The 51,489-nt window shown below is 38.6% G+C and overlaps 1 protein-coding gene and 1 pseudogene across 1 annotated transcript; both read left to right on the top strand.

The window, feature by feature from the left end:
- The first annotated feature begins 348 nt into the window (after positions 1-348).
- LOC123829143 lies at positions 349-1,696 on the top strand (annotated as a pseudogene).
- Positions 1,697-8,413: 6,717 nt separating this feature from the next.
- LOC123829140 (cytochrome P450 2C21-like) lies at positions 8,414-33,928 on the top strand. The gene is given in 10 exon segments (XM_045854695.1): positions 8,414-8,616; positions 11,873-12,035; positions 13,811-13,960; positions 20,893-21,053; positions 22,401-22,421; positions 22,423-22,578; positions 24,381-24,522; positions 27,031-27,218; positions 28,052-28,193; positions 32,030-33,928. Coding segments are annotated over 10 exon segments (1,488 nt in total). The 5' UTR covers positions 8,414-8,433; the 3' UTR covers positions 32,212-33,928.
- The last annotated feature ends 17,561 nt before the right edge of the window (positions 33,929-51,489 follow it).

Genomic DNA, 51,489 nt, shown 5'->3' with positions numbered 1-51,489 from the left:
AGAAGTCATGCAAGGTCAGGAAACACAGGAAGTCCTAATCAAGATGAATCCAAAGAGGCCCACACCAAGACACATGACAATTAAAATGGCAAAGTTTAAAAAACAAAGAGAGAAACTTAAAGACAGAAAGAGAGAAACAATTAGTTACTTACAAGGGTGCTTTGATAAGGCTGTCAGCTGATTTTTCAACAGAAACAATACATGCCAGAAGGGATTGACATGAAATCTTTCAGTAATGAAAAGCAAGGTCCAGAAGCCAAGATTTCTCTACCCAGCAAGCATCTCATTTAAAATGGAAGGTGACCCCCACCCTGCCATGGGGGTACCTGGGAGGAGGCAGAGAAAAATATGGTGGATGGCGAGGAGCCAATAGCTGTTGATGGTGGGTGTGGGGACACTGGAGACTGGGAAGTTCGCTGGAACCATGTAAAGAAGTTCCTCAGGTGATCTGGATCCTTCACGCACCCTGATTTCTAAATGAGCAAAGAATCTCTCCAGTTTTTGTTAGATACCTGTAAAGTTCTAGTCATTGAGCAGGGTAGTTAGGATGTGAGCTCCTGAAAAATCTGGCATTGTCTGGTTTTAGACAAATTCATGTTATAGACATGGACACTATAGATGCTTCCAATCTAAATAGGCAGTTTTTATTTAGGCCTAAAAATGTTGGAAGAGCCAAAGCTGAAGTTGCTGCAGAATTTCTAAATGACAGAGTTCCTAATTGCAATGTAGTCCCACATTCCAACAAGATCCAGGCTTTTAATGACACTTTCTATCAACAATTTCACATAATTGTATTTGGACTAGACTCTATCATAGCCAGAAGATAGATAAATGGCTTGCTGATATCTCTCCTAAATTATGAAGATGGTGCATTAAATCCAAGCTCCATTGTCCCTTTGATAGATGGAGGAACAGAAGGCTTTAAAGAGAATACCTGGGTGATTCTGCCTGGAATGATTGCTTGTATTGAATGCACACTGGAACTTTATCCACCACAGGTCAATTTTACCATGTGCACCATTGCATCTATTCCCAGGCTACCAGAACACTGTATTGAGAATGGAAGGATATTGCAGTGGCCTAAGGAGCAACCTTTTGGAGAAGGGGTTCCACTAGGTGGAGATGATTCTGATCATGTTCAATGAATTCTCCAAAAACCCCTTGACAGGGCATCACAATGTAGTATTAGGGGTGTTACATATAGACTCACTCAAGGGGTAGTGAAACGAATCATTCCTGCAGTAGCTTCCACCAATGAAGTCACTGAAGCTGTGTCTACCACTGAGGTTTTTAAAATAGCCACAAGTGCATACATTCCACTTAATAATGACATGGTATTCAATGATGTAGATGGACTGTACACATACACATCTGAAGCACAGAGAAAGGAAAACTGCCCAGCTTGTAGCCAGCTTCCACAAAATATTTGGTTTTCTCCATCAGCTAAACTACAGGAAGTTTTGGATTATCTAACCAATAGTGCTTCTCTGCGATGAAATCTCCAGCTATCACAGTCACATTAGAGGGAGGAAATAGAACACTTTACTTACAGTCAGTAACTTCTACTGAAGAACGAACAAGACCAAATCTCTCCAAGACATTGAAAGAATTGGGACTTGTTGATGGGCAAGAACTGGCAGTTGTTGATATCACCACACCACAGACTGTACTATTCAAACTTCATTTTGCTTCTTAAGGAAAATAAATCTGCACATAATAGAAAACTGATGGAAATGTTACACTTTATGAATGCTAAAAAAATTAATTGATTCATTGTTAACATTAGTGTTGCTGGAATTTTACTTTTTTGTTTGAATATAATGAACCAGTCTTTTTGAAGACAGAATTTGGAGTTGGTGTTTGGAAGCATTTTCACTAGTATGGGAAATGATCCCTGGAGGAAGAGATTATGAGCAATTTCATTCCTTCTTTTACAGGAGACAAACACACTCTTGTGTATGAATTTTGTTCTTATGGTCAAGGAATGCATTCCTCAGTTTTCATTTGAGCACCCACATATACAAAAGATGTTCCTTTAAAGAAAATTAAGTTTTAAATAACATTAAAGGTTATAACTTGACATCTGGAGCATATTCAACATAGACTACATCTTGCTTGTTTAATATTCATTTAATGGTGGCTGTCCAATTGAATATTAATTTTTACAAAGGTTACCTTGTCCATAATAATTTGTAAATAGTGTTAGAACTGAATACTTATTCAGGGAAATGGGAAACATTTCTGTGTGTTTACTTGCAGTGCTATAGAGGCCAATATGCACAACATTAAAGCCAAGACATGGATGTTTAAAGGAATTTAATGTTTATACAGTTATCACTGATGCTTTTGCACTATTTATTAATAAAATTATATATTGTCTACTTTTGTCACTGAAACTTAAAAAAATATATTAAGGGTAGTAAGTCATTCTGTAGTATTGTAGGAATAATTTTAAATGTGTAGCAAAATTACAAATACAAAAGTTTTATGGCCCCTGAATTAATCCTTTTGCCACAGTAAATATCTATTGTTTTAATTTAATTTGCTCAAACATAGGTGGGAAACGCATAATAAAAATGGAATAACTATATTTTTATATTAACATCTCTTAAAAAAGGCCTCCTCCCAAACCCTGCAAAAAAATAACACTAAGTCTTAAAAGAAAATCAAGCATAAATATTGAGAAATGAATTTAAGTATCTCAGGGTGGGAACACATAGTATATGTCTTCACTGTTTGAATTAGATGGAAATTTTCTTTTCAATCTTTGTAATTACATATCACTGGGTTAAATTGTCATTAATTCCTTCTAGTTCCAGGTTGACAAATAACTTGCTTCATTATAAAATCATGTGATGAATTTGTCTAAGTAAAAAATAAAGAAAGAAAGGAAAGGAAAATGGAAGACAAAATAGAGAGCTTCCAAGACAAAACCAAAAATGGCTGAAGTCCATTTCCACCAAACCAGCATTTCAAGGAATGCTAAAGAAACTCCTTTAAGAAGTGAAATTGGCCAGGCAGTGAAGGACAAATACCATATGATCTCACCTTTAACTGGAAGATACTCAATAAAAGAAAAAAGCAAGAAAAATATAAGCAGAGACACTGAAAGCAAGAATAATCTGACAGTAATCAGAGAGGAGGTGAGAGGAGATAATGGGGGAAAGGGTTTTCATGAACTCCTATAGAGGACACATGGAGAAAACCAAGGGGGAAGGTGGAAGCAAGAGAGGGAAGGGGTTTTGGTGGTGGTGAGGGGTGCAGTAGGGGGGAAATGCAGATAACTGTAATTGAACAACAATAAAATAATTTAAAAAAAACTCCTTTAAGAAGAAGAAAATATGGAGACAAAGAGGAACACAGGTACAAAGGGAAAAATGGCAGTGAATAAGTACTTATCAATAATAACCTTACATGTAAATGGATTAAATGATCCAATCAAAAGACATAGGGTAGCTGAACAGAAAACAGGACCTGCATAGATACTGTCTGCACAAGGACCACCTCGGAACAAAAAATTTACACTGACTGAAAGTGAACAGATGGAAAAAATATTCCATGCAAATGAAGATGAAAAGAATGCTTGGGTAGCAATACTTCTATATGAACAAATAGACTACAAACAAAGTCCATAATAAAAGACAAAGGGGGACACTACATAATACTTAAGGGTTAAGTCCAACAAAAGGATATAACACTTCTAAACATATACAAACCCAATATAGAACCACCTAAATATATAAAGAAGGTCTTGCAGAACTTTAAGAAAGAGAATAATAGCCATGCAGTCATAATCAGGGATTTTAACAGCCCACTGCCAACAAGGGCAGACCTTCCAGACAAAAAAAAAAAAATCAATAAGGATATAGCAGCATTAAATGACAAACTAGAGCAAGTAGATTTAACTGATATCAACAGAATATTTCACCCCAAAGAAGCAAAATATACATTCTTCTCAAATGCACATGGATCATTCTCAAAGACAGACCACATGGTAGAACACAAATAAGCCTCACCAAATTCAAGGAAATTGAAATCAAGAATTTTCTTGGATCACAATGCCCTGAAAGTAGAAATCAACATAAAAGAAAACCATTCAAATACATGGAGGATCAATAAAATGGTTTTAAACAAAGAATGGGTTAACAATGAGATCAAGAAAGAAATAAAAAAGTACCAGGAAACAAATGAAAATAAACACACAACAACACAAAAGCTACAGGACACAGTGAATGCAGCAATGAGAGGGAAATTCATAGCTATACAGGCCTACTTAAAAAGAAAGACAAATCTCAAATAAACAACTTAAACATACATCTAAGAGGACTAGAAAAGAACAAAGTTCTGAGTGAGTAGAAGGAAGGAAATGATCAAGATCAGAGCAGAAATAAATGACATAGACAATAAAAAAATATTCAAAAGAGTGATGAATCCAGAAGCTGGTATATTGAAACAAATGAACAAACCTTTAACCTGACTTATGAAGAAAAAAAAAAAAGAAAGAACCCACATGAGTAAAATCAGAAATGACAGGTTAGAAGTAACTGATACCCAAGAACACAAAGGATTGTAAGAAATTACTATGAACAACTATATGCCAACAAATTGGATGACCTGGGAAAAATGGACAAGTTTCTAGAAACATACAGTCTTCCAAAACTGAATCAGGAAGACACAGAAAACCTGAGTAGACCAATAACAACTAGAGAAATTGAAGTAGTAACCAGAGAGGAGTGGGGAGAGGAGTGAGGAAGGGCCATTACAGAACATGTATAAAGGACACCTGGACAAAGACAAAGGGAGAAGGTCAAGAGTGGGAGACAGGGATGGGTGGGATGGGGGGCAGGATGGGGGGCTGGATGGGGTGTAAATGGAGACATCTGTACTTGAACAATAATTAAAAATAATAACTTCTAATAATTTGAAAAAATATGAAGAGGTATTGCCTATTTTTTAAAAAATTCCCAGCACATAAAAGCCCCAGAGAGATGACTTCACAGACAAATCATACCAATCATTCAAAGAAGAGCTAACAGCTATCCTTCTCAAAGTATTCCCAAAAATTCAAAAACCGGGAAGTCTTCTAATTCCAAACTCTTTTTACAAGGCCAGTATTATCCTAATTCCAAACCAGGTAAAGACATAACAAAAAAAGAAAATTTCAGGCCAATATCTCTGATGAACTTAGATGGTAAAATCCTCAACAAAATATTAGCAAACCAGATCCAACAATACACCAAAAAATCATATACCCTGATCAAGTGGGTTTTGTCCAGGGATGAAAGGATGGTACAATATCCATAAATCAACACATGTGATACATAACATAAACAAAGTGGAGGACAAAAATTACATGATTACATCAACAGATATGGAAAAAGCATTTGATAAAATTCAGCACACATTTACGATAAAAACACTCAGCAAAATGGGAATACAGGGAGCGTACCTCAACGTAATAATGGCCATATATGAAAAACACACTGCCAACGTCAGACTCAGTGAGCAAAAACAAGAAGCATTTCCCTTAAGGTCAGGAAAAAGACAGGGGTGTCTGCAATCACTACTTGCATTCAACATAGTACTGGAAGTCCTAGCCACAGTGATCAGACAAGAAATAAAGGGCATCCCAACTGAATATTTTTTAAAAAATTAAGTAACAGCTGATATGAAAAAGAAGTGACATCTAAATTGAAAAAGAAGTAAGCTATCATTATTCACAGTCAACATGATATTATATATAGAAACTCTGTAGTTCCCCCCACCACCAAAATCTACTCATCCTAATAAATGCATTTGGCAAAGTAACAGGTTCCAAAGTCAATATTTAGAAATCGATGCCATTCTTATACACCAATAATGAACTATGAGAAAGACATATTATTACAACAATTCCATTTATTATTGCAAAAATAATAATAATAAAGTACCGAGGGATAAATTTACCAAGGAGGTAAAAGACCTATACTCACAAAACTATAGGATACTGAAGAAAGAAACTAAGGAGGCCACAAAAAAGTGGGGAAAAATACCTTATCATGGACTGGAAAAATTAATATCATTAATATGTCCACAGTGCCCAAGCAATCTATAAATTCAATGCAATTCCTATTAAGATACCAAGGGCACATTGCACAGATCTGGAACAAATATTCCAAAAATTTATATGGACCCAAAATGAACCCCAAAAGCCTCAGCAATCTTGAGACAAAGGAAACAAGTTGGAGGGATAACAATTCCTGATATCAAACAATACTACAAGGCCAAGGCCACTGTAATCAAAGCAGTCTTGTACTGGCATGAGAACAGACACATAGATCAATGGAACAGAATGGAGAGCCCAGAAATTAACCCAAGTTTTTATGGTCAATTAATATTTGATAAAAGAGGCAAGAGCATTCAATGAAATAAACAAAGTCTCTTCAATGAATGGTGTTGGAAGAACTGGACTGGTACATGCAAAACAAATGAATCTAGATCACCTTCTTACACAATGCACCAGAAAAAAACTCAAGATGGATAAAAGACTTAAATATAAGTAGTGATACCACAAAAACTGTAGAGGAAAGCACAAGCAGTAAAATTTTCAATATCTCACATAGTGATGTTTTTTACAATATAACTCCTAGGGCAAGGGAAATAAAAGAAAAATAACCACTTGGAACTACATTAAATGAAAAATCTTTGGCACAGTTAAACCATCCTAAAAAAGAAAAGGGGATCAGCTGCATGGGAGAATGCATTTGCCAAAGATACAGTCAAAAATGGTTTAACCTCCAAAATACATAAAGAGCTTTTATGACTCAACACCAGGAAGACACAAAAAGCAACCAAAACAAGGGAGGAGACAAAGGAACTGCATAAAGATTTCTCCAAGGAGGACATACAGAGGGCGCATAGACACATAAAAAAATGCTCAACATCACTAGCCATCAGAGAGACGCAAATTAAAACCATAATGAGTTATCACCTCACACCCATCACAATGGCTATCATCAATAAATCAACAAACAAGTGCTGGTGAGCATGAGGAGAAAAGGTCGAACCCTAGTGCACTATAGGAGCGCTTTCTGACTGGTGCGGCCATTGTGGAAAAGAGTATAGAAGTTCCTCAAAAACTGAAAATGGAACTTCCTTTTGACCCAGCATTTTTGCTCCTGAGATTATACCCTAAGAGTCCCAAACCACCAATTCCAAAGAATTTATGCACCCCCATTTGTATAGCAGTCCTATTTACAATAGCCAAGATTTGGAAACAGCCTAAGTGCCCATTAGTAATTGAGTGGATTAAAAACTGTGGTACATCTCCACAGTGAAATACTAGGCAACAGAAAAAAAGGAATTCTGACCTTTTGCAACAGCATGGAAGGAACTGGAGAGTATTATGCTAAGTTAAATAAGCCAGTCAGTGAAAGACAAATACTGTATGATTTCATTTATAAGAGGAATCTATGGACAAAATAAGCTTATGAGCAAAATAGAACCAGAGACATGGAATCATAGAACAGACTGACAGCTGTAAGAGGGGAGGGGAGAGGCAGGGACTGATTGAAAGAAGGTTAAGAGATGAGTAAATGAACATTGGTGAAGGACCCATGGACACGGACTATGGGTGTGGAGATTGTCTAGGGAAGTGTGGTATGTGCTGGGCAAAGGGTGGCAAAAGGCCAACTGTAATAGCATAAACAATAGAAGAGTAAAAATGTAATATCTTCAGCAGATTCAGAGAAACAAATGATAGCAAACAGATTAAATGCTGTAAGAGAAATTAACTTAAGCTATTACATAAATCAATTATATTAACATGTGTTTTACATTTTAATTTTATATAAATTTAGTGCTAAAAAGCAGGTTTTTTAAAAAATATGTTGACTTTAGAGAGAAAGGGATGGAGAAAGAGAGAAAACATCGATTTGTTCTTTCACTTATTTATGCACTCATTGATTGATTCTTGTATGTACCCTGACCTGAGATCAACTCACAACCTGGGTGTGTAGGGACAATGCTGTAACCAACTGAGTTACTTGGCCAGGGCAACATGACAGTTTTAAAAATTAACTTTATTAGGGTAACATTGGTTAATGACCTATATCAATTTCAGATGTACAAGTTTAAAATAATACAACATCTTTATATTCTATTGTGAATTCACCACCCAAAGTCTGGTCTCCTTCTGTCAGCATATATTTCACACCCTTTACCTTCCTTGTCCTACCCCCTACTGGTCTTCCCTCTGCTAACTACAATTCTGTTGTCTGCATCCATGAATTTGTACTTTTTTTTGTTGTTTTTCTTCTACTCTCTACCAGCAGGCCAAAGAACACTGAAGATGAAACAATATTTAACCAAAAGATCACAGAGAGTGCTTGTTGGGAAATCAGTTTGCATTTAGTATTTAAAAATTTTTGAGGTTACAAACTTTCAATTGCACTTATGCAAAACACATCAATGGATCTCTTCATAGTCCTGGCAATTTGTCTTTCTTGTTTGATTCTCCTTTTCCTATGGAACCGAAGCTATGCCCAAGGGAAGCTGCCACCTGGCCCTACTCCTCTCCCAATTGTTGGAAACGTTCTACAGATAAATATTAAGAACATCAAGGAATCCATAAGCAAGGTTAAGTATGATTAATTTTCTTCCAATCATTTGCAATGAGTAAACAAGACAGTGCTATATCTAAGTAAAATATGGACCTAGACACCATGCGTTAAAGAAGTCATTTGAAAGGAAAATGTTCATTGGACACGCAGATACAATTCCATTTTTTTTAATTTAATGAAATATTCTGGGGTAACATTGATTAATAACATTTTACACATCTCAGGTGTACAAATCCATAATATATCACCTGTATATTGCATTGTGGCCTCACCACACAAAGTCTAATGTCCTTCTGTGACCGTGTATCTCACCCTCTTTATCCTCTTTCTCCTCCACTCAACCCTCCCACCCTTTTGGCAACCACCATACTGTTTGTGTCTAAGAGTTTGTTTTTTTGTTCATTTGCTGCTTTCTGCTTTATATCCCACATATGAGTGAAATTTTATGGTTCTTGTCCTTTCCTACATGACATGATTTTAAGCATCTCACAGCTAGAGGTGTCCAGAAGGGAATGAGAACAATCAGGTGATTGTTAAAATTGCCAAAAGGAGGAATTCCCTGTCAATATTGTGAGCTAGGTCTTCTTTCTAGTAATTAATCTTTGGTGAACTCTAATAACAATGAAACTACTTTCAGCTTTTGAAAAAAAATGTACTGATTTATAGCTTCACAACTCTAAATTTTCCTAAAAGCACACTGATGTGGAGTTATGGAAATAACTAAAGGTTCGGGAACTTTCACACTTTCTATTAGATTTATATTTGCTCAATATGTAAATGAATAACTGCTCTGCTCTTTGCTATTTACACAGCAATAGTGCTCTAAATATTGAGGGGCTTTTCTGAGATCTCTCTTCCCAGACACAGCCGGTTACCAGAGCTGTGCCCCTGGAAACTCCTTCCTGTGTTTCAGACTCTGGATTCAAAGGGATGTATCAGAATCCCTTGTTGACTTTAGCCTTAGGCAACTTTTTAAAATCTCTCTGAGCTTCAATTTCCATTTCTTTTTTTTTTTCAAGAAAGTAGTTCATCTTTGTTTTTTAATATTTTATTTATTTATTTTTAGAGAGGGAAGTGAGAGAGAAAGAAAGAGAGAGAGAAACATCAATGTGCGGTTGCTGGGGGTTATGGCCTGCAACCCAGGCATGCACCCCAGCTGGGAATCGAACCTGTGACACTTTGGTTCGCAGCCCATGCTCAATCCACTGAGCTACGCCAGCCAGGGCTCAATTTCCATTTCTTTAGAAATGACTGATAATTATTTTGCACAAATTATTAGCTTTCATATATTCAACAAGTTATCAAATGCCTACTTTGTGTTAGACAGCATGTTAAGCACTTGGAATTTTTTTTCAATACTATTTTTATTGGTTTCAGGGGTACAGCACAGTAGTTTGACAATTACATACTTTACAAAGTGTTCACTCTAACATTTCAGTTAACAATCTGGCACACTACATAGTTATTACAATATTATTGACTGTATTCTCTATGCAGTACTTTACTTGCAGTGACTATTTTGTAACTACTGATTTCTACTTCTTAACCCCTTCACCTCTTTCATCTGTTCCCCTAAACCCCTATTTCCTCTGGCAATTACCTGTCCTGCCTCAGTGTCTATGAGTCTGTTTTAATTTTGTTTGTTTTTTTGTTCTTCAGATTTCACATATAAGTGAAATCATATAATATTTGTCTTCCTCTGACTGACTGATTTCACATACCATAATAACCTTTCGATCCATCATGCTATTGCAAATGGCAGGATTTTAGTCTTCTTTGGTGCACTAGGAATTTCCAATGGTGAATGGGGAAAAAAAGTCCCGAGAATTATAGAATTTACAATCTTGAGGGTAGGCATGAATTTATGATATAATATGGAAACAACTGTATGATGATAAACGAAGTGACAGGGATCCAATGGACGCCAGCCATGGAGTTTGGCAGGCTAGGGGAAGGAGGACCAGTCAGCAAAGTGTTCTCTGAGGAATTGAATTTGAAGCTGAAATCTACAGAATGATTAGGCATTAACTAGACAAAAATCAGATAAAAAATTTGTCCCAGGATTTTCCAACGTGGAGAAGAATGACTTATTAGAGTCCTGGAAAAGGGAACAATTTGATTATAGCCCAGAAAGTATTGTAAAAATATGCCATGAGTTGAGATTGAAGAGTTCAACTGAGACTAGAGCATGCTGGATTTACAAGGATTTTAAGAATTGTGGTCTTCAGCATAAGAGCAATGTGATGACTTTAACATGCTTAAAGGACTGTTGTGTTAACATTTGCCTTGTGGAAAGACCACTCTGGATAATGAATTGGAAAATGAATTGTAGTTGCAGAATGAATTTTAAGGTAGCAAAAGGACTCAAACATTGGATACCTGGAAAGAATTCAAGTCCTACATCATTGACTATGCTGAATTAGCTGCCATAAGAGAAAGACTCCCATAATGCAATGGCTTAAAAAAGTCAAGAGTTTATTTCTATCTCCATTACATATAAAAGTGATTGCTGGTGGGCTGCCTTTCCTCTATGAGGCCACTCAGAGAACCAGTTTTTTCTCAATCTTGTGGTTTACCTTCCTTTGCCCCTAGGATCTTGTTTTCATTTTCATGGTCAGAGTGGACCATCTGCATGCTGGTTACCTCAACCCTGAGTAGTGGGAGAAGCAGAGAGCATGTTGTGACCATTTATGCCACAGTGTAGGATTTTCCCACATGATCACTTCTGCTGACATCAGCTGATGGAAGCTTAGCCACATGACCACACAGGGAAGCTGGGAAAGGTGTGTAACAAGGCTCCATGTGCTTATGTAGTAATAGAACATAGAGGTCTCTGGTGCTAATGAGAAGATGTAGAGAATAGGTAATGAGGGATGATTATTTGCCTGCACCTGGGACAAGATGGGAAAACTTCACCTAAACAGGAGATACGTATCACTCATCGTAATGCAAGTATAGGAAGGAAGGAAATTTGGAGCAATTAAAGTTTGGCAGAAAGAAATTAATAAAATAACATGAATAAAATTTATGACAGAGTCATATAAGATAACTACTAAAGGTGATAATAATAATAGCAATATTACCAGTAGCATGATAATAATTACCATTTAATTGGTTTCTATTAAATTACTGGATCTAGAAGATGAAATCTGGTATAATGAGTGAATGGATATTAAAATGTCTCTCAATAAGATTAAAAGTATTTATCTCACTTATCTCCATTCTTAGTTTTGAAATTCTCACTCTTCTTGCATCTCCTATTTCTTTCTTAGCTAGCAAAAGTCTACGGCCCGGTGTTCACTGTGTACTTTGGAAGGAAGCCCACTGTGGTGCTCTATGGATATGAGGCAGTGAAGGAAGCCCTGATTGATCGGGCTGAGGAGTTCTCTGGCAGAGGCAGTTTTCCAATTATAGACAATATCTTCCAGGGATCAGGTATGCTTCAATCTGGGGAACGTGTGTGTATTCATAAGTTGCAAAGATTCCAAATAGGCTAAGGAATTGAGAAACTTAAACATAGAGAAATCGATGGAAATAATATACTTCCAAAATTTTCCATGAAGGATTATTCATCCATATTTAAAATTCTGAGGGTGACACAATGTCTCCATAAAACAGTAAATGCAATTTAAAGAAATTCACAAAACACTAATGTTCTATGAATTTGTGACTAAGCTATGTTCATTATGCCTTTAAAGATTTTATTTATTTGTTTTTAGAGAGGGAGAAGGGAGAGAGGAAGAGAGGAAGAGAAATATCAATGTGTGAGAGATAAATTGATTGTCTGCTCTCAAACACTCCCTACTAGGGACCTGGCCCACAACCCAGGCATGTGCTTTGACTGGGAATAGAACCAGAGATATTTTAGTTCACAGGCTGGCACTCAAACCACTGAGCCATTCCAGCCATGGCTAAGCCATGTTCATTTTCAATTACGGCCTGTTAAGAAAGAGAAAGAGAGAGAGAGAAAAGAGGAATGAGGATATTCACCAAATTATCCTATTCTCCAAATATTTTGCTTTCTATCCTGACTCATGGTTGCCAAGAGATTATTTTATAAGGCTTGCATTATATGCATGGAACCAACATAACAATGGAATATTTCCAACCTTATCTTTAATTCTTCTCATATTCTAAAAAGGATAAGTAATATTTGGATTCAATAAAATGCAAAGCATAAAGCACAAATATGCACTGAAAAGGGGACTATGGAGAAACACATAGTAAGAATGAATTGGAATTGATATTACAAAAAGCTGTTTAAACTAACTACTTGAACTATCTTTCATCTGTGCTTGGAGCTACACTTAAACTGTCCAGTCCTCTGGAGGGTCCCTGGGTTCTGACTAAATTAGATAAAGTCTGAATGGGGTCATTTTTTTCTTCCACTTATTGTCAACAATCTTGATCAAATTTCCCATGAGCATTGTTTCCCAACCCTTCCCCACCCACCCAATTCCCGTTGTCTTGACTCGGGAAGTCTGATGTTGAATTTCCTTCGTATTAAGAGCACATTACAGAACTGGCCAGTAGCCAGTGGATTAGAGCAGCATTGAGATACACCAAGGTTGTGGGTTGGATCCCTGGTGAAGGCACATGAAAGAATCAACAATAAATGCATAAATAACTAAAACAACGAATCTCTCTCTCTCTCTCTCTCTCTCTCTCCCCCTCTCCCTCTCCCTCTCTCTCTCTCTCATACCTTGCCTGAGGGTTAGATTTTCATGAGCATCCTTCTAATGCACAAGAGCTCTCTTTCCTCCTTTCAAGAATTAACTCCATTTGTTACAGCTCCTAAAATTTACTTACAATACATAGAAGTTGACCCTGAAAATTTAAGCTGTTACTCAGACTCACCATAATTTATTAGCTGTGTGATCAAGTAGTAAACATTTTGCCTTTGTGATATTCAGCATTCTTATCAGTTAATTGGTGACAATAACTAGGTCACAGAGTTATTGTGACATTTATACGCATTAATGGATGAATAACAGTTTAATAATGTGTAAAACCAAGATCCTTGACAGTAAGCTTCTAGGCTGGGGTAATAGAGAAGGCAGGCAAAGCAGGGCTCAGTAGGAATTCCTAACGCTGGAAACACTGTATTTACATTTCTTCTTAAGTGACATTATCATTTCCTGAGATAAGTCCCTCACCTAGAATTAATGAAAATTGAAGTCTTCTTTAACATTTGTGTTTTGTCTTGATAGGTATTGTTTTCAGCAATGGGGAAATATGGAAACAAACTCGGCGATTCTCCCTCATGGTTTTGCGGAATATGGGAATGGGAAAGAAGACTATTGAAGACAGAATTCAAGAAGAAGCCTTGTGTCTGGTGGAAGCATTAAGAAAGACCAATGGTGTGTATGTCTCTGTATAATTACTAGGAATAGTTTGAGTAAACTGAATGCTGTTACAAGTAGACCATAGTGAGATACATGGTTCAAGTGGAGCATAAGTTTACTTTTTGCTCACATACCAGTAGTAAGAATGTTGCGTGTGGGTCACCAGCCAGCAGTGACCACGGAACGCTGTGGATGGCTCAACAATAAACACGCAAGAAATAACCACATGCACAGAGACAAACTAGTTTCTGTGGGGAAGTAGGGACGAAATGGCCACCCCCCCAAGTGGGGAGCGCACCAATTTACAGTCCGTACCTGCTTTTATTGGGCTCATTCTGCATAATAATTCAGGTAAAGTACAGTACTCATTAGGGGGAAGTAAGGAATCATAGAAAACAAAGAACTCTGCCGGTCTATTGAGTTGGGGGTCAAAGAGCTGTAAGACTGAGGAACAAAATAACTTCCTCCTAAGACCCTTCTCATTCAACTGAGAGCATTCTAAACAAAGAAGGTTTCACAGTAATTTACATGTTCTTTCTTAGGCCTGATCACCTGGGGAATCCGCCCTTTTCAGCACAGAGCTGCACCACCCTGTCATTGTTTCAGGCTTAGGTGGAGCAAGGGAACTAAGGCAACCGGGAGACAAGGAGGTTTTTTCCCAGATGCTGAGAACTCAGGCTATGTCAAAGCCGAGGAGCAAGGGTCCATCACCCCCTTTTGCTGCAGCCCCCCAAGTCCTTCTTTTGGGGGGCCTCCCAAAGTGATCGTGCCTGTCTTAGGTCGTTCCCCCCGTGGGGAATCTTACCCATCTTTGGCTAACCGACCAAGCTTTTGGGGGTTCAGTCATGAATAAAGCAGCAGAAGCAGCATTCCTGCCAGGGAGATAAGCTTTTGTCTCCTTGCTGGCTTACGGTTCCAAGGGCGTTCCCTTAGCCTTAGCCTAGGCAAGGGTTTTAGCTTCTGATACCAGTCAGGGCGGTTCCCAACATCTCTCCCTTTTTTAGTTTTTAAAATCAATTGTGGTTGTTAAGCCTGTGAAACCTACTTTTGCTGTTTTCGAATGCAAATCATAAGAAAAGAAACATCTACATACATCATAAGGCAATGATAGAAATATAAAGCAGAAACTAAATTCTATGGGTTGTGAATACCTAAATTTCTAAATTCAGTGCAAGAAAACATATTAAGGGAAAAACAAAAGTAATAGGTCTGATTACATTTCAATCTTTGAGAGAAATTACATAGATATCAGGAAAGGCAAATCACATGGCAGTTTGAGCATAATGCAAGCCTGACTTCTTACGAGAGGATTTCTTAAGAGGTGCAGTTCTGCGCACCGACTCATTACCTACTTTCTTACATGGGTGTTGAGTTTTAATTTTACGCCTGCCAGAGTGGTTTTTCATACCTTCTCCCTTGTTTTCAGTTAGGACTGCTAAGGGTTCCATAAAGGTGGCTACTTGCTGGTCTCTGATACGACCCTGGCAAAACAATTTGCAAATACACCGAAGTACACAAATCAATATTACAATCAGTAAACAACCAGCAGCTCCAAAAACCCAAATTCTCAAATTAATTCCATCAAACCATGTTTTAGGAATCAGCCAATTAATATTTTCATTAAGGGCTCGAAAAATGTCCTGTTTGGTTAAATATTGAATGTCCTGCAGCTGCTGATGTAACTCCAACTGCAATTTATCAATTTGTCCTTTTAAGTTAGTGGAGAAAGCTCCCCTCAAGTGATGTTGTATATCAGTCCAAGTATGTTGGCTGGAATTCCACCGTAGCGGTGTGACACACAGTCTGGAGAAACCAGGGTCACAGGTTAGGTGTTGACGAGTCACGAGAGCATCCTGGCATTCGCCAATCCAGTCCAGTGCTGATTCAACTGCAGAAAGGCGGGTCAGGATCTCCTGATCTATTTGGGCCTGTTGGACTAATTCTAAAGTAGTATTGATTAAACAATAAGTGCAACCAGGTGTTAACAAACTGTCAGACTCATAAGGAGGGCAGTGCATTGTTAAATGCTATAATGCCATTTGGATTCATTCATTTTCTGGTCATATTCTGGAGATGACAGATTTGTAAAGAGTTGGAAGGCACAATTAAATCATAACCACTATTAACGACTGGTCTTGTTAGATTTAAGCAAAGAAACCTTATGTCATCATTCACTCCTTTAGAATGCCAAATTCTGGAGGGATCAGGTAGGGAGAAAAATACAAAGTGTGAAGGAAAATCCTTTTCCTTCTGATATCTACCAGGCTTCTGAAAACTTTCACTTCCACAGACCTTCTGAAACATTCACAAACTCTCTATTCTTTCTTTCATACACCTTCTGCTATCCACCAAGATTGTATCTCCATGCCTTATACCTTCCATTACTAACACACACCACATAATTCTTTCTTAAAATGTTTACTTCCACAGACTTTCTGAAACATTCACAAACCTTCTAATCTTTCTTTCATACCCCTTATGCTATTCACCAAGATTGCATTTCCATGCCTTATACCTTCAATTACTAACTAACATCACATAACTTCTTTCCTAAAACTTTTACTTTTCCATTTATCTTTACAGTTTCCCATTTACATTCCTAGAGTGTGAAGTTTCAACCTTCCCTGGAATCCTTAATTTCCTTTTCAGAGCAGATACAGAGCAAAATCCATCCTTCTCTGTGGGGGTGAAGGTGGGGCCTCTGTGATCTGCTCACTCAATTTGCACACCATCTCACTGTCAGAATCAGATTCCTCCTCGTCTAGCTCTGTTTTCTTTGTCCAAATGAACTTGAGAGAATCCCTGACAAGCCTCCAGGTTACAAAGGTGTGCACACCAATAGATATACCACTGTTTTGCAAAGATTTCAACCTTTCACCCACTTTTTCCCAAACATCAATGTCTAACGTCCCTCTATCAGGAAACGAAGGACAATATTTTCTTATAGATTGAAAAAGCTGAACCAGATGCTTTTCTTTCACCTTATATTTTGCTTCTTTAAGAACTTGTTGTAATATACGCAGAAAAGATTTCTGCCCTTTAGATAAGTTACAACCCATGTTTACCTTCCTTCCTTTTTTTTTAAAGAAAAAGCTTACTTTTATTTACTTTTTATTGGCCAAAATAAATCACCTGATTACTTTTTTCAAGGCAAATCGTTTGTTTTTTCAGCCTTGAGAATTAAATTACTATTTACCCAATTATAGGCGGTCGCGAAGAGAGAAACGACCTAGAAAAGAAAGACCTACTTCCCTGAAAATTCAACGCATCCTATGACATGCCCGAGAAAGAGTACAGGGTCGTCGGCCCTTACCTGGGCTGTTAGCGCGCAAATCCACCCGAAGTTGATGCGTTGTCCACAGCGACGGCTAGTAGCCGCTGGTTCCAAGTGGTCTCGAACAGGGTCCCACCTCTGTGGTCCCGAATCACTGCCCCACGTTGGGCGCCAGCTGTTGCGCATGGGTCACCGGCCAGCAGTGACCACGGAACGCTGTGGATGGCTCGACAATAAACACGCGAGAAATAACAACATGCACAGAGACAAACTAGTTTCTGTTGGGAAGTAGGGACGAAATGGCCACCCCCCCTAGTGGGGAGCGCGCCAATTTACAGTCCGTACCTGCTTTTATTGGGCTCATTCTGCATAATAATTCAGGTAAAGTACAGTACTCATTAGGGGGAAGTAAGGAACCATAGAAAACAAAGAACTCTGCCGGTCTATTGAGTTGGGGGTCAAAGAGCTGTAAGACTGAGGAACAAAATAACTTCCTCCTAAGATCCTTCTCATTCAACTGAGAGCATTCTAAACAAAGAAGGTTTCACAGTAATTTACATGTTCTTTCTTAGGCCTGATCACCCCGGGGAATCCGCACTTCTCAGTACCGAGCTGCACCACCCTGTCATTGTTTCAGGCTTAGGTGGAGCAAGGGAACTAGGGCAACTGGGAGACAAGGAAGTTTTCTCCCAGATGCTGAGAACTCAGACTATGTCAAAGCCGAGGAGCAAGGGTCCATCACCCCCTTTTGCTGCAGCCCCCCAAGTCCTTCTTTTGGGGGGCCTCCCAAAGTGATCGTGCCTGTCTTAGGTCGTTCCGCCCATGGGGAATCTTACCCGTCTTTGGCTAACCGACCAAGCTTTTTGGGGTTCAGTCATGAATAAAGCAGCAGAAGCAGCATTCCTGCCAGGGAGATAAGCTTTTGTCTCCTTGCTGGCTTACGGTTCCAAGGGCGTTCCCTAAGCCTTAGCCTAGGCAAGGGTTTTAGCTTCTGATACCAGTCAGGGTGGTTCCCAACATAAGAAGTGAAGGGGTTGTGTTTTTCAGGCTTTTCAGGTACCATGCTGTTAGGGGCTTTGACATCTTCACCATGTGGCTTCCAGTGCCACACAGAATTCATCTGTTTTCATGGTAGTGGGAGGAGCAAAGAACAAGGAAAGGAGCCAATAGTGTTTTGAATGGGCCAGTTAAGGCCATGGTCCACAAGCCTTCTTTCCCATTCCTTGAGCTGTAGCCTAATCAAAGGGCTACACCTACCTCTAAGAAGAACTGGGAACTGTAGTTATCTATGTGCTCAGGAAGAAGAGAACACAGATTTTGCTAATCAACTAGTAGCTTTGGCCACAAGAACTCGAAAAACTAAGGAACTTCTCTAGTAACTTCTTGAGAAACATTGCAAATATCTCACAATATATGTACATTAATTCATTATGCTGTGTACCTTAAACTTATACAGTGCTGAATGTCAGTTATATCTCAGTAAAACTGAAAACAAAGCACTGGTCATTCAAGGTAGAATTCATGTCAAAATCTTTTCAATGTACAGGGCTGCATTACAGATGAGCTAGGAGTGTAGGGTGAAGAAAGGAGGGAGCTGTGGTAGCCCACATATGTTCAGTGTGTATATCAGTGTATATATGCAGTGTGTATATGTGTCTGTACACACAGGACTAGGAGAGAGGGTGAAAGAGAAAGGGGTGGGCAGGAGACTTGGCAAGAAAGTGGTAAGATCAGGAACATGAGACATATGTGGTTTTTAACCACAATACTTAAATATTTTCCAAAAACATTATTTATATAATAACTCATCTATGAGAGAGAGAAGCATCAATTGGTTGTCTCCCACAACCAACTCAGCCATCTGGCTAGGGTTCAGTTGTGTTTTTAAACTGTCTAGATGGGCTATTTCCCTTTCTCTGATATTAATATAAAAATGCCATGATTGCATACATTTGCATAATTCTGAGGTCTTCCTTAGAATGAATTTCAGGAAATAGTAGAACATATCAATGAACAACATTGTTTGGAGTTTTGACACATATGACCTAGGAATGGGAGGAAAACCTAGCAGAAGAAGGGATAAGATTATGAGGCCTGTACTGGGTATATTGTTCTGTGACCTTATGTTTAAATTTAGTATATTAAATACCTATTTTTCACATGTTTAATTTTCAAATATTTTTAAAGAACATTATTAATGAAACAGCACACTATTCCATTATGTTGGATGTACCATAGTTTATTTAACTGGTCTATTTATTTTTGGCCAAATCATCTATTTTCAGTACTTTGTTGCTATTTGTATAAAAATAATGCAATCCATATAAACCATTGCATATCCCTGAGTACTGTCTTAGAACAAAATTTTGGAAATGGAATTAATATGTGAACAAATCTTGAGTTTTGATACATATTATGTGGATAAATGATTTTGTGCACTTAACTTATATTTCAAGCAGAGTTCATTATTGACTGGTTCCTCTTTCCCCATAGTAATGTAACTCACACACCCAGCTTTTTAAAAAATTTTATGGACTTATTTTTAGAGAGAAGGTAAGGGAGAGAGAAAATGAGAAAGAGAAACATCCATCAGTTGACTCTGGCCCACCCCTATCAGGGGACCTGGTGAGCACCCAGACATGTGCCCTGATGGAAATCAGACTAGAGACATTTTGTTTTGCATGTCAGACCTGAAAACAATCATCCACACCAGTCAGGGCACACCCAAATTCTTCCCACTAAGTTTTGTAAAATAAAGATTGCAAGTCTCCTCAGTCTCCTGTACTTTCTTACTAGGTTGCTCAGTTTCTTGTGGGCACCATGAAGAAGTATCCATAATGAAGACTAAATTTTATACCTTTTAAGATATATTTACCACATGAAAATGAAATCTCACCATTTGTGAAAGCATGGAAGGACCAAGAAGACCTTATGTTAAATAAAATAAGTCAGAGAAGAAAAACACCATATATTTCACTTATATGTGGAATTTAAATAACAATATAAGCTAACAAGCAAAACAGAAATAGACTCATAGACACAGAGCACAGACTGGTGGATGCCAGAGGGGAGGAGGGTTGGGCGACTGAGTGAAGGGATTTAGAAGTAGGGAGGTGGGATGGCTGGGTTGGGGGTAGGATTGTTGTGGGGAAAAGGCAGACAACTGTACTTAAACAACATTAAAATAATAAGTATGTAAATATATATATAGTGTTCTCTCTCTCCCTCTCTCTCTCTATATATATATAGAGAGAGAGAGGGAGAGAGAGAGGGAGAGAGAAGTACAGATTGGCAGTTACAGAATATGCATAGTCATGAGGATATAAAGTACAGCATAGGAAACAGTAACGTATATTGTAAAGGAAATTTTTCAAGATTTTAAAAAAAACCTCCTTTTTGTGAATTACATTGTGGCTCTTATTTGGAGAATGCTGTAAACAGGAGAACACATTGTGGGGAGAATTAAGAAATAAATTGGACTGGATTAGACATTTCTGTCTGGGGTAACACAATAATGTTATTTTAGGCATGTTGAGTTTCGAGTGATGGTGGCATGTCTAGGTACTTCCTATACTTAAAAAGGCTTTGAGGTCAACCCATCTCAATGATTTTAAACAGTCAGCTGGAGACTAAAATGAAATTTCTAAACTAACTTAATTTATATTGTTTTTAGCATCTTCCTGTGATCCTACTTTCCTTCTGAGCTGTGTTCCCTGCAATGTGATCTGCTCCATTATTTTCCAAAACCGTTTTGAGTACAGTGACAAGCAATTTCTAACCTTGATAAACTATTTTCATGAGAACTTCAGAATTGCAAGCACCTTCTGGATACAGGTAAATTCAAGGTTCTCTTGAAGTAGGGAATAATTTTTTGACTAATCTATTGCTCATATATACCACATCCTTTTGCCCTATTTCACAATGTCTGGAGTGTTTATCACACTATTGTTTTTTCCCAATTAGTGAGTTATCAAATCAATTCAATGTGTAAAAATTAAATTTAAAACATGAAATACAGTAATAGAAAGAAAATATTGTCATAGTGTACAGTGATACAAGGTATTTGTTTTGGAGAAATCATTTTTCCTGATTTTTACACGTCTTGATGAAGAATGTTCTGGTATAAAATATTTCTTTTTTTAACTTTCTTTTAATTGTCATTCAAGTACAGTTGTCTGCATTTCCCCACCACCACCACTTCCCCCAATACCAGCCATCCCCCCTTCCCTCCCCTGTTTCAACTGCCCATGATTTTGTCCATGTGTCCTTTATAGTTGTTTTGAAAACCCTTCCCAGCTTTTCCCTCATTATCCCCTCCTACCTTCCCTCTTATTATAGTACATTGTAGGAAAATATTAGTTGCCTATGATATATGATGATTAACAACTAAAATCCTGTGTGGATTATAAGGTCATGACAGGTTCCACCTGGAAGAGACCCTGGTGAACAAATAGTCAACTCATTTTTTAGAGCAGTAACTATCACCAACACATACGATGTATATTCTCCAAAGCAGCTTATCTGTCACAAAGAATGAGTCAACCTAGAATCTAGATTTCTCCATTCTCTATCTAGTCTGATACAAGCTACCAGCCTGAATTAATTGTTTCAGTACCTACCAAGAGTATTATTAAGTCATGAAGGTACTGGTTACAGCAAATCAATAAACTCTGGGATGGGAAAGACCCAATAATTACAAGCAATGTGCATGTTCTTGAGGTTGTAAAATCCTAAATAAAACTATGCTAAGTAATTTGGGCATTCTCTTAATCTTCCCAATGTACTGTTTCTTCACTATAAAACTAGGGTATGAATGCTACAAACTTTTTTGATGCCTGTAGAAATAGGTGTAGGGTAAACTGTGGAGAACACTGACCTCTAGCTCTGTCACTACTTTGTCTTAGACTGGTGGACTATCCTTTCTGAAGTTCAGTAGCCTCATCTGGAAAGAGGTGGTTGGCCCCTGAATTCCTTCAGAGAGTTATCATTAGGAAATGAATGTAAATGGTTTAGGAATTGCTTTGTAAATTGTGTGTTCTGTGACTCTAGACATTTTATCAGTTCCTTGTCTTTCAACTCTTTTTATCTTTATTTACTCAGCATGTAGCAAAGTCTCTGATTTGCAGTATAGGCCTGTAAATGTAGGCTGAGTGACTAATGAATGGTTTTTTACTCTTTCAGCTCTACAATTCTTTCCCCTTTTTTAATACATTATCTCCCAGGAAGTCATAATGAATTATTTAAAAACATTGCTGAACAGAAAAAATTTATTTTGGAGAAAGTAAAAGAACACCAGGAATCCCTAGACCTCAACAACCCTCGAGACTTTATTGACTACTTTCTGATTAAAATGGAAAAGGTATAAATAACCCTGTTTCAACTTCACCTTTTTTTCTTTGTTCTTTACTATTGTTTAAGTACAGTTCTCAATTTCCCCCTAAGCACTCCCCCCACCCCATGCATCTCCATGTCCCACCCACCATCCTAACCCCATTTGGCTTTGTTCATGTGTCATTTACATGTGTTCCTTGATGACCCTTCCCCTTTCCCCACCCCCCATTACCCCCTCTGGCTTCCCCTCTGGTTACTGTCAGTGTGTTCTTTATTTCAATGTCTCTGGTTATATTTTGCTTGCTTTCTTTGTTGTTGTTGATTAGTTTCCCCTTAGAGGTAATATCATATGGTATTTGTCTTTCACCACCTGGCTTATTTCACTTAGCATAATGTTCTCCATATCCATCCATGGTGTTAATGAAGGGTAGGAGCTCCTCCTTTCTGCTGCATAGTGTTCCATTGTGTAAATGTACCATAGTTTTCCTCTTTGTGTGTGATGTGACTCATGGATTAGTTTTTATCTATCCTGTAAAATTAAAATATTAAAACAAATGCATCTTCCTAAAGAGGTATTAATTGCTTGTGCAACCTCTTACTAATGCAAACCATCCTTGATGGCTTGAGAGAGTTTAAAATTCTCACTAAAAATGACTTACAAGAGTTTGTATTTACCTTTTTAAAGCTGATTTTTACTGTGAGCAGACTGAACTACATACATTCTAGCAAACACACACATTCTAGATTAATGATGACACACGTCATTCATAAACTAAGTTCCATAAATGCAAGATGCAACATGTGAAGGAACACAAGAATGGATAGGAATCAAGAAAGACTTACCTTTGGAAAGATACTAGGACATCTTTTCATATGAGGCAGGCAATTTTAGAGGAAACTCTGGCTTAGACTAACAGTTAAGACACAATAGGTCTAGGGAATGATGACCAAGTGTGTGGAATTCTCATAGAGGTTATCTTGACAGTAACTGAGGAATGGCCATGGGTGTAATGACTGGTGACATTGGGAATAGTGATGCAATTGCAGGGGATGGTTTTGATGCTTGAATGAGAAATTTAGACATGATAAAACAGACAAGAGATGCTAGAACTGAAAGTGAGTGGCCATGATGACTTGATAAAAACTATGTTTGAAAGAACTGATTGGCTCTCATGGATGAGAAAGTAGGGATATCAGAAATGACTCATTGAAAGTTTATAAACCTGATTTTATTTTTATTTGGTTATTTTTTATTTATTTATGCATTTTCATTGTTATTCGGTTACACCTGTCCCAAGTTTTTTGCCATGCTTCTCCCTGCCCTGTCCACACCCTAACTCCTACAGATTGTTTTAGTGTTTATTGAGTTTGTTTATTTATTTATTCATTTATTTATTTATGTTTTAATGGCATTTTTAATCATTGTTCCAGTACAGTTGTCTCCAATTTCCCTCCACCACTCACCTTGCCCCATGCATCCTCACCTCCCACCCTCAATCCTACCCCACTTTGGCGTTGTCAATATATCCTTTATACATGTTCCTTGATGACCCTTCCATTACCCCTCCATTACCCCCACCCCCATCATTCTGGTTATTGTCAGTTTGTTCTTTATTTCAATGTCTCTGGTTATATTTTGCTTATTTCTTTGCATAGTTTAAAGGAACCTTAACAACTTATCTAACTTTACCTTGAGCTATTATATTCTCTAATATTTGATTTAATTTGTCAAATAAGGAAATTAAGCGAATAATAATGTTGTACTGAGTTATGTTATGGTATCTCCAAGGCTCTTTTATTTATCAAATAATTCTAATACATCTTTACTAGGAAAAGCACAATAAACACTCTGTATTTACTATGGACCACTTGATCATCACCATATGGGATGTGTTTACTGCAGGAACAGAGACCACAAGCTCCACCCTGAAATATGGAGTCCTGCTCCTGCTAAAGCACCCAGAGGTCGCAGGTAAGATTATAGATGATGGGTGGAATGAAGTTCTGGGAAGCCAATGGCAGGAAACACTGATGACCATTCTACTCTTCACCTGCTGAAATGATGCACATGAAAAATTTCCATCACTGATACATCTTCCTATGATTGGATGAATTGAATTCAAATTAGATTATGGTACAAAAAGAGAAAAAAATGTATAAATAGCAGCACAAATTTGAAGGGCAGAGGTCATTGTTCTCCCTGCTATGGTGGAGTGTCTGTGTTTTGGGTCAGACCAGATGAACACGCAGAGACGTACACAGAGACATGAATCCTAAGACATTAGGATCTAGAGAGAACTAGCCTTCTTCTTTCCATAAAAAGATTTCATTTGATATACCTTCCACGTCCAGATGAGCATATTTTTGGTAAAAGATATTTCTACTCAAATGCATTTTGAATTTAAAGAATGACTTAACAAAACTGTAACCTTCCTCTACCAAAGGGACTCTCTTTTAAAAAATTATACACAAATAAAAATTCTTTTTTTCATTTAAATTAATTTTTTAAATTTTATTTTATTTTCATTGTTGTTCAAGTACAGTTTTCTGTGTTTTACTCCCATCCCAGCCTGCTCCCAGAGCTCTCCCTACCTCTTACCATTTCCACCCTGCCCCCTAGTTTTTGTCCGTGTGTCCTTTATACTTGTTCCTGTAAATCCTTCCCCTTTTCTCCTGAAGTTCTCTCCCCTCTCCCCTCTGGTAACTGTCAGCTTATTCTCTATTTCATAAATATTGTTTTTGTATATACCTTTTTGGACAAATTTTTCCTCGCAAACATGACTTCTCTTACAAATGTAATTTTCCTATTTTCCTCCTCATTTCTATTGAGTCCTCATCTAAAAGGATATTTCCTTCATTACTGTATCATTTTCTGTTTCTGACACTCTTAGTGTAATTAAATCTCATGAGCTTATCTCCATAACATCAGCATGAGATTTTTCTACTTCATATGAAGTCCTCTGCCCTCCCTTATAAATGAAATGCTCTCCACATGGTGCAATTTAGAAGCATGGCCTCAAAGTTCCTTTGCTGGTGCACATTATGGAATATGATGATGATGTGTTTCTTTCATGTGACACAGATTCTTTTAGCCAAAACGCTTCACTAACTCTTGTAAGACCTATGTTGATTATGATTATCAAATTATATGATATTTCTCTTAAACATTTAAAGCCCTCATTGTGTCCTATTTCCCCATCATTCCCATTTTCATTTACCTTTGGGTTTTTTCTTGCATCGTACCCATTACATTGTCCTTTTTTTTCTTCCCATCATCATTTCTTAATGTGACATTTTACTAAGAATATGATTTTATATGCAGTTCCTAACCACTTCCCATGTCACCTTCTTCTAGACAAAACTCCAGACTCTCAAGTTGAGAAGGCAAAGTTTAAAACTCCTCTAAAATTCCTAACCTTTTCTACCTTAAAGCTACTAAGACACAGAATTTCCACATGCTCCATTCAAAGACCCATATTCAGGTGATACATAAATCCCATTTGACCGAAGTAGCAACCTGGTATTAGAGAAAATGGGTTCCAGACTCTAAGAACAGTAACTTACAATTCTGACTCTACTACTGAGTAGCTCTGAAACCAGAGGCTCATGTACCTCTTCTGCATGTTTGTCTGTCATCTCTTTAAGGGAAAAGAAAACAATTCCTAACATTCACAGTCTTTCCCACAAAGGAAAAATTAATAAGCATTTGTTTAAAACTAATGAATAGCCTTACTGAAACTATGTATTATTAATGTGATGTACTTGGTAGATAAAATAAAAATAATTCACTAACATGACTTACTTTCAGTAATCTTATTCACTTTCTAAGATTGTGGATTTGGGAATGAGAGAGACCACATAACACCTGGATGTCCTTAAGAAATATGTTTACTTTTCTGGACCTGTTTCCTCAGTTTTAAATACAAAAACTAATACTGAAGATATAGAACTGTTTTGAGAAATTATAAAGTAATATAATATATAGTGTGGCATGCCTGTCAAGTTTTGTATGCTAAATAAATGTTAACTTCTTTCTTGTTTCTACTGCTGCATCAACTAAATGTTTTTATTTAATTGTTCTGTTCGTAAGAATTTACTGTACTGGGTACTTCATAGAACCTTGGAAGTTACATACTTAAGGTAATAAAAACAACATATGCAAAGAAATTAAACTACATGGTTTGCAGTGAGTCTTCAAGATCCCAGACCTCTGAGTGTATCAAAAAAAAAATACACAAAGTAGAGAGTCAGAGTAGACAACTGAATTTCAAGGTACCATTGTGTTTTAAATGTACATACATTTAAGTATTTAATGAGATTCCAATTTCCCCTAAAGCTGAAATTCTGTTTCTTTTTTCCCCTTGTGGAGGTAGCCATATGTAATTTTCCCTTCTCCCCATCTCCACCACAAGAAACCAAAATTAAGGTCACTTCTAAAATATTATGCATTTCACATGAATTCTGATTCCTACATTGCCAGCTAAAGTCCAGGAAGAGATTGACCGTGTGGTTGGCAGAGAACGGAGCCCCTGCATGCAAGACAGGAGCCACATGCCCTACACAGATGCTGTGGTGCATGAGATCCAGAGATACATTGACCTCATCCCTAACAACCTGCCCCATGTGGTGAGCCAGGACATTAAGTTCAGAGACTACTTTATTCCAAAGGTGAGAGATATTCCATCTACACTCCTCCATAAGAACGTCAGGTTTGAACAATTGCTGTAGTAGAACTATAGACTGCCTAAATTTCTGCAGGTATCACATACTCAGAAATTAGGCACCTCACCCTCTGGCTACATGCTCTTTTGCTTCTAGTTTGTGGATACTATTTTATGAATATAATACTGCTTAGATTCCCACAGGATTTTTAGTTCAGTCCACCTACCCATCAGCCCAGTCTGCTGTTCACTTCTCTGCTTTCCAGGGTATGTTTTATCACTCTTACCTCTTAGCCAGATTCTTATACTCCCTTTACCACCTAAACTATCTGTTTCACTTACTTGTCAATTATTTCAAGAAAGAACATATGCAACAAGTCAATTGAAGCTAGTAAGCAGTGGGAGGGGACACTTACCAGTTTCTCATTTTGATTGGGAAATAAGGGGTTTTCTAGAAGATAGCCACTCAGGTAGAGTTCTGAAAAAGACCTCATACTTGGTTCCAAAGAGCATGAGCTGGATTTTCAGTGACACCAGCACTTTTAAACAATAGAGCATTTTATTTCAAACAATGAATTGCAGGGAGCTTCCTTAGTTTTCTGAAAAGCAAGTGCTGACATTAGACTTCAAACTGAAGAGGATGGCCTCGGAGTCAGAGCAGTGTCCTGAACTGGCATGATATAAGACTTGTTAGGCTTGGTCATTGACATGAAATATATAAATTATCTTTTTGTATCTCAATATCTTCATCTATGAAACAAGAGGATTAGATGAGGGACTAGTTTTTTCAAGCTTCATAACCTTCTTTGTAATCCAGTTTATCTGCTTTCTTTGTATCAGGGCACAACCATATTTACATCTCTGACTTCTGTCCTGCATGATGACAAAGAGTTCCCCAACCCAGATCAATTTGATCCCGGCCACTTCCTTGATGAAAGTGGCAACTTTAAGAAGAGTGACTACTTCATGCCTTTTTCAGCAGGTAAGGAAGCTTCATTTTTATCTGTACATGAGGGGCACATAAGATGAGGGAGGGTTTCACATGGAGGCTATTCTGACCAAATGGTCAATTGCCTGAGGCTAGGGCCACCATCCCCAAGGTCCAACTTATTTCTTATGGGAGTCTGCTCCATGAGCTGTCCCATAACCCTCCACTGAGATTCCTAACAGCTTCTCCTAGAAGTCCAATTGCACTCAGACTTTTCTCACCTTCCCTAAGAAGTCAGTTCATTCAATGCACTTCACCAAGGATCCTATATGTGGCAGCCTCATGTTCATATCCAAGGATAAAATGTGAGTAAGAAATAGATCCTTGAAGAGAAAGGAAGGCAAATTAACAGGCAATGAGACCCCAGAGAGACAAGTGGTCATTGAGGAGCTGTTGTGGGAGCCCATGCAGAGAAGCTCCTGAATCTTGCCTTTTGGTGGGGAGGGGCAGAAGGCAACATAGGTGGAGGGTGAGAAAAATTTTCTTGCAGGAAGTAGCATGTATCTTCCTTTAATTAGTCAGGGTCCTGGGAAAAAAATAGGTGGTATGCTTAAACAGGCCAACTAAAGAAAGTTGAATGAAAAGTCTGTTTTCAGAGGTGTGGGGAAGATTAAGGGGAGTAACAGTGTGCTAAAGTCCTCAGGGGATAGCACCCACAGAAGGACATTATCATCCTAGGATGGAAGAAATGAAGGAAGGACAATGTTACTGGAACCCAAATAGATCTTTAGGAAGGAGAGATGGGATGCCTCAATAGTAGATGCGTCTATAGGTAGAGGAATACAACCACTGTCTAAACTGTGGCCTGACAGGGTAGTATTATCTGGCTATTTCCATATCTAATTCTATAAGTTCATTCATTGCCCAGAAGGAACTAACTTCTGGGTTTATGCAGGCCATAGAAATCAGCTTCCTGAACACAGAGTAAGCTTGAAAGACAAACATACACAGAATGACCTGAAAGGATGGAAAAATAGAGAATATTCAGCATACTCCAGAGGAGAAAAAGTGGGAAGAGTAGAGGGTGATGGGCCTTTCTCATAAAAGTCACTGAAACAGAGAAAAAAATTGGAGATTTGCATCTAATTGAAAGCTAAGAAAATAGGTATCAATCAACCCTTGGCTTTGTTGTCCCAAGATTATGAGCAATTCCAAGAGATGATCCTAAATCTAGACAGTGCTATGCTCCTTATCTTTTTTCCTATACAATGAGCCTGTTCAAGATTTCTATTCATAACATAAGGCCTGCAGGCTAGCTTTTGTCTGGACACTGTGGGTATAGTCATCACTAGATATAAAGCCTCACCTTAAAAACTTAAATTGCAGAATTCTAGACAGATGAATAATTAGAATTTATTTTTTAATATACTTTTTAATCCTTACCTGAGGAAAAATTTTTTTATTGTTTTTTAGTAAGAAAGAAAGGGGGGAGACAGAGAGGGAGGGAAACATTGATGTGAGAGAGAAACATCAATCTATTGCCTTTCTGATGCCCCTGAAACAGGGACTGAATCCACAACCAAGGTATGTGCCCTGGTGGCGAATAAAACCCATGAACTTTCAGCTCACAAGCTGATGCTCCCACCACCTGAGCCACACCAGCCAGAGTGAATGATTAGAATTTCCTGTGAAGTGTGCTATATTAGAAGCATTGATGATGGTTGCAGAAATCAGATAAGCGAGTGAGTTATACATATCAAGAGCAGGTGAAAGAAGTTTGTGTAAAATATATGACATCTGAGCTGGTCTAGAAAAACAAAGAATAACAGCAGGCAGAGGAGAGAGGAAGATTTTCACTTGGAAAAAATGAGTGGAATCTGAGATAAGATCTGAAATATCCAGTCTGAATGGGGATTAGTGAATAGTTATGCTTGTGACTAGTTTGTGATGTTTCTTCTTATACTTGGCAATGGTAAACTCTTAAAATTTTTAAAGTCAGGGACATAACAAGGTTAAAATTGTCCTTTAGAAACTAGATGAGGAGAAATATACCTATGTTAATCCCTACAACTTTTCCCCATGTTTTCCCTTTCCCTTCCCAACTGATATTCCTCCAAATGATCTCCAAAGCTATGGATCATGTTATTGTCCTTCTTGTTTGCCTAGTTTTTTTTCTTATTTGGAATCAATTTTGATAGTTGTGAATTTATTGCCATTTTAATATTCATTGTTTTGATCTTCTCTTTCTTACATAATTCCATTTAGCATTTCATGTAACGCTAAATGGTGATGATGAACTCCTTTACTTTTACCTTGTCTGGGAGATTATATGATATTTGTCTTTCACTTCCTGGCTTATTTCACTTAGCATAATGCTTTCCAGTTCCATCCATCCAACACAAATTGGTAGGTGAAAAATAGATAGGGGCATATTAAAAATAGTAGAGGTAATGGAGTACAGAAAGAACTTATATGCAAGACTCCTGGACATGAACTAAGGATAGGGGGATTGCTGGAAGGAATGGGAATACTGGGTGGAGGGGGGCAAAGGAAAGAAAGTTGGGGAAATTATAAGAGTATAATCAATAAATTCTATTTATTACATATATATGTTGAGGAAATTAAGAGAATCCAGTCTGGGTGTGGACAGGAGGAAACATAGTTTAATTAGTCTTTCATTAATATATTTATTTATTTGTTATAATTATTTTATTGTTGTTCAAAGGCAATTGTCTGCATTTACACCCCATCCCAGCCATCCCCACCTCCCTTCCCTGATTCCACCCCGCGTTGGATTTGTCCATGTGTCCTTTATACTTATTCCTGAAAACCCTTTCCCCCTTCCCCATCCCCTGTTATCCCCTCCAACCTCCACTCTGGTTACTGTCAGATTATTCTTAATTTCTTAATGTTTCTGGTTATATTTTGCTTGCTTCTTTGTTTTGTTGATTAGGATTCACTTAAAGGTGAGATCATATGGTATTTGTCTTTCACTGCCTGGCTTATTTCACTTAGCATAATGCTTTCCAGTTCCATCCATGTTGTCACAAAGGGTAGGAGCTCCTTCTTTCTTTCTGCTGCATAGAATTCTATTGTATAAATGTACCATAGCTTTTTGATCCATTCATTTACTAATGGGCACTTAGGTTGCTTCCAGCACTTGGCTATTGTAAATTGTGCTGCTGTGAACATTGGGGTGCATAGGTTCTTCTGGATTGGATTTCAGGATATCATCCCAGCAGTGGAACTGCCAGGTCAAAAGGCAGATCCATTTTTAGTTTTCTGAGGAAATTCCGTACTGTTTCCACAGTGGCTGCACCAGTCTGCATTCCCACCAAGTGTACTAGGGTTCCTTTTTCTCCTCATCTTCACCAACACTTGTTTGTTGATTTATTTATGACAGCCATTCTAATTGGTGTGAGGTGGTTTTAATTTGCATCTCTCTGATGGCTAGTGCTGCTGACCATTTTCTCATAGACCTGGCTACTGTGGCTCAATGGTTTGAGAGCTGGCCTGCCAACCAAAGAATTGCCAGTTCAATCCCCAGTCCAGAGATATGCCAGGGTTGCAGGCCTGGTCTCTGGTTGGGGGCGCTGGAGAGGCAACCACACATTGATGTTTCTTTCCCTCTCTTTCTTTCTCTCTTCCCCTCTCTAAAAATAAATAAATAAAATCTTTTAAAAAATATGTTTACCTTTTTATTCATTCCATTTTCAATACTTAATATTTTATTGTATTTTTCCATTACCATTTATTCCCCATACCTTCTTTCACTTCCACCCACACTCCCCCGCCCAATTACCACACTGTTGTCATTCCATATTTTTAAGACTGTGTGCTAACTGAGGAACAGAATAAAAATGAATATTCAATTTGTGTGTCATTTTTAGGAAAAAGAGTTTGTGCTGGAGAAGGCCTGGCCCGCATGGAGCTGTTTTTACTACTGACGCACATATTACAGCATTTTACCTTGAAATCTGTGGTTGATCCAAAGGACATCGACACCACTCCACTTCTCAGTGGAATAGGCTCTGTATCACCCTCCTATGAAGTCTGTTTCATTCCAGTCTGAAGAAGGACAAGCTGCCAACCACTGAGCCAGTTTCGCTAGCCTCATCCAAACAAGCCAGCTGCTATGCAACCAGTGTTTTAGCCAACATTGACCTCTTTCTTAACAGCAGAAATAGCATTTATGAGCTGTCTCTTCTAATTCTTCCCATCCTTTAAAAACTTTAAAGCCTCTAGTGTGAGATGTAAGACAATGTCTTTATGACTTAGAACTCTGCAAAGATTTTTCAAAAAATAGGCCACAAAAGCACTAATGATGAAAGATTGGCAAATAGGTCTTTCTTTAAATGAATATTTAAACTTCTATCTATTCATCACAAGATACCATTTAAGATCATCAAAAGGGAAGGTGCACACTAAGAAAAGTATCTGCAACGAATATATCCATGAAAGGACTTATATTCAGATTTTTCAAAGAACTAATAAAAAAAGCCCACAAAGATACTTCAAGTAATTTTAAATGGGCAAACTGTTTGAATAATCATTTCGCAGAAGAGGATTTTCAAGTGGTCATTAAACATGAGAAAGGGTACACAACTATTTCAGTTATGTGGGAAATAATAGTAAAACCACAGTGAATTACTAGTATGTACCTACCATCCACTAAAATCTATATTCTATGTGAACAAGGAACTTTGTTTTGTTCACTACTAAATATCAATCACTTGAGCAGTGCCTGGCACATACAGGCTCAATAAATACTTGACAAATGAATGATTACCTGAATACATGAACGAAAAATGAATGGTTTGTGGGAGTGTGAATTCATGCATTCTCCTTGAAGGATGGTTTGATCATATCTGTTAAAATGTAACTGCACACTCCCATTTTTCCAGCAATTCCATTCCTTAGGCATTTATTTCATGGCTATTCTTGAATGAGTGCCTTGATCAATATGTATGTGTGTTCATTTTATAACTATTCACAACAGGTTTGAAAAAAAATTAAGGTGCTACTGGAGGTGCAATGTACATTATGGTGTACTTTTACAATGGACAAATATACAAAGGTAAAAACAATTTTCAAAATCAAGTAATTCTGAAGTATTCATGAGGTGGTAGGCTCTGTCCTCATATGAAAACAATTTGCTCAGTCCTTTTAATTCCATGAAATTGGTACAGTTTAATTCACCCCCACTTAACTGATGAGGACACTGAGGCACAAGCATGTTTATTAACATGTCCAAAAGCACAAGACCAGTAAGTGATAGAGCTGGAGCATGAAAAGAAGGTCTAACTCCATTGTTGACCTTTCAAAGTCTACAGTATGCTGGGTTCTGCTTGATTCTGGGCAGTCTCCTCAGTGTAATCCTCCTGGACTGTAGGGCTGAGAGGAACAGCCTCTCTCCCATCACCTAAAACCATCCTGATGTCAATGATCTCTTCTCCCTTTTCTTTTCTACTATTTCAGAATCTGAGCAGAAGTTTCCTAGCCTCTCAGTGCTAAGACTCAGTCCTAACATGGACTTTCTTTAACAAAAAAAAAACATATTTTTCTCCAGGAGTCCTGGAAAGAGGAGTGATTGGGGATTGTCTTCCTAGGTTTTCATGCCTCCTGTGGTTTTCTGCCCATGGCATCACAGATGGGACCCCTGCATCCTTTTGTGGCTTTGTGTAATCTTGGTATCCTCAGCTTTTGAGATATTAATGTCCTTTGATGCTTGCTGTTGCTTGTCTATTCTTCACTATTTTGATTTTCTCAAGATATTTTTGCGAAATTTGGATTTGTCTTTTCTAATGCACTTACATTTTTTATTTTATTTTTAAAATTACTTTATTGTTGCCCTGGCTGGTGTAGCTCAGTGGATTGAGAGCAGGCTGCAAACTGAAGTGTCGCAGGTTCGATTCCCAGCCTGGGTACATTTCTGGGTTGCAGGCCATAACCCCCAGCAACCACACATTGATGTTTCTCTCTCTCTCTCTCCCCCTCCCTTCTCTCTCTAAAAATAAATAAATAAAAACTTTAAAAAAAATTACTTTATTGTTGTTCAATTAGAGTTGTCTGCATTTTCTCCTCACCCGTCCCCCTCACCCCAGCCAAATCCACCTACCTCTTATGCTTCCACACTCCCCCTTGGTTTTGTCAATGTGTCCTTTATAGTAGTTCCTGAAAACCCTTCTCCCCACTGTCCGCTCCCCCCTCCCATCTGACTATTGTTAGATTGTTCTTAATTTCAATGTTTCTGGTTAATTTTGTTTGCTTTTTTTATTTGTTGCACAATTTACAATAGCCAACTGCTGGAAGCAATCTAAATGCTCATCAGTAACTGAATGGATCAAAAAACTATGGAACATTTACACAGTGGAATTATATGCAGCAGAAAGGAAGGAGCTCCTACCCTTTGGTACAGCATGGATGGAGCTGGAAAGCATTATGCTAATTGAGATAAGCCAGACAGTGAAAGGCAAATACCATATGATCTCACCTTTACCAGGAACCTACTCAACAAAACAAACAAGCAAGCAAAATATAACCAAAGACACTGAAATTGAGAACTGGCTGACAGTGACCAGAGGGATGACAGGAGGGGATTATAGAAAAAAAGGGTGAAGAGTTTGCAGGAACAATTATAAAGGACACATGGACAATAACATGGGCAGTAGTAGAAACAGGAGAGGGAGGTGGGGACTGTTGGGGGAAAAAGGCAGAAAAGTACTTGAACAACAATAAAAAAAATTTTTTTAAAGGCAATTGCTTCCTGCCAAACAATTACAATGTGTTACATATTGTGTGATCTCTAACACATGGAGGTATAAAAATATGACAATAACACAAATGCTGGAGGCATGAAAGTGGAACTATACTGGGTAAGGGTCTCAGAATATTTGGAAAGCAGTATAATATTGTTTTAGGGTGACTGTGATTAATTATATATATGTAATCCCTCTAGCAACCTCCAAATAACAAAATATTTGTATCAGATTTCAATTGTTGCTGTTACAATTACCACAAATATAGCAGGTTAAAATTATATAAATTTACTATCTTACAAGTCTGTTTTCCAGAAATCTAGCATACACCTCATTGCGTTAAAATTCACTATTGGCAAGGTTGCATTAGTTTATGCCTTTTCAAGCTTCTAGAGACTGTCCACATTCCTTGGCTCATGGCCAACTTTTCCATCCACTAATCCAGCAATAAGAAGGAAGAAGTCTTTCTCAAGACACATATCTGTGGCCATTTTTCCATCTTCTCTGTCTGCCCAGAGTCATGAAAGCTTCTTGCTTGTACAGATTCAGGTGATTAGGTAAGAGTATCCAGGATAATCTTCCTATCTCAAGATCTCTAACCTTCATCAAAATGGCAAAATCCCTTTTGCTACCTAAGATAATATATGCAGGTTAGAGGGGTAGAGTGTGGACATTTTTAGGTGGCATGTTTTATGCTACCACAGAGTTGCAACTGATAGGCCATCAAATAAGGTACAATGAGAAAGAGCAGAAGGAAAGCTACTCTTTACATTAAATGCCAGCAAAAATACATAAAAGAACACTACATAATAGTATTAGAAAATTGCCATTTTGCCACCATTGGAATAGTAATTAATTTAGACAAATTGCTTTCATAAGTTCTGAAACTGATGGAAAATTTCAGTGGTACAGGATATTTACAGCATCTCAAATGCTCTCCTCATGAATTACTGATGTTTTTCTGGACAGAACATTAACCAAAGCAAACATCACCAACAGTCAGGCAAATTTAAATCAAGTGCTTCTTGATCCTCTCTACTGGCTGCACAACACAGTGTCCCTGATACTCTCCTCAGAAATGTATGACCAGAATCTAATAATGAGGAAATAATTAGGCAAATACAAATCGAGGGACATTACACAGAACATGAGGTGTGTACTCTTCAAATGATGGCTCCATTCTCAGTGGGAAATGTCATCCTTGCCTTTTGTGTTCCTAAGAGAATCCTGGGCCCAAAATTAATCATTTGACAGTGGCCTTGGTTTATTGGCTTCTACTAGAATTAGAGGCAGAGACACAATATTAGATGATCACACACAGTGAAAATGGCCAAATGAATGGCTGCTTAATCATCACATCTGTCCACACTTGCTACCTTTTTCCTAGAGATGTAAGGAGCCCAATCATCTGTTGACAAGTTGTTTTCTGATAAACTATTCAAAAATAGAACAAGACAGAGATAATCTAGGGGGGATATACCATCCCCTTTTACCTAGTTGTGATAAATAAAATAGAGCTGAAAGGCATTCTTTGACAATGTTGGGACATTTGAGGAAATTTGAATAAGGACTGAATAATAGATAACATAATAAAATAATTATTTATAATAGTCATATGGTACTATGAGAAGGTCCTCATTCTCAGTGATTCATGCTGAAATCTCTGTGGATGAAGTGTCATGGTTCAATTCAAATAATTCATCAAAATCATTACATATGTAACTATATATTATTATTTGTTACAGTATATATGGTAAATTTATGCATACATTTGAATATTTATATTTATGTATATACACATATATAAAATATATACAATTAGAGATAATTCAAGCAAATGTGGGAGAACATTAGCTGGTGTTGGCTCTACATGTATATACATGTATATAAAATACATACAATTAGAGATAATTCAAGCAAATGTGGGAGAACATTAGCTGGTGTTGGCTCTGCTCCAGTGCAAATACTAGCTTTTGAGTCCAGGTGGGGGATATGTGATGGTCATGATTCCCTTCTTTCAACCTTCTTCAGGCTTAAGCTTTCCCAGCTAAAAAATAGTGGTTTCTAGAGCCCTCTCCAAAAAGCTAACAATTTTTTAGCTGTTTCTTAAGTAGCCATTTCAAAAAGACTATCATTTATGTCCATTTTGCTCTGGGTAACTAGTACCCCAGGCAGCAGGGAGTCTGACAGAAGAAGATATCTTCTTTCCCAAGGAACAACTGTTTCAGAGAATCAGCTTCAAGTGATAGGACAAGGGATGAGAGGGTTCTTTATACCATATTAAGTATAAGTACCTTGATAAGATTTTGTTCATATACTTATGCATGATGGCAAATAATGAAAATAAAGAGGCTATATCAAAATGACAACCATTATTATCCCTGACTAGTAAGGTTATCAGTGATTTTGTGAAAATGTTAATCCATCCTAAATGCAAATGCCTTTTTTGGGGGAAACAATTAAGGGAAAAATTATTGACTGGGGCCTTACCCTTTACTGTTACCCCAGCCAGCCTCCTGAAAGCCTAAGGTTCCCACCATCAGTCCTGAGCAATAAGTCACTTATATACCTTCTCTATATATTAGTCCTTTCAGTGGTGCAAGGATGACTATGGGGAAACAAGCTTGAATCAGAAAACATTTGAAGTTGAAGCCCTACTTGATACCTACTTTTCTCCTCCTACCAACCCCAGCAATTCCTCTGAATAGGGTAATAGTATATGTTCTTTGAGTTTTTAATTATTCAAACATAACTTGATTAACACATAAAACTATCTCATTTTTAAAAGCTCCCTAAAATGATTCAAAAAATGAGTTGAGACCAGTATTGTTAAAGTGATGAGAAAAGATTACCAAAAACTATCCTTTTTTATTGTTAACTTCTTGAATCTCCAGGTTTTCGGTCCTCTTCCACACTCTGCAACTGCACAGACCCATGGCTGAGAAACACTGAATTCATGCACTTCCCTCTACTCCAAGAAAGCATTTCAACCAAGGAAATGATATCAAATAAAATCCTCCTATTTGTAGTAGGTAGATACTTAGAAAGGAAAAGTTCATTGACATGTAAGAAGACAAGCCAATATACTGTTCTTATGAACCTTGATCTCCATGATTCCCTGATTCCTCCAGTGGTGTTCTACCCACTATTCCTCTTCCCTTCCCTCTCTCTCTCTCTCTCTCTCTCTCTCTCTCTCTCTCTCTCTCTCTCTCTCTCTCTCTCTCTAAGACACACACCTAGAGACCACAGACAAAACCATACAGACACACAAATATCCATGAGATGTTTGAGTTAACATTTAATATTAATAGTCTCTCTCATTCATGGGTTCATTTGATCCTTATTGACAGTAATTATCATACCTAGGTTACTGAGAAGAATCTGAGGGAGCAGAGTAGCAGGGTATAAAGAATAACAGAAAGCCCTGGCTGGTGTGGCTAAGTGGGATGAATGTTGTCCTGCAAACCAAAAGGTTGTGGGTTGGCCCTGGCTGGTGTAGCTCAGTGGATTGAGTGCGAGCTGGGAACCAAAGTGTCCCAGGTTCAATTCCCAGCCAGGGTACATGCCTGGGTTGCAGGCCATAACCCCCAGCAACCTCACATTGACGTTTCTCTCTCTCTCTCTCTATCTCCCTCCCTTCCCTCTCTAAAAATAAATAAATAAAATCTTTAAAAAAAAAAAGGTTGTGGGTTCAATTCTTGGTCATGACACATGCCTGGGTTGTAAGCCAGGTCCCAGGTTGGGGATGTGTGAGAGGCAACTGCTTGAGGTTTCTTCCACACACCGATGTTTCTATCCCTTTCTTCCTCTCACTCTTCCCCTGTCTATATAAATAAATAAAGAAGAGCAGATAAATCTGTGCAGTGAAATCGGGAAATTCTCCTTAATGAAGGTTGGATGTGAGAGGGGAGGTCAGAGAAGGCATTCCTGGGAAGGGGGTGAAGTGGGAAGGAAGTGAACAAAGAGCCCAGAGGTGTGTGAGTTGTAGATGACAACACAGCAGAAGCCAGAAGTTCTGCTCTTCCTTCACACAGGAAGGAAGCAGAGCTGGTAAGGAGGTGGCACAGAAAAAAAAAAAACAAAACATTGAGAACTGGGGTAACATTGATGTCCTTTGGGTCGACCACAGATTTCAAGGTAAATTTTTGTAAAATAGTGGTCAGGAATATAAACAGCTTGATGCGGGCCAGGCCCTCTCCTACACACATCCATTTTCCTGAAAATAACACACACACAGAGTAGGTATTCCTTGAACACTCATTTTCTGGATGCCAGAAGGAGAATGTGCAATAATTATTTGATTAATGGTTGAATGGATGAATGGAAGGCAAAACAGCTGGACAAACAGATTGACTAAGGTGGACATATATCCTATCCACCTAAATTCTTATCCTAATGGGAACCCTTTCAAAAAATATTTATTGAGTATCAGCACTATGCCAAGTATTTTATTCAGTTTTTTCACAGTATTAACTTCTCTTTCAAGTTTCCATCAATCTTTTTGTGGAAACACACATACTTGTGTTGTACTTTCTGTTCCTAATCTCATGTTTCTTGATCTTCACATTCTTTACAGCCTCTATTCTTACTCTAAGTATATTTACTCTTCATCAATCTCCAACACGCCCTGGAGTGTGGGCATAGGGAGTGAGGCTCCTGGTCATGGACAAAGAGCACTTCTACCAGTCCCAGAGTAAGTATTACACAAAGATATGTTTTGATCCCCAAAATATATCCTGTCCTCTGAAGTACAAAAGAAAATGAACTTTTATTACCTGCTGAAAAAGGCATGAAGTAGTCACTCTTCTTAAAGTTGCTTCTCTCATCCAGGAAGTGGCCAGGGTCAAACTTCTCTGGGTGGGAGAATTCTTTGTCATCGTGCAGCACAGAAGTCAGAGATGTTACTATGGTTGCACCCTGGAAAGAACAGAAGACAAACTGAGTTATGAAAAAGACATGGAAGCAGAAGAAAGGCTGCAGGTCAGTTAGTCCAAAATTATGATCTATGGATGAGGAATTATAGGTCCAAAGACGGACAGTGGCATTTTGAGCCAGAGGGAACACGTAATGGTCTTCAACTGATCATTGTTTATTATTTATTCCCTCTGGCTCAAAATGCTACTGCCCTTCTTTGAACCTAAGATTATTCTTCATCTATAGACAATAAAATTGGAGTAAGTGAATGGATCAAAAAACTATGGTAAATTTAAACAATGAAAAACTGCAGCAGAAAGAAAGAAGGAGCTCCTACCCTTCATGACAGGATGGATGGGATTGGAGAGCATTATGCTAAGTGAAATAACCCAGGCGGTGAAAGACAAATACCATATGATCTCACCTATAAGTGGTACCTAATCAACAAAACAAACAAGCAAGCAAAATATAACCAGAGACATTGAAATAAAGAACAAACTGACAGTAACCAGAGAGGTAGGGGAGGGGATAACAGAAGAGTGAAAGGGAAGGGTCGTCAAGAAACATGTATAAAGGACAGATAGATAAACCCCAAAAGGGGTTGGATCGAGGGTGGAAGGAACATGGAGACAACTGTACTTGAACAACAATAAAAATATATATAGAAAATTAAAAAGACCATTGGCAGTGATGTTGCTAAAGTAAATTACAAAATAGCATTTGATTAATTGAGTCTATGTGTCCTAGGATATCAAATCTTCTGGATTCATTCTGCTTTTCACCGTGTTTGGACACCTGTGGATGTCCCCACTTGCTACTTCATTTTATCACTTCAATGTTCACTCATCTAATATGTGGATTATGGTTTAAAGTGGAAGTCTGCTGGAGCTTGAAGTGTCTAGAGTTATCTGTTCATAGGACTTTTGAAAATGGACATCTGACCTAATTTTAAAAATTTCTTCTCTTCAAATTGTAGGAACTCCTTTCTTTCTGCTGTATAGTATGATATTGTGTAGATGTACCATAGTTTTTTGATCCATTCATTTACTAATGGGCACTTAGGTTGTTGCCAGCACTTGGCTATTGTAAATTGTGCTGCTATGAACATTGGGGTGCATAGGTTTGTTTGGACTGGTGTTTTGGGCTCTTAGGATATAATCCCAGCAGTAGAATTGCCAGGTCAAAAGGCAGTTCCATTTTTAGCTTTCTGAGGAAATTCCATGATGTTTTCCATAGTGGTTGCACCAGTATGCAATCCCACCAACAGTGCACTAGGGTTCTCTTTTCTCCACATCCTCTCCAACACTTGTTTGTTGATTTGGTTATTGTTGGGAACCATCCTGCCTGGTATCAGAAGCTGTAACCCCCAAGACTAAGGCTGAGGGAATGACCTTGGACCATAAGCCACCAAGGAGACAAAAGCTTATCTTCCCGGCAGGAGTACCGCTTCTGCTCCTTTTACTTCACCCTGCCTGGCCCCCAATGCTTGGTCAGTTAGCCAATGATGGGTAAGATTCCTCAAGGGGGGAACGACCTAAGACAGACACAATCACGTGGGAGGCCCCCAAGGAAGGACTTTGGGAGCTACAGCAAAAGGGGGTGATGGACCCTCGCCCCTTGGCTTTGACATAGCCTGAGTCCTCTTGTCTGCGAGAAAATCTCCTAATCTCTTGGCTGCCTTACTTCCCTTGCTCCACCTAAGCCTGAAACAATGACAGAGGGTGGTGCAGCCCTGTGCTGGAAAGGGTGGGTTCCCCGGGTGATCAGGCCTAAGAAAGAATATGTAAAATCCTGTGAAACCTGCTTTGTTTAGAATGCTCTAAATTAAATTATAAGGGTCCAAACAAGAAGTAAGTTTGTTCCTTAAAGTTTTTTACAGCTCTTTAGCTATCTGACCCTGACTCAAAATAGGCCCTCAGAGTTTCTTGTTATTTGATCCTTACTTTCCGGCAATGAGTAATGAGCTTTACCTGAGTTCCCGTGTAAAGGAACCCAATAAAAGCCATTGAGGCTCTTGGTCCTTCTTTGAGAGATCAGCCACCTTTCCTCCCCAAGCAGATCATGTCTTGGTAGACTTATTCTCATGTGTAGCGGACGGGGGGCTCTGCGGACAAAGCTCCCCCACAGTTATGATGGCCATTTTCACCAAGGTGAAGCGGTATCTCATTGTGGTTTTGATTTGCATCTCTCGGATAGTTAGTGATGCTGAGCATCTTCTCACATGTCTCTGGGCCCTCTGTATGTTCTCCTTGGAGAAAGAGTGTCTGTTCAGGTCCTCTGTTCATTTTTTAAATTTGGTTGTTTGTCTTCCTGGAGTGGAGTCATGTGGGTTCTATATCTATTTTGGAGATCAAACCCTTGTCTACAGTATCATTTGCAAATATGTTTTCCCACACAGTTGGTTCCCTTTTCACTTTGCTGACATTTTCTTTAGCTGTGCAGAAGCTTTTTATTTTGATGAAGTTCCATTTTTTATTCTTTCTTTTATGTCCCGTGCTGTAGCATTGAAACATTTGAAATAAACAACCTAACCCCACATCTACAAGATCTGGAGGAACAACAACAAACAAAGTCCAGAGCAAGTAGAGGAAAGAAATAAGCAAGGTCAGAGCAGAATTAAATTGTTCTTTTAGTCATAGAGACTAAAAAAACAATTTTAAGGATCAATGAACCCGGGAGCTGGTTCCTTGAAGAGTTAAACAAAATTGACAAGCCTTTAAGCAGACTCATCAAGAAAAAGAAAAAGAACACAAATAAAATCATAAATGAAAGAGGAGAGATTGCAACTGATACCACAGAAATACAAAAGGTTGTAAGAAAATACTGTGAACAACTATATGCCAAGAAATTTGAAAACCTGTATGCAATGGAAAAATTTCTATAATCTTCTATAATCTTCTAAGACTGAATGAAGAAGCAGAAAGCCTGAACAGAGTGATAACAGCTGGTAAAGTCAAACAGTAATCAAAAAACTCCCAGCACACAAAAGCCCTGGACTGGATGGTTTCACAGGAGAACTTTACAAAACATTTAAGGAAGAACTAACCCCTTTCCTTCACAGACTATCCCAAAAAAAATCCAAAAGAGGGAAGACTCCCAAACACTTTTTATGAACCCAGCATCATCTTAAGTATATTTTATTTGTAATGCTGTTACATTTGTCCCAATTTTTACTCTTTGCCCCCTCTACCCAGTACTCTCCTTCCCTCCAGAGATGTCTCCCACCCTGTTAGTTCATGTTCATGGGTCATGCATGTAAGTTCTTTGGCTTCTCTCTTTCCTATACATCCTTAACATCCCCTTGTCTATTTTGTTTCTACCAATTATGTTTCTTGAACCCTGCACAATTTCCCCTTTTTTCCCTTTCCCCCTCCCAGCTGATAACCCTCCAAATTATCCCTATAGCTATGATTATAATCCTGTTCTGGGTGTTTGTTTACATGGTTTTAGTTTTTATTTTTTAGATTCAGCTGTTGATAGATGTTTGTCATTTTAATGTTCATAGATTTGAACTTCCTTTTCTTAAATAAGTCCCTTTAACATTTCATGCAATAATGATGCTGATGAATTCCTTTAGCCTTATCTTGTCTGGGAAGCACTTTATCTGCCCTTTGATGCTAAATGATAGCTTTAATGGACAGAGTAATTTGGTTGTAGTCCTTGCTTTTTATCACTTTGAATACCTCTTACTAGCCCCCTCTTGCCTGCAAAGAGAAATCATCAGACAGTCTTATGGAATCTCCTTTGTTGGTAACTCTCTGCTTTACTCTTGTTGCTCTTAAGATTCTCTCTTTATCTTTAATCCTTGGCATTTTAATTATAATGAGTCTTGGAGTGGGCCTTTGGGTCCAAGTTGTTTGGGATTTCCTGGACTTACATGTCTATTTCCTTCACCAAATAGTTTTCATTTGTTTCAAATGACTTCCGATTTCTCACTCTTGCTCTTCTCCTCTGGCACCCCTATGATATGATGTTGGACATCTTGAAGTTGTCCCAGAGGCTTCTTATACTGTCCTCTTTTTGGGGTGATTCTTTTTTCTTCTTCTCGTTCTGACTGGTTGTTTATTGCTTCCTTATATTCCATATCCTTGATTTGATACTTGACTTCATCCACTATACTGTTGTTTCCCTGTAAATTGTTCTTCATTTCAATCGGTGTATCCTTCATTTATGACTGGATCGTTTATGTTGTTGAGGTCCTCTCTAAGTTCCTTGATCATCCTTATAACCAGTGTTTTGAATTCTGCATCTGATAGGTTGCTTATCTCCATTTTGTTTATCTTTTTCTGTAGTTTTCATCTGTTCTTTCTCCTACACCATGTTTCTTTGTCTCCTCATTATGTCAGTTTCCCTCTATTTGTTTCTATGTATTCATAGAGGTGCTTTCACTCCATGCCTTGGTAGTTTACATAATGTAGTAGGTGTCCTGTAGGGTCCAGTGGCACAACTTCCCCTATCACCCAAGCTGGGTATTTGAAGTGCTCCCTTCAGGTCAGCTGAATCACCCTCTCTTTTATTTGAGTCTTGGTTTCTGTTGGAAAATCAATGGGAGGGATATACTCAGGCCATTCAGCTGCAAGGATTGTCTTGACCACTTTCCACCTACCTCTGTCCTCTATTGAGGGTCAGCTGTGCAGGGGAATGGTGATGGTGCTCCTTTGTGGCTTGTAGCTGACCACTGAGTGTGCTGATTCTGTGGTTTCCCAGGTGGTGCAGGCTAAAGTCATCCCCCACCTGTGTCTTGCCCAGGGCTGCCGTTCCTGAGCTATAAAGCATCTGAGATGTCTGCTACTTGTGCTGGGCATGGAGATTCCCAGGAAAAGCCAAGCTGTGAATCTAGACTGGCTGCTGCTAATGCCTACCCTGGAGCTCTGTGAAGCCAGCTATTCCTTATATGATAGCATTTAGGAAGTGTGCAGTATGAGCCAAGACCAGCCATTCATATGGAAAAGCAGCTTGGATGGGCCTGTAAGTTGGGTAGGGAGGAGTCCCTGGGTATCTCCAAGTCAGGTCAAACATTGTTACCCAGAATGATGGAGTCTCAGATATGGCAGCAGCCTGCCAGCTCCATGGCTCTGTGGCAGGAGGGCTCAGAAAAGGAACCATGGTGTCTCCTCACCCTGATGCCAGACACCTCAGCCTCTCCCAGTATGCCCCTGGTGCCCTTCACATTGGCACCCTAGTGCAGTGGAACTCAGAGGAATAAGACTGAGTAGGTGAGTATGTGTGTGGGGTTTTTTAATAGGAACTTCTTGGACTCCAGAAATGTTTTTACACCACCTCTAACCCTCCACTCATTTGCAGCCAGAAGTGTGGGGACTTACATTCCTGGAAATGGAACCCTGGGCTGCTGGGCTGGCTCACTCCTGAAATATCCCTCCCAAATTTTTATCTGCCACATGTCATGAGAGATCAGCCTGTTGGGTATCTGCCCCTCTTAACAGTCTCAATGGAAGTGGTTTCTTTAATTCTGTAGTTGTCAGACTTCCATTCAACTTGATTTATTACGGTTGTAAGTGATGGTTGTTCTATAGTTTAGTTGTAATTTTGATGTGTTGTGCAAAGAGGTGAGCCATGTCTGTCTATGCCACCATCTTCACTAGAAGTCCCTATACATGTACATTATTACATTAAAACAATTTTCCATGCAAAGTTGGGGGAAAATTTCATCCTCTATGTTTATCATTTGATAACTCTATAACTCTAGTTTGAAAATTATTGCCTTTTGTGTATATATGTGGGCATGTGTGTATATTTTCAATCCTCACATCAGGATATTTCTTAAATGATTTTTACAGAGAGAGGAAGGGGAGGTGATAGATAGAGAGACAGAGAGACACAGAGAGAGAAAGAGATATTGATGTGAGGGAGAAACATCGATCGGTTGTTCCCATATATGCCCTGACTGGAGATTGAAACCACAACCCAAGCATCTGGGTTGACTAAGAATTGAACCCACAACCTCATGGTATACAGAACAATGCTGAAACCAACTGAGCCACCCATCCAGGACTCCCCTGTATATTTTTAAAGAAATAATAAATGAAATTTCTCTTTAAGATACAAAAAACGCAGAGTTCCTGCCAAGACGGAGGTGGAGATTAAAACTCTTGACTTCCTTGCACAACCAAAAAGAAGATAACAACAAATCTAAAAACAATAAACCACCAGAAGTGCCATAAAATCAAACTGCATGGAACTCCAACAATGAAGGAATTAAAGAAACATTCAACCAGATCAGTAGGAGGGAGAAAGGCAACCAGGTGGGCAGAGAAGACCCTCAGCAAGGCTGCAGACGGCACTAGCACAGCAGGGCTGTCTGAACAGGAAAGTAAGATTCAAAGCTACCTATAAACTCCAATGGGGGTTGCCATGGTGGGAGAAATTCCCTGTCCCACACAGGAGTTTGTTGGAAAGTGGGGATAGAGCTGAGCAAGTGAGCCACATATTTTCCCTCTAACCCCTCCCCCAAAGACAGCACCACAGCGCAGCACAGAGGGTTGCCCTGCCCTCAAGAATATCTAAGGCTCCACCCCTTTACTACATAACAAGTGCACTGAGACAAAGAAATATGGCTCAAATGAAGGAACAAATCAAAACTCCAGAAAAAAGCTAAGCAATGAGCAGATAACCAACCTCTCTGATGCAGAGTACAAAACACTGGTAATCAAGATGCACACAGAACTGATTGACGTGAACTGCAAAATTAAGAAACAAATGAAGGCTACCCAAAGTGAAATAAAGCAAAATATTCAGGGAACCAACAGTGACAGGAAGGAAACCAGGACTAAAATCAATAATCTGGAAAAAAGGAAGAAATAAACATCCAATCAGAACAGAATAAAGAAACAAGAATTGAAAAAAATGAGGAGAGGCATAGGAACCTCTGGGACAACTTTTAACATTCCAATATCTGAATCATAGGGGTGCCAGAAGGAAAAGAACAAGAACAAGAAGTTGAAAATTTATTTGAACAAAACTGAAGGAAAGATGTCCCCAGTCTGGCAAAGGAAATAGACTTCCAGGAAGTCCAGGAAGCTCAGAGAGTTCCAAAGAAGTTGGACCCAAAGAGGAACACACTGAGGCACATCATAATTACATTAGCCAAGATTCAAATGAAGGAGAAAATCCTAGAAGTAGCAAGAGAAAAGGAGGCAGTTAACTACAAAGGAGTTCCCATCAGACTGTCAGGTGATTTCTCAAAAGAGACCTTGCAGGCAAGAAGTGGCTGGAAAGAAGTATTCCAAGTCATGAAAGACAAGGACCTACATCCAAGATGGCTCTATCTAGCAAAGCTTTCATTTAGAATGGAAGGTCGGATAAAGTGCTTCTCAGATAAGGTCAAGTTAAAGGAGTTCATCATCACCAAGCCCTTATTATATGAAATGTTAAAGGGATTTATAAAAGAAATTGAACTTGAGGGAAGATGGCGGCATGGTAGGAGGGAGCAGATTCCACCTTCCCCTACACATGGGGAAGTACAGCCAACAGTACCACAGCATATATGAAAATAGGAGATCAAAAATTGTAGCAGACATTGAAAAACTAGACAGTAAGGAGAGTGCTTCAGGATAATAAGGGCCCAGGGATTAGAGCAGGGACTAGAGAGGTTGCAGCCCCAGGCGCAGCGCTCCTGGGTCTGCCTCAGGGAGCTTGGGAGAGAGCAGGGTCCACCACTCCCTCCCCAGCCAAACAAGGTTTGAGCAACACCAGGGGAGGCCTGGTTGCTTGAAGGCACAGAGAGGGGAGTGAGGACTGAGTGGCAGACACACAGGGGCTGTGAGCACCCATGCATAGCCCTGGGAAGAGTGTGTATCCGAGCCTGTGAGACCAAGGGCAGCCTGGCCGTGCGCCCACGCCCATGCCCCCAACCCAGGGAGAGTGTGTTTTGTGAAAGACCCAGAGCCCACAGCCGTGAACCCAGGAAAGCGTGCTTAGGAGGGCCCAGATCCCACACCCAGGGCCCTGCAGAGAGTCACCAGACTGGCTCTGGGGAGAGTGCACAGCTAGCCCTGGGGAGAGTACCCACAAGGCTGACTGAGTGCTGAACCAAAAGGGAGAAAAGTGATACCAATCACCGCTCAGCCTGCTGCAGCCAGCAAGGCCAGAAAAACTGGTTTGGGCAGTTTGAAACCAACAAGAGGTTTTTTTTGTTTGATTGTTTGATTTTTTTTTTTAGTAACTCTTTATTTTTTAATTCTTATTATTTTTATATCTCTCAGTTCCTTTTGCTTCTCTTTCCTTCTTTCTAGTATTCTTCCTTCTTCCTTTCTTTCCAATTTTATCTCTTCTTCCTTCCATCTACTGCTTTTCTTCTTCTTTTTTCCTTTTTTTCCCCCTTTCTCTTTTTTCTCTTTAAATACCCACAAGTGAGACAAAGAAAAAAAAAACAAAAAAAACCCGGACTGTGAAAAGACCAGAGTTGGACCCAAAGAGGGGGCATCCCAACAGCTGAGACAGTGGGACAAATTTCACTTTGCTATTACAGAGAACCTGCAAGTTATTGCATGTTTGGATTCTTATTTTTTCATTATTCTTACTTTTTTAAATAGTATTTTGGTATTCCTCTTCTTTATATATAGTCTTCTTTGCTTGGCTAATTATATTGTATCATTTGACAGGTTTCCCCTGTTATCTCATTCACAGTGTATTGCTAATTCACTGTCCTTCACTTCACTTGTGTTCCATTAGCACACTACTCAAGGTTCTATACTCCCTATTCTTGTTATCTAGGTCTCATAGATTCTGTCATATGATTGTTGCTCTAATATTATTGTAAATAATAGCTGTTCCATATAATCGTAAATACTACACAATACCCCTCCCAGATCTTAGCCCACTTCATGATTTCCTGAACTCTATTACTGTAGTGGATAACTCTATTCTCTCACACACTACACCTATCTAATATTCTTTACTCTTACCTTACCTCAGAATCTGACCTCCCACAACCTCACTGCTTTCTAGATCCAAATCAGAACACTGCCCTGCCCAACAAGAGTCCTGTCTTTTTTCCATCCTTTCTAAAAAGTGGCTAGTTGGGTGGAAGATCACAGTTAACACCATACATAGCCAAAGGATCTTCTATCACTTCTCTACAGGCTGCTACTGTAAATATCATAGAATACTCTCTTGCTGTCTTAAACTATTTTGCCTTACCCCTTTGACTGATCACAAAAAAAGAGTAGGGGGAAGCTGTGAACACCAGGATACCCAAAGGAGACTGCACTACTGAATCTCACAGGTATTCTACCACAGAAGTGCACACCATAAACCCGGGGAACCAGAACAGATCAATTTAAGAAGCAGAGGCTAATAAGAAGAGTCTGACAAACAATGGGAAGACAAAGAAACAATCCCCAAATGAAGGTGAGGCAGGAGATATTCAGGAAGGAAACTCCAGAGGCCCCACAGGGCTAAGATAAAAGACATCCATACATGACAAAGACCCCCTAAGACCGGTTGTTCCTGTTTTCTGAAATAACTCTGAATATGGTGGCTCAAAGAATGCACCTGCGCACTACCCCTGATTCATTGTAATAGCATTATAATGAATTGACATTGTGGGGCTTCCTTCTCCAGTAGCCAATCAAGAAAATCATGGGAGACCACACATGCGCAGTAACTTTGAAATGCAACTCCTTGTACATGCACAATAGAAGCCCACCAAAGAATAGCCAGGAAGCTTCTGCCCTATAAGAATAGAATTCCTCCAGCCCACGGGATCAATCTCTGCTCAGAGTTGGCCCACTCCCATGTTCTGTGGAGTGTACTATTGCTTAATAATTCTTCCCTCTTTCTTTACGCTATAAACTCTGTGTCTTTGGTTAAATTCTTTGTCCTTGATCACTAAGAACCTGGTTACCTGTTCCCACCTGTGACAAAGGGAAAGGAGGAAGCCTCAGAAAGAATGCTAAATGAAATAGAGGAAACTCAACTATCAGATACTGAGTTGAAAGCAATGATTTTCAGGAAGCTCAATGAGCTCACAATGAGCTACCAGAAACTACAGGGAAACTACAACGAACTCACTGCAAACTATATCAACATGAAAAAGGAAATAGAAACTATCAACAAAGGCCAAGAGGAAATGAAGAATACAATTTCTGAACTGAAGAACACAGTAGAAGAAATCAAAAACAGGATCAATGAAGCAGAAGATCAGATCAGTGAATTGGAGGATAAAGTAGAAGAAAACATCCAGAAAGAGCAAGAAAAGGAAAAGAGTCTCAGAAAGAATGAAGAGGGATCAACAGAAATGCAAGAAAATATGAAACGTAATAATATCCATATAATAGAAATACCAGAAGGAAAAGAAGGGCAAGGCATAAAAAACCTACTTGAAAAAGTAATGATGGAAAACTTCCCTAATTTGATGAGAGAAAAAGTCACACAAATCCAGGAAACACAGAGTCCCAATCAAGAGGCACCCAAAGAGGGTCACTTCAAGACACAACATAATTAAAATGGCAAAATTCCAAGACAAAGAGAGAATTTTAAAGGCAGCAAGGGAGTAACAGGAAGTAACATACAAGGGAGCCCTGAAAAGGCTAGCAGCTGATTTCTCAATGGAAACTCTCTCCAAGCCAGAAGAGAATGGCAAGAAATATTCCAAGTAATGAAAACCAAGGGCCTGATACCGAAACTACTCTATCCAGCAAGGCTCTCAATTAAAATGGAAGGCCAAATAAGGAGTTTTCCAGACAAAATAAGCCTCAAAAAATATCCCTCCTCCAAACCAGCTCTGCAAGAGACGCTAAAGGGTCTGCTTTAAGAACAGAAGAAAAACAATGAGAGAGAGAACACAGGTACAAAATAATGGCAATGAATAAGTACCTATCGATAATAACCTTAAATGTAAATGGATTAAATGCCCCAATCAAAAGACATAGAAGAGCTGATTGGATAAGAAAGCATGACCCATATGTATGCTGCCTATGAGAGATCCACCTCAGGAAAAAAAAGACATACACAGACTGGAAGTGAAGGGCTAGAAACAAATTTTCCAAACAAATGGACAGGGGAAAAAACCCCAGGGTAGTAATACTCCTATCAGACAAAGTAGACTTCAAGTAAAGGACCATAAAAAGAGACCCAGAGGTCACTTCATAATACTCAAGGGAAGAATCCATCAAGAAGACATAAATATGGTAAATCTATATGCACCCAACATAGAAGCACCCAAATATATAAAGAAAATCTTGGAGGATGTCAATCAAGATACTGACAGCAACACAATTATAGTAGGGGATTTTAACACCCCACTGTAAAAAATGGACAGATCTTCCAAACAAAATATCAACAAACATATTGTGGCATTCAACAATGCCCTAGATCAAATGGACTTAACTGATATATATAGAGAGCCCTTCATCCCAAAGAAGCTAAATACACATTCTTTTCAAATGCACATGGAACATTTTCAAAGATAGACCACATGATAGGACAGAAAACAAGCCTCAACAAATTCCAGAAAATTGAAATCATACCAAGCATCTTCACAGATCACAAGGTACTGAAATGAGAAACTAACCTCAAGGAAAAAATTCAAAAACACTCAAACTCATGTAGATTAAATAGCATGCTATTATTCAATGAATGGGTCAAGAATGAGATCAAGGAAGAAATCAAAAAGTTTCTAGAAACAAATGAAAATGAACACACAACAACCCAAAACT

The sequence above is a fragment of the Phyllostomus hastatus genome, unplaced genomic scaffold, assembly GCF_019186645.2.
Source record: "Phyllostomus hastatus isolate PE091 unplaced genomic scaffold, TTU_PhHast_1.1 phas_scaffold_1066, whole genome shotgun sequence".
NCBI classification, from domain to species: domain Eukaryota; kingdom Metazoa; phylum Chordata; class Mammalia; order Chiroptera; family Phyllostomidae; genus Phyllostomus; species Phyllostomus hastatus.
This window is presented reverse-complemented; position numbering and strand designations above follow the sequence as displayed.